This window comes from Calonectris borealis, chromosome 5, assembly GCF_964195595.1.
Source record: "Calonectris borealis chromosome 5, bCalBor7.hap1.2, whole genome shotgun sequence".
NCBI classification, from domain to species: Eukaryota; Metazoa; Chordata; class Aves; order Procellariiformes; family Procellariidae; genus Calonectris; species Calonectris borealis.
In genome coordinates this window covers 3,896,764-3,964,633 of record NC_134316.1, presented here as the reverse complement: position 1 = coordinate 3,964,633, position 67,870 = coordinate 3,896,764, and the positions used below count along the sequence as shown (strand labels likewise).

General features: G+C 56.3%; 5 protein-coding genes across 11 annotated transcripts in view; 1 reads left to right on the top strand and 4 right to left on the bottom strand.

Annotated features, from left to right (window-relative positions):
* Nucleotides 1-1,921: 1,921 nt before the first annotated feature.
* Nucleotides 1,922-6,354, bottom strand: PTGER2 (prostaglandin E receptor 2). Of its 2 annotated transcripts, XM_075150742.1 has the most exons (3): nt 5,841-6,354; nt 5,489-5,675; nt 1,922-3,248 (listed from the first exon to the last, which is right to left on the bottom strand). In XM_075150742.1, the coding sequence occupies exons 1-3, from the start codon at nt 6,338-6,340 to the stop codon at nt 3,003-3,005; spliced, it is 933 nt and encodes a 310-aa protein (XP_075006843.1). In that variant the 5' UTR covers nt 6,341-6,354; the 3' UTR covers nt 1,922-3,002. The 2 variants fall into 2 exon arrangements, with proteins under 2 accessions (XP_075006843.1, XP_075006842.1); XM_075150741.1 differs by having other exon boundaries at nt 5,489-6,354.
* A 5,535-nt stretch (nt 6,355-11,889) lies between these two features.
* PTGDR (prostaglandin D2 receptor) lies at nt 11,890-15,509 on the bottom strand. The gene is made up of 2 exons (XM_075150740.1): nt 14,623-15,509; nt 11,890-12,528 (listed from the first exon to the last, which is right to left on the bottom strand). Exons 1-2 carry the CDS (start codon nt 15,436-15,438, stop codon nt 12,262-12,264), a joined length of 1,083 nt encoding a protein of 360 aa, XP_075006841.1. The 5' UTR covers nt 15,439-15,509; the 3' UTR covers nt 11,890-12,261.
* Nucleotides 15,510-16,947: 1,438 nt separating this feature from the next.
* Nucleotides 16,948-41,495, top strand: NID2 (nidogen 2). Its single transcript, XM_075152546.1, has 23 exons — nt 16,948-17,022; nt 17,246-17,347; nt 23,454-23,610; nt 28,671-29,002; nt 31,858-32,090; nt 32,357-32,787; nt 33,410-33,559; nt 33,637-33,882; nt 34,167-34,367; nt 34,534-34,752; nt 35,102-35,245; nt 35,607-35,735; nt 35,827-35,970; nt 36,071-36,190; nt 36,286-36,522; nt 37,144-37,383; nt 37,564-37,785; nt 37,944-38,113; nt 38,939-39,068; nt 39,277-39,448; nt 39,981-40,138; nt 40,411-40,534; nt 41,318-41,495. The coding sequence occupies exons 1-23, from the start codon at nt 16,948-16,950 to the stop codon at nt 41,493-41,495; spliced, it is 4,314 nt and encodes a 1,437-aa protein (XP_075008647.1).
* Nucleotides 41,496-42,441: 946 nt separating this feature from the next.
* Nucleotides 42,442-56,447, bottom strand: RTRAF (RNA transcription, translation and transport factor). Of its 2 annotated transcripts, XM_075150738.1 has the most exons (8): nt 56,170-56,446; nt 54,202-54,326; nt 52,578-52,677; nt 51,257-51,343; nt 50,074-50,162; nt 47,267-47,335; nt 43,554-43,602; nt 42,442-42,783 (listed from the first exon to the last, which is right to left on the bottom strand). In XM_075150738.1, exons 1-8 carry the CDS (start codon nt 56,228-56,230, stop codon nt 42,629-42,631), a joined length of 735 nt encoding a protein of 244 aa, XP_075006839.1. In that variant the 5' UTR covers nt 56,231-56,446; the 3' UTR covers nt 42,442-42,628. The 2 variants fall into 2 exon arrangements, with proteins under 2 accessions (XP_075006839.1, XP_075006840.1); XM_075150739.1 differs by lacking the exon at nt 47,267-47,335 and having other exon boundaries at nt 56,170-56,447.
* A 6,354-nt stretch (nt 56,448-62,801) lies between these two features.
* GNG2 (G protein subunit gamma 2) overlaps nt 62,802-67,870 on the bottom strand; it is a 23,350-nt gene continuing 18,281 nt past the window's right edge. For 3 of the 5 annotated variants that reach the window (XM_075150753.1, XM_075150756.1, XM_075150755.1), the window contains exons 2-4: nt 65,519-65,585; nt 64,195-64,310; nt 62,802-63,215 (exon numbers count right to left, since the gene is read on the bottom strand). In XM_075150753.1, coding sequence (XP_075006854.1) covers nt 63,087-63,215; nt 64,195-64,281 — 216 coding nt within the window. In that variant the 5' untranslated portion in view covers nt 64,282-64,310; nt 65,519-65,585 and the 3' untranslated portion in view covers nt 62,802-63,086. Of the gene's footprint in view, nt 63,216-64,194; nt 64,311-65,518; nt 66,195-67,870 lie in introns of those variants that run through there. The other 2 variants (XM_075150754.1, XM_075150752.1) reach the window with 2 other exon arrangements.

Below are 67,870 nucleotides of genomic sequence, written 5' to 3'. Positions count from 1 at the left end.
GTCCCCGAGCAGAGCGGTGTCCCACAGCATCGCCGGGTGAGGGACCCATCTCTGCGGGATGCACCACGGCAAAGGGACTCGTGTCTCGGGGGGTTCCTCTCCTTGCATGCACCGAGCCTCTCCCCGCCTCACAACCATTTCTTTTTATTGTTTTTGCATTAAATTTCAGCCAAATCGTTTCCCTGACCCCACTTGCCAGGATTGCTGTCCCTTACTGGGGACAGCTCGCACAAGAGTGACTCCGCCGCAGCCTTACCCTGCGAAAAGCAGATCCCAGCGGGATGGATGCTGGGAGGTTGTCTCCCAGCCCCGCGTTTCCTGATGAGGAGCCATAAACCTCCCAAAAAAAACCAAGCAGCCGGCAATTAGTGGTCAGCAGCCGAACTGGCGGCCGGCGGGAGCGGACCCCCGGAGTGAGAGCCGCCCGGAGCATCCCGCCTTCGGGTTGTCCCCTGTGCTGCCATGGATGGCCCCGGGTCCTCTTCCCACCGCTGTCACACGCCTCGGCAGGCTGTTCCCTGCGGGATGTGACCCCCCGCCCTGCTATTTCCAATGTGATGGGGTTTTTTTTCTTTTCTTTTGCATGCCGGGTAGCCTTTCCCTCTGCCTTAGAAGAGGATCAGGGAACTGATCCCAAAATTCCAGTGTGAGCAACCAGGTCACAACCATCCGGACAAATAAAGCGCACGGACCCACGGCTCTTCCCAAAGCTTTTGGCTCCTTTTCAAGCCAAGCACCCACTGAGACACAACGGGCTGCACAAGCCCTGAACCCCGAAGGTGCCTTTGCTGCTGCTGCGTGCACGGATGGGGAAATAATTGGGGAGGGGGTGACCGTGACCTCCAAGCGGCACGTGGGACTCTCTGCCAAATCTGGAGACCCAAGGCTCAGCGACAGAATTAATGACTTAATTGCAGGGGTTACGTGAGGGCATGGGGAGCACCCCAGCTGCAGCCCCATATGCAAGGCACATCTCACACCCCCCACTTGCTGAAATCCACCTCCCCTGAAACCCCCCAGGCACCCCCCAGCCGCAGGGAGCTGCCAGAAACCCGCCGGCAAGGCTTGAGCAATAGCAGCCCATGCCTGACATCTGCCCACACACATTTCGGAGGCCAGTAAACTTCCTGTGGATATTGGCTGCCTGACAAAAGTGACATAAATTCTGCCTTTTTTTAGGGTGGGTATTTTTTTTTTTTTTTTTTGTATTTTGATAACAGGTAGGAGCTTGACCTGCCTTTCCCTGGCTTCGGGATATACAAGTTTTAGGGAAGAGCTCAGAGGTGGGGGTTATTTCTGTAGCTCGGGGGGCAGGTTGCAGAGGTAAGGCAAAAATGTCATCGCACATCTATAAAACATGGGGTTTTTTTCACTTTTTAGGAAATTGGAGGCACACATTTCCCCTCTCAGCCTCCCCTCCTGCCCTCTCCCCCCATCCCAGAGGCTTCATCCCACCGGTGCTCCAGGCAGGTGACACATTTCCTCCGGGAGCCAGATCTACCCTGAGGTGCATCTTCAGCACAAATCCACACATGATTCAGCAGGCTCCTTTGAGAGACATTTATTATTTAAATAAATTTTTTTTTTTTCACATCACCTCAACTAGCAAACCATAGACAAGCTCCAAATCCCAGCACCTTTGGGCTTTCTGAGCAGAGCTGTAGCTCTCAAACGGACAACGAGACACCCCACTTGCAATAGCACAACGACACCGCGTTTGTTGGATGCTGCATGGAACGGGAACCACGAGCCCCCCAGCAACCCCTAACGGACAAACCCAGGTCGGATGCTCCTTCCCCCAGTGGGGACCAGCCTGGAGCCCCAAAGAGCAACAGGCACATCCCACAAAACAGAATAGCAGTGCTGAAGGATGCTGCCCGACGGGGCAGGATTGATGACCTGGATGTTTCTGCACTTGGGGTTTTGGGGGTTTTTTTTGTTTTTTTGGGTTTTTTTTTTTTCAAATTAAACCTCTAGAGAAGTGATACCCCTGAGCAGGTTTGTCCCAGGCTGGCAGGAGGGCATGCAAGGGCACTTTGCTGGGCAGCCCAGGAGGATGAGCCTTTCCCTGTGCCAACTCAAAACCCATCAGCAGCATCGCCGTGGATGTGGGCAAAGCACATGGCTCTGACCAAAACCTCCCATTCCCCGGTCGGGCTCTTTATTCCCCTTGTTGGCTCCTGCACAAACCACGGGGCAAAGAAAACTGCAAAATGGGTGCCTAGGAGGAGCTGCATGGATCTGCTGCCGTCACAGCGCAAGGGAAGTGCCACAATTTGGCTTTTTTTCCGCTCCGGAGGCCCTCAGACATATTGGGCTGGCACCCACCGGAGCCTAAAATCCCTGGGGACGGGGGACAGACAGACAGACACATGCACACAGACCTGATAAAGTGCATTTCTTTAGGCAATCAGCCCACCAAATAAAGGGGAATATTTGGGGATACACTGCTCCCTTCCTTTCCTGCCCCATCCCTAGGGACCTGGAGGCAGAGACGGGTGCTTGCAGCAACGGTGGCCACCCAGCCCCATCTCCAGCACCCGCACCCCTGCCTGCACACTGCCTTCAGCCCGAAACGACCGTGGGGACCTTGCTGGGAAGCACAGCAGCAGGAAGCTCTGCTCCCCGACACTGCCCCCACAGCAGTAGTGTTATAGCAAAGCCCCCCACACTTCACCCCCCTGACCCTTCCGCAACGTAGCCAAGCACAGCCTGCACCCTTTGCCGGGTGCAAACAGCTCTGTCTAAGGGCGACAGCGATATCCAGGTCCTCATCAGCCCTTCCGATCCTGTCCCGCTGTATTTTTTGCCCTGCGAGAGACCTCACTGGCTTTCCAGGGGCTTCCCAGACACACGGTGACACCTGGCCAGGCCACCCGTACCTGGCCCACCCTGCAGCAGATACGTCTCTTTACGGGCCATAAGGCAGAGCTTCATTAACATCTGCCAGGGCTGTTCTTCAATCCCAGCCTGGCAGATGTCTCCTGGAAAGACCGATGGATCTACTGCCCACAGGGGTCCAGCTGTGCTGCCAGTTTTGTCTTTGTGGGGGACGGAGTCTGTCTGTCCTGGCTCGCGGGGGTCACCTGGCAGCACAGTACAGAGCGCATGAACCGCAGGACCGGTGGCCTCAGGATGGCGAAGACCCAAGGGTCGACGATGGAATTAATAGAGAGAAACCTCAGGGCTAGGAGGTCCCAGTTGTGGTTGTCCTCTTCCTTGCTGAATTTGTTCACGTAGGCGCGGATCTGTAAAACATGACGGAAGAAATAATGCCGGGTCTGGGCTTCCAGGAGCCGGCCCCTGGGCAGCTTCTTGGGGAGATTTGGGCTGTCACAGCACACTTTCTGCTTCCACCGGTTTAAATGAACTTCTTGCTAACGAAAGCCAGGCTTGTGCTCTGCTCTCAGCACGCAGTGAGGCTTCGTTTAGCTCTAACGCAATTAAGCCAACGGCTGCGTAAGGAAGTGGTGGGTCGCACCTTGAAAACCACATGGGACAAATAAAGATGTAAGACGGAGAGGATGCGGGGTGCTGGATCGCTCTGGTCCTTCCTGCAACATGCCGACTCATAGCAGCTTACGGGGCTTCCTGGAAGGGTGACTCAGCACTCCTTACTCATACGGGTCGAATCGCCACCCCCTCGCTTCGGGGGAGAGGGGATGCTCGGACGGGGATGGGAGCTGGGGGCACGAGAGGCATGAGCATCCCTCCTCCGGCTGGGATCTGTCAGGTACCACCCAGGGATGGTGCATCCCGGGGCACGAAGTGGCCAGGGTGTGCCGGTACCCGGAGCTGCCGAGAGCGCAGCACTTCCAAGAGCTGCCCTGGGCTTGGGGCTTTTTTGGGAAAGATTTTGTGGTGCTGTGGCCTGATGCTCTCTGGGTTCATGCGCCCGGGCTGCTCCGCAGAGACTGGCTGCTGTGGGCAGCCCCAACTAGAAGAGAAAGTGTCACACCAAGGAGGCACCGGCAGCGTTTGGCAGCTGGGTTTGAGAGGTTGCCAAAACGCAGCCCAAACACAACCCCACATGGGAGCCGGGCGATGGGAAAAGAAAAGCCGGCTGTGCTTCTGGATAAGACTGTATCTGCTACCACAGGGCCCACGGGATCCCCATCAGCGGCACTTTCCCATCCCGTCTGCCCCCAGCAGACCCGCTGGGCCCTGCCCACGTGTCCCCACCAAGGGGTCCCGCTTCGTAACAACCACGGCACCCAAACCCGGGCGTTTTCAGGACATGGGGAGAGCCGCCCGTCATGCGTGGGCCCATTGACGGGAGCTGAAGCGTCTCTCAGGATGTTGAGTCTGGCTCTCGGGATGCTCGCGAGCGCCCGGACGTTACTGCTTTGTCTTTTCTCTGTCTTAAAGCCCAGGCAGCCTGGCTTGGCAACAGCCTGTGGTTATTTTCTTTTCCCTTGGGAAAAGAAAGGGAGCACGAAGGGAAGGTAGCGTCTATTTAACTCCGTGAACACAAAATTAGCGCTGGCTGCACTCCCAACCTTGGTGGGGCTCGCTTCTAATGGGAACAAAATGACCTCCCGCCGCGGCTGGCTCGCGTACACAGGCAGGGGACACGAGTGGCTCGAGGCGCTCCAGAGTCCGTGATGCTGCTGGTGTAATACGGCTTGGATGGACGAAAAGCATCTCTTTGGTGGGGAAAGTGCAGGGCAGAGTCAGGGGACTTGCTCTCTCCCCTTCCTCACTTGGCTGTGGTGTTTCGGCCCCGTATTTCTGCTGGAAGCCTCGCGCATGGACGGGGCACGGGATGTGGGCACAACCCTTGGGACGAGGCATGCTGTGGCCCATGTGCCGGATCTCCATTCCCAGCAATCACCCATCTCCATGCCTGTGTCCCAGTGTTGTTGCAGAGGAGTGGAGACCTCCATCTAACGGTGAGGTTGGTGCTGCCTGCCCGCATCTTCAGCTCCATCCTTTCCTCTTGCCAGAAACCTGGGGTAACTCTGCCCAGCCAGCACAGATACCCACTGTCTCCAGCCCAGCAGCATCTCCTTCACCCCCATCTTTGCAAGACTAATTTATTGCTCTGCCACCCCTCACACCTCCACCATGAGTGCCTGGCTCCTGGGAAGCGCAGTGATGCTATGTGATCCAGGGGACCCCTATCGCGGACCCTTCCTGGGCCATGCTGCCTGGCCTCGGAGCCTCTGCGGGGTGAGAGGGCACCTCTGCTCCTGCCACCCCATCCTCCTGCCACCCCATCCTCCTGCCACCCCATCCTTCTGCCATCCCATCCTCCTGCCAGCATTCGGGATATGGGGGGTGATTCTCCCGTATCCCCATGGGATGTGCAAATTACCTAGAGTTTGTGGCAGACCCAGGGTCTCCTGAGCTTCAGGAGGAGCTAAGCTTTAACCTCAGCCCTTGAGGTTTGGGCAGTGGAGTAGGGGGGAGCCTTATAAAGGGAGGGAGAGAAATGGGGGTGCTGGGGAAAGGGACCCCACACCAGGGAAGAGGCGGTTGCACTCACCGTGAAGGGCAAGGAGCAGATGACGAAGGTGATGGTCATGATGGAGAGGAGAAGGAGATGGTCGATCTCCTCGGCCATGGAGAACATGCGTCGGCCACAGCCGCCGGCCGCCCGGGGCTGCTCGAGCGTGGCTAGTCGGCGGGTCTTCTGCCCGCGGCGATGCATGCGGGCCAGGTTGGCAATGACACTGAGATTGCAGAGCAGCACGGAGAGGATGAGAAAGAGGAGCAGGGTGGCGTAGAGCAGCGAGAAGGTGACATCCAACTTGGACACCTCCCTGCCGCTGTTGGACTGGAGGTTGTCCAGGTGCATCTGGATGAAGCACCAGGTCCCGGGGCAATACTGCACGTACCGCCCGAAGCCCACCAGCGGCAAGGAGCAGAAAGCCGCGGAGAAGGTATAGATGGCGGGCAGCGCAACCAAGCCCGTGCGGGGGCTGAGAAAGCGCTCGTAGAAGTAAGGCCGCCCCAGGGCCAGGCATCGCTCCAGCGCCATGGCGAAGAGGATGAGCATGGTGGCGAGGCCGAAGAAGCTCATGGCAAAGCCAAAGTAAAGGCAGATGTGTCCTCCTTGGGCCAGGGTGGTCAGCGTGCGGTTGCGATGATAGGAGGCCAGGACGAAGGGACTGACGGAGCAGGTGCCCAGCAGGTCGGTGACCACCAGGGCCAGCACCAGGACGTGGAAGAGGGAGGGCGGGCGGGCGCGGGGGCCGCGGCGGCAGCGCAGCAGCAGCCCCAGAGCCAGGAGGTTGCCCAGGAGCCCGGCGGAGAACATGAGGGCGCTGACCAGCGGGCGGGCCCCGGCCAGCAGCGTTCCGCTGCGCTCGCACAACCCCCGGCCCGTCCCGTTCATCCCGCCGCCGCCGCACGACTGCGCCGCCGCCACCGCCCCGCCGGCACCGCCCTCCGCGCTGCCCCCCCCCGCCCCGCCCGCCGCCCCCGAGCCCGCCCCGCACCGCCCCGGGCCCCCGGGCCGCCCCCCGGCCCCGCGCACGGACGGCCCCGGCGCCGGGCTGGGTGTCCGGGCGCTGCTGCGGGAGACCCGGCCCCAGGTTAGCACCGGTGCGGGACCGGGAGCCCCGCGCACGGCCAGCCCCCGGCCGGTCCGAGAGTCCCGGTGCCGGTCCGAGAGCCCCGGTGCTGCTGCGGGAGACCCGAGGCCCAGCGAGTACCGGTGCCAGTCCCGGAGCCCTGTGCACGGCCAGCCCCCGGCCGGTCCGAGAGTCCCGGTGCCGGACCGGGAGCCCTGCGCACGGCCAGTCCCGGTGCCGGTCCGAGAGTCCCGGTGCCGGGCCGGGAGCCCCGATGCTGCGGGAGACCCGAGGCACGGCGAGTCCCGGTGCCGGGCCGGGAGCCCCGAGGCACGGCCAGCCCGGGACCGGTATGAGAATGCCGGTACGGGGCCAGGAGCCCCGTGCACGGCTGGCCCCCGTGGCGGTTCGGGAGTCCCGCTGCTGCTCTGCCAAGGCTGGGCTAGCCCCGGTACTGGGCCGGGAGCCCTGAGGTACAGCAAGACCTGGTGCCAGGCCGGGAGCCCCGGTGCTGCTGCGGGAGCCCCAACGCTGGGCTAGCCCCGATGCTGATCTGGGAGCCCAACGGCATGGCCAGCCCCAGTGCCGACCTGGGAGCCCTGCACGCAGCCAGCCCCAGTCCGGTCTGAGAGCCCCGGTGCCGTCTCCACCCCGGTGCAGGGTGGGCTACTGGTGTGCCGCAGCTGAGCCTGGGCTGTGCGGGTGGGTCCCCCATGGCCCCAGAGGCACCTGGAGCCCACGGAGAACACCCTGCCCCATGGCCAGCCCCACACCATATCTCCATTGCCCCCCTCTCCTATATGTCATCGGAGCTCCCCATGGGGGTGCAGCCTGCAGCCGGTGGCTGGTCATGAGTGGGGTGTGAGAGGGGGACATCGGAGGGAACTCCTCTTCCCACTGCAAGCCTGGCTGAGCGTGGCTCTTCTGCCCCAAATACCAGCTCCAGGAAAGCTCCTTCTGCTGGGGCTTGGGCCGCGGCAAATGGTACAGGAAGCTCTCGCTGTTGCGTAGTATTTCCCCAGCCATGACTCCGATCCTTTCCCCACCTTGCTGAGAGCAAAGCCTTTGCCCTTGGCCTCCGAGCTGGGATCTGGTGGGAGCCAGGCAGGGCCCAGGTGCACCCCTTCATCCATGACCTAATGAGAAACTGTCCTTGCAGAGTGCTCTGGTCCCCCCAAACCCCGGTGAAACAGTGCAGCATTGACGGACAGCATGGACATGGCAGGTTGCTGCCACAAGCGCATTTTGGCTGTTCTTTTTAAAACCTCGCTTTTGTAACAGGAACTTCGTAAAGGAAATATGGTATACAGCAAACTCCAGGGCCGGGTGAGCTGCGGTTTGTGACAGCACCTCCATTTCCGAGGGGCCACTCCTATTCCTCGCTTTGGTTTTGTTCCTCATGCAGCTTCTTCAGCGCGGCGAGGAGGACATGCAGTCACCTTGCTGGTGGCAGGGCACCCGCAGCCCCAGCCCTTCCCGTTCCCATGGCCAAAGCAATGGGTGTGACAGAGGGCAAGGTGTTTTAGCCGAAAAACACACATCCCAGGACCTCTTCTAACTCCCCTCCCAGCCCTGCAGACCTGATCCAGCAGAGCACCGAAGCGTATGGACACATCCAATGGTGGGATGTGTTGGCTTCCCGAGGGCTGGATCGGACCCTGGCACGTTAATCAGGTTAAAAAATGAAGCTGAGGCCGAATCCTGGCTTGGTCCATCCGAGCAGCTTATGGAGGCTGCAGTCTGCTCGTCTGGAGACCTTTTCCGAGCAGAAGGCACCCCGTAGGGTGGTTGCTCCAAGGCTTTTCCCAGCCTCCCACTCCTTTCTGGTGTTGCATGTCACAGCTCAGGAAGGGGTTTTGGCATCTTCTCGAGCTCATTTTCCTGGCAGCTAATGGAGCCTTAAATACCCATTTGGGGCTTCAGGCTTCTCAACCAACAGTCGCTTCTGATGGGATATTTTTGTAATAATAGGAAAATTGCTGGGCTTTTTTTTCCTCCCCTTTCTGAGCTCAAAACCAGGAACATGCCACTTGGTACAATCTGTCCGTTTCTTGGGAAGTTTTGTTTTCTTCCCTTTGCTTCCCTGTTTATGTTGGGTGTCTTGCCTCTAACAAGGACCATATGTCCTCCCAAGGGTCGTTGGCATTGTTTTCCCTAAGAGAAGATTTCCAGGGTTGGCCCGCTTGGAGAAAAAACTCTGGGCTTGTAGGAAAGTTGCATGAATTTTATATAAACCCTGCGGCCAAGAGGACTCAACCTCTGGAGTTTGCTGCCTATGGTTGGGGAGGGCACCGGCATCCTGCTCCATCCCTGGTGGGTTTTCAAGGACAGCTCCGGCACTGTGGCCAGGGACGAGACCAGCCCTCCTGTGCATGGAGGGATGGACTGCATGGGTGGATTTCAACCCTTTTAAACCAAAAAACCCATCTGACTTGTGTTTAGCAAATCCACACATCATTTTTTCTTCCGAAGCCTTCCCAGACCCGTCCCTTATCTCACGCACCGGTGCTGGCAGCAGCCTCACTCACCACCCTGGAAAGGCAGGGCTGAGCACCGGCGCGGCAGCTCCAGGTTTCGGTGCCTTGGCTTGCCAGTCTGTGCAAGCACCTGGGTGCATGGGTTAAAAAAAAATCAAACTGCTCACCGGCTGGTTGTGTCTTACAGCCCCACAGGCTGAGCGCCCTGGCTCGGGTGCCTGGCAGCCCCGGTGCTGCTGCCTGCCCAGGCACGCGCCTTCCTGCTTCCAGAATGGCTGAAAAATGCAGGCAGACAATAAAAAAAAAAAGGGCTTTCTGCAAGAACTAAACAATTTGCCGGGAAATGAGCTTGTGCGAAGTTGTGCCTGGATTTCATGAGCTGAAAAAAAAAAAAAAAACCAACCTGATCATGCTCGATTTATATCCGGGAAAGGAGCGGGATGCAGGGTTAGGTGATGCTGGTGACACCGGTGGCACCGTGAGCGTGGGACATGGCAGCCGGCGGTGCCGGAGGGCAGCGGGCATGGTGCAACAGCTCCAAAAAGAGCATCGTTGGTGTGAGCCACAGCCTTGAGCCGAGCAGCGTCTCTTTATTGCCTCCATTAAGCATTAGGTCCGTCCCTGCGAGGATCGCTGGCACAGGAGCAATCTGGCGCGGAGGGGGCCTGCGGGGAATGACTGAGCAGTGCGAGGAGCCTGGGAGGAGGATGCCATCGGGGAGGGCTCGCACAGCGGCTCTCACCTCTTCAGCATTTGGCCGGAGACCCCTGAGCCTCTGGGCTTTTTTGGTTCCTGTTTAGCAACATTTACAACTAAACCGCATGTTGCAGGGATTTTTTATTTTAATTTTTATTTTATTTTAATTTTTATTTTATTTTATTTTCATTTTTTCCAAGCTCAGTAATAGGAAAGGGCTCTGAGCTTTGATGTAACTCCTGAAGCCCCAACCCACATGTGTTCAGGCATTAAAAAGTAGGTTGCCCAAGGGACCAACTTGGAGTGGAAAGTGGCAGCCCCCTCCTTGCAGCGGCTGTGCCCGGCTCCGAGCCCAGCCCTGGCTGGAGACGTGCTGCCATCTCTGGAGAGGACCGCGATACGGCAGTCCCGGGCCCCAGAAACACGCCGAGGAGCGATTTATCTGCTCGGAGGGCGGCCTGGCGTTCAGCCGCAAGCAAACCTTGTTGGCTGCAGCCGGAGCTGGGCTCGCCCGGAGGCAGCGGTGGCCGGTTGGAGACTCCAAGTCTGCTCCCAGTGCAGGTAGGACACCAGTAAGGGCAGAACGCTGATTAAAAGCGCTACCGAAGCCAGGTGAGAATGTCAAGGTCGCCGGGACGTGCACGGGCCCAGCCGGGGAGCGGGGATGATGCAGGGACAGGGGGGTCACCCCGGCAGCCTGCAAGCCCCTGCCACACTCGGTGGCTGGCTCCATGATTTGTTTCCTCTGATGATAAACGTGTGGATGGGTCAGACACCGTGGTGTGTGCATCATCTCAGGGCTCGGATGGAGTCTGTATTCACGCACCTTCATAAAGAACCTGTTTTTTTTTTTTAATTTAATTGATGCTTTCCAAGGAGCATGGTTGCCCTGGGCTCTAACTACACATATCATGGGGCAGGGACCTCTCCTGGGAGGCTCTCCAGGAGTGAATCCTCGTTCGGGTCATGGGCAGATGATGGCCTGTCCCAGCCTGGGCACACACCGAGCACCCACGGCTCACGTTGCTGCACGCTCCTAGCCTGGCCGTGCCTGGTCCATCTGTCCTGAGCAGTGTATGGATCCATACGGTGGAGGAGATCCCAGGCCAGGGAGGACAACAGCAAGATTTTGCAGAGCCGTTACCTCACCTGGCCTTCATCCTGCCACGGTGAAACAGGTCTGGTGAAAGCCACAGCGCAGGCTCGGTGCTGTTGACTCTGCGGTGCCACGTGAGCCATCTCCAAGTCAATAACACGCCAGTAACATGAAACCGATACGCGGACCAACCCTCATTTCATTTCTTTCTCCTTAGAAAACCCCGATGAGAGGCACTGAGCCGGAAGCTTGCAGGTCCCCCAAACACATCCCCAAATACAGGTCTGCCCTTTTCTCCAGCCAGGAGAGCGTGGCCGGTCAAACAGCCAGAGCCAACCCAACCAGGTCACCTCCAGCAAGCCCCAAGATAGATTTGCATGAGTTTCTTCCTTCAAAAACAGAATCCATTTGACACCAAGAGTAAAGATCGCGTGAGAACTGGCAGGAACACGACTACACCTTGCAAGGCTTAGCTAAATAAAGAGAGAGAAGTATTTGCCCTCTCTCCTCCAAGGACACTAAGCGGATAGGGACTTTGGTCATCATTTTTTTTTTGGCCTAAATTGTCACTTGAGGCAGATATTAAATCCAGTTAATATGTGTGGTTGAGGGGAAATGGATCTTTCATTAAAATGATCATTTCCTTGCATGCTTGCACCGTGAGGTTATGCATCCCAGGCTCTGTATTCTCTCAATTACTGCTCTTATTAAGGCTCAGGATCATCATAAATACTGAATTAAAATAATTACAGCAGGACAGGTAGCCATCTGAGTAACACAAAAGTGACGTTAGTGCTTGGAGGAATCAATTTTCGAGAGAAGAGCAAGCCACGGCGGAGAAATGACAGCCCCGCTCGGGGGATACAGGGTTAGGGGAGGGATGATGGGCGTCCCAGGGAGGGATGATGGGTGTCCCAGGGAGGGACCCCGCCTGCCCTCCGGCTTCTCGGCGTGGCTGTGAGCTGCTGCTCAAGTTTTTGAGTCTCCACACCCCCAAAGGCTCCCTCACACCCCCCTCACCCAGGCCAGGGACACCCCAAAGCAGTCCCGGATAAGCCCCCTTGGCACGGAAGGGGATCACGCACAGGACAAGGCGACGGAGCAGGGCTCCGAATGACTTTTATTTAATGCGGGGACACACGCACCTCTCCTCCCTGTGCGTCCCCGCTGCCCTGAAGCCACACACCAAGACCCTCCTGCTTTCCTGGAGCCGGGCGCTCCCCAAACCCTCCACAAAGTGCTGCTGCTCGGAAATATTCACAGGTCCCCGGGAATCCCCCCGGTTCCTCTCCGGGGCAAAACGCAGCCCCGGGGAGGGGGCAGAAACGCTTCATGCCCGCCCCTCGCTGCCGGACACCGTTCCCGCTTGCGACAGCCCCGTGCTGCCCCGGGATGCTCCGGGGTGGGGGCGCGGGGCCGAAGGCTCGCTCCTCATCCTCACCAGCAGCCGCCGGCTTCTGCAAGACCCGCGTGCTCAGGGGAAGCCGAGCTGTGGGGTGTCTGTCCTGCGCCAGCCCAGGGGACAGAACTGGCTGTCCCCTCCCGGACCGGGCCCTTTCAGGGTGGCTTTCCGGGAATTCAGCCTCCGGCAAACCCTGCGGACGAACATGCGGAAGACGGAGGTGCGGAAGATGATGAAGACCCAGGGGTCCACGATGGAGTTCACGGAGAGAAACCGCAGGGCGCTGAGGTCAGCGTTCTCGTTGAAATCGGCGGCAAATGCCCCCATGTACGCCCGGATCTGTTAAAAAACCAAAGAAATAGGGAAAAATGAAAAAAAGATCTCACTACAGGGGTAAAGCTGAGAGCAAAATAATTCCCATGGGGGAAGCAAAAGATGTTTTAACCCCCAATATCCTTATGCATCGAATCAGCACATATTGTGGGTTGCAGACCCTGAAACTGGGAGTTGGGGCTGGGGTGGCCGTGGCACAGGGGGACCATGTCCCCATCAGGATTAGAGCTAAAGAGGTGGCTCCAGCGACTGGGGTTGTTTCATGGATAAAGGGAGCATCCGACCTCCGCAGGCTGCTCTGCCCCCAAGGCTGGGGCACCCCACTTGCGTTGCCCCCCACTTGCCATGGGTATTGGACCAGGCGTCCGTTGGGTAACTCGGCAGCCAGACGGTGGCCCTTGCTGGGCCAAGGTCCTTCCTCCACCTCCCGAAGCCCTGCTTGTTTGAGGACCACAGGGCTTTTGCTGGGGTTATTACAAAACCAGTATGAGCTCAGTCGTGCCGGGGCTGCTGGTGGCTGGCGCGTCACGATATGGTTCCAGAGCATGACAGAAGGGACAGGGATTGGAGGTGGAAGTTGTCACCTAGGGCAGTGGCAGCACCTGCACCCCCCACTCTGATTTTGGGATGATTTTGGGATAGCCCCCGCTGCGGCACCAGCTCTGCTCACAGTGGGTGACAGCAAGGCGGTGCTGCAGGATCCGGCCCTGGGACATGGGACACTGGGGGGCGGGGGGGCGCAACAAGGGCTCTGTCATGCTGGGATTCCCCCACCCCACCACCCCACCAGTGGGACCCCCATCCCTGGGGAAGAAGGAGGAGGATTTCAGGGAGTATTTCCCCCCAGGTCAGGAAATCCAGTGTGGTTCAAAGGGAGCTGGATCTACCCAGCACCTCTGGGACGGCGGGGTGGGGATGGGGGGGTTATTGAAGGGTCTAACGCAATGACCCGACCTCCCTAGGAATAGGCGCTGGGGGGGGGGGGAGTTATTTCAAGGGGCTAAATCAATGAACCGACCCCCCCAACACATCCAACACCTCTGGGACAGAGTGGTGGTGATGGGGGGGTTATTCCATGGGGGTTAAAGCAATGAACTAACCCCTGGGGATGGGATGGGCTGCCGGTGGGTATTCTGGGGGGGCAACGCAATGACCTGACCCCCCCGGGACAGGGTGGTGGTGATGAGGGGGAGGTTACTCCAAGGGGACTAAAGCAATGAACTAACCCCCCCCGTCCTGGGATGGGGCTTATTCCATGGGGGTTAAAGCAATGACCAGAACCCTGGGACAGGGTAGGGGACATTCAGAGGGGGGGCAAAGTAATGACACAACCTCCTTGACAACTCTGGGACAGAGTGGTGGTGATGGGGGGGTTATTCCATGGGGGTTAAAGCACTAAATGAACCCCCGGGGATGTGGTGCTGGGTATTCCAAGGGGGGCAACCTCCCAGAATGGGGTGGTGGGGACAGGGGGGGTTATTCCAAGGGGGTTAAAGCAATAACGGGACCCTTAGGGATGTAGTGGTGTGTTATTTAGGGGGGACTAAAGCAATGAGCCCCCCTCCAACACCTCCAGGAGTGGGTGATGGTGCCACAGTTTATTCCAAGGGGCCACAGCAATGACTTGTCCCCCCCTGCGACTGAGTGGTGGTGACGGGGGGGTTATGCCAAAGGGGTTTAGGCAATGACCTGACCCCTGCGGACAGACTGGGGGAGTATTCAGGGCAAAGTATTGCCCTGAGCCCCCAGGAGCAGGTCCTGGTGCCTGTGTTTATTCCAAAGGGCAAAACCAACGACTTAATCCCCCCGGGACTGAGTGGTGCTGCTGGGGGGGGTTATTCCAAGGGGCTTTAGGTAACGACCTGACCCCCGTGGATGGGGTGAGAGACTATTCAGAGGGGGCCAAAGCAACAATCCAGCCTCCTTGGGAGGAGGTGGCGGTGAGGGGGGATTATTTTCCAGGGGGGTTAATGCAGTGACCGACCCCTGGGGATGGGGTGTGGGTATTCAGGGGGGGCCAAAGCGACCACCCGAGCTCCTGGAGGTGGGGGGGCGGGGCAGGGGGCTGTTCCGGGGTAAGGGGCGGTCGGGGTTACTCACGATGAGCGGCAGGGAGCAGATGGTGAAGAGTACGGTCATGAGCCCCAGAAGGACGAGGTGGTCGAGCTCCTCCATGCGCGGGGCGGCAGCGGCGGGGGCCCCGCGGCGGGGCTGCCGCCGTGCCATGCTGTAGAGGTGCCGCATGCTGCTCACATTGCAGGCGCCGATGGCCAACACCAACAGGCCCATCAGGCTGGCGTAGAGGACGGGGAAGCCGAGCTGGCGCGGCCCGCCGCCAGCCATGCGAATGAAGCACCATGTCCCGGGACAATACTGCATGGGCACCCCGAAACCCAGCAGCGGCAGGGCGCAGAAAAGGGCGCAGAGCCCCGCCGCCGCCGGCCCCAACGTGGCACCCAGCCGCCGGGTGAGATGCCGTCTGTAGAAGTAGGGATGCCCCAGCGAGAGCCAACACTCCAAAGCCATGGCCAGCAGCAGCAGGGTGGGGGCCAGCCCGAAGAAGGCCATGAGGAAGGCGAAGAGCTGGCAGAGGACGCCCGGCTCGCCCTCGGTACGCCCGCCCGGTCCCAGCTCGCTGAGGCTGCGGTTGTAGGCGTAGGCTGCCAGCACGATGGGGCTGAGCAGGCACTTGCCCAGCAGGTCGGTGACTGCCAGCCCGCTCACCAGCACGTAGAAAGCGGAGACCCGCGGCGGGCGACCTCCGGGGGACCGGGAGCGGCGCCGGTGCTGGCCCAGCAGCAGCAGCGCCAGCACGTTGCCCAACAGCCCGGCGGCGAACAGCACCGAGCTGGGCACCGCCGACTGCCCGCTTTCGATGTACCGGCTGCTACGGCACCGGTAACCCTCCGTCTCCATCGGGATATCCCGCACCGGGATGCACCGCACCGCGATGGGATGTCCCGCACCGCACCGGGCTGCGCCGCGGCTGCCGGCGGCGACTGGCCCGGTGGGGCGGGCGGCCCCCGCCGGCGGAGGGAGGGAGGGAGGGAGGGAAGGAGGGAAGGAGGGAGGGGAGAGGCGGTGCGGCACGGCCCCCGGGGCGGCCCCTTCCCGCCGCCCGGCCCTCCCCGGGCCGTCGGAGGGCGGCTGCGGGGCGGGGGGACGGGGCGGTGCCCCGGGAGAGGCGCGGCTGCGGGCGGGGGGCGAGTCCCGGGAGGAGAGACGGGAAGGGGGCCGGGGCTGAGTCCCGGAGTGGGGTTACGGGTAAGGGGGACACGGGTGAGTCCTGGGGGGGGGGGTTACAGGTAAGGGGGGCACGGGTAAGTCCGGGGGGGGGTTACGGGTAAGGGGGGCACGGGTGAGTCCTGGGCGTTTACGGGTAAACGGGACACGGGTGGGTCCTGCGGGGTTTAGAGGTAAGGGGGACACGGGTGAGTCCCGGTGGGGGGTTACACGGTAGGGAGCTGGAGCCGAGCCCCTTGGGGGGGGTTGCAGGTAAGGGACCACGGCTGAGTGTCTTGGAGGAGGGTAGAGGACGGGGGCTGAGTCCCTTGGGGGGGTTTACGGGTAAGGGGGACACGGCTGAATTCCTTAGGGTGCAGGGGGTTATGGGGTAGAGGGCAGAGTATGGGTAAAGGGGGGCACAGCCGAGCCCCTCGGGGGGTTGCAGGTAAGGGGTCAGGGCTGAGCCCCAGGGATGGTTACAGGTATGGGGAGGTGGGGCTGAGCCCCTAGGGGGGGTTACAGATAAGGGGGTCGGGACTGAGCTCTTAGCGGGGTTACACCCTGGGGATATTACAGGGTAAAGGGCTGGGGCCAAGCCAGCTGCTCCACTGGGGTAGGTAAGGCAGGGGATAGACAGAATTACCCCAGGGGCATTTTGCTGCTGGGCCCCATCTGCTGCCCAGCACCCCGTGCTCCCTCGGGGAGCAGTGTGCCATGTGCCCTCGCTCCTTGGGGTGCCTGTGCCTCCGTACATCTCAGGAGACGTCCTACACTTGAGCCTTTAACCTGGCCAGGCATTGCTTCTAGCTGCACCCCATCCCGCATGCCTGCCCTGCGGGTGGTACCGCCGCCGAGCCCCCCGTTGCAGGGCTCCTGCCCCTCCGTGCCCATGTCAGTGGTCTACTATCCCAGAAGCAAACTCCAGGAGAAGCCCCCAAAGCTTCTTCCAGGAAAAGAAGTGGCCATTCTAGCCGCAGAAACGCCACTGCATAATGCATACCGCAGCTTGCAGGATACATGTGATGATGAATAAGCATGAAACCACGGTCGTCTGCTTTCAGGCCCCTTTTTGCTACTCTGGATGAGTGTGCACGAAGCACAGGAAAGTACCAAGATGACAGGAGGGGTGGGAAAGGCGGTCTGAGGGGCCAGACATCAGCCCTGGCATGTTTTAGTGATAGGCTGTATTTCTCATGCTGCATGAAGGGAGCTGATGACTTTAAGACTTCTCCAGCAGAGAAGGCACGGACCGATTGCGGCTGGTGCTCTGTGCCGGTGAGAGCCCCAATTCTGGAAGAAATGAAGATAAAACTCGTTGCAACTCGGCACTTGCACACGTGCGGTGTTGAAGTGCTGCCCTCGCTAGGGCTGAACGCGAACCCAGCGATTGCTTCCTGCCTGGGGCTCAGGGGAGAAGAAATTCAACCTGCTTGGGGAAGCAATCTGACCGATACCCTCCCAGCCGACACCTCGAAAACACACCCGCTGCCGCCTTTAGCGGGCCCAGCACCCTGGCCTGGCCGACTGTTGTCAGCTCCCTGCGGATGACGAGCCGGGAAGGCTGCCGGGGAAGGCAAGCAGGCGTCTTGCCAGCGCCCTGGTGAGTGTACTCCTCTGCAGAGCACCTCTTTCCAGGTCTGGGATCCTCCTTTTGGGGTGATCCCGGCAGTGTGGAGCAGGGAGAAGGCTGGGTGGGATCCTTCAGGTTTTCCCCAGGATGAGGTTTGGGAAGAAGAGCCCAGCAGCTCAGGAGACCTGATTGACGGACTGCCAAGGGCTGGGAGGACAGTGTCTGTCCCAGACCCTGGAGCAATTGGTGCCAGCCCTGCCGCAATGCTGCAAACAGCAGGGAGGATGGTCCTCACCCCCAGGCTGGGGCTTGTGCGCGAGCAGAGCATCTCCACTCCTTCTTCTTCTTGCTCAGAGCAGAAACGTGCCATCTTGAACTAAAAACCCACCCCAGGCAAGATGCCTCCATCCGCAGGAGCCGCCTCTCCAAGTGAAACGCCTGGGCTTTGTGTTCCTTCCTGCACTGAAGGTGTTAGGGGATGCGGTTCCCCATCACCCGGGCACGGCAGGTCCCAGGCTGAGCGATGACACCTGCGAAGGGCATGTCCCCACAGGTCTGCTCTGACTTCCCACTGCCGCTGGGAAGTCCCTTGACAAATATCAGCCTGCTGGACGAAGCCAGAAGGCCAAATTCAGCAGAAATGGGTTGCTTGGGGAGAGGAAGAGGAGGAACTGTGACAAAATCCAGCCCTTATTGGGGGTGGGTGCTGCCCCTGGGTGCACCAGCTGGCTGGAAACCTTGAAGGACCAGGGACGCTGCTGTTCCTGTCCTCGGTGCCGGGGCAATGGGGAAAGCCTGGGATGGAGAAGGCTTTTTGGGACTATCTCCTAGTCCGGCCATGCCTCCGAGGCGCTGGGTGCAGGCGTGGGAGGCAGCTGCCCAGCGCGGCCGTGGCTGGGGGTGGCAGAGCGGCTGGGTGGGGGGATGCTTTTCACCCGGTCCCAGCACCTTCCCCTGCTGCTGGACGGTCTGACGCTGAGCACGGGCACGGTGACCATCCTTCTCTGCCGAGGGTGATCCAGCCCCCAGCACCGTCGAGCCAGGCTCGGGGCCGGGGTGGGTGTGCAGCCGGTAGCGTAACCACAGGCTCCTCTCCCTCCTTCATCTCCCCTAGGACAGAAAGCAGTGGGCAGCCAGATGCACCGAGTCCCTGTTTAGTTCGTCCTTTTGTTCATTTGCATAAATTGCAGCTATTTGTGAGGGGAAAACGATTTTGAGAAAGTCTCGTCACCACGTATGACGAATCTCTTCTGTTCGTCATGCTTCCGACGTGACCCTCTTCTCGCCGGTCACATTGCTGGTGGAGAGGGGAAAAAAAAAACCCCAGAATAAAAACAACCCAAAACGGAAGAAAAAGCAGCACGCCACAAAACCCAGAAGACAAATGAGGAGCTGGAAAAACTTGAAGCATCCACAAGGAATTTCAGAGGTTTTTTTCCAAAACTCTTGCTGACCCCGTGTGGCTTTTCCTTGCCATCCGGGTGGCGGCGAGGGCCGGCGAGCGGGTGCCTGTCCCGCTGCTGTGCTGTGTTATTGCCAAGCCCGGTTTTCCCCGAAGAGCCACTGTGATTTTCTCGCCTTCCTCCAGCTCAGCTCTCCCTTTGGAAGTGTTTGTAGTGGTGTCTGAATAACCTAATTTAGAGCCCGTTAGATGGGGAGGGTTTTGGCAGGCGGTGCCGTGCCGGGGAGCTGGATGGAGGGATGCGGCTGGCCGGGAACGCGGCTTTGGCAGCTCTTGTTGGATATTCCAATGTTGAACAAACAAGGCTGGGAGGGTCCTGCAGAGAAAAGCCAACCTGCTCCCTGCCCGGGACCACTCCATCACCGCTGGCTGGTGCTTCTTCACCCATCCCAGCCCTGCTCCCCTTCCTGGGGAGCCCAGTATCCCCAGGAGATGGGAGCAGAGCATCACCTTTCCCTCCCCGGTGTCCTTTCCCGGCTGTTCCCACGTCTTCCCCAGCTCCGGTTTCCCCAGACTAAACACCCACCAGGCTTTCAGCCTTTCAGTCTTTCCAGCCGGCAGGATTTGGGGATTCACAGCTCCCCAGCGTGGGCAGGTGGGTGCTCCCATGGCCCAAATGATGCAGCAGCAGATTGGGGAGGCACCCGGGGCGGGGGTTGGGATGGAGAGCACCCACCTGCACCCGAGCCGGTGACACCCCGGTGCTTTTCGTCCCAGGATGCTGAGGGTTTTTTTGTTGGGAAGATGCAGCGAGCATCTTAAACACACCCAAACGCCCCGATTTAAACCAGCTGATGGAGGCAGAAGTGGCAGCTGGCGCAGCCCAGCACCTGCAGGGCCGGTCCCTCTGTCCCCTTGTCCTGACCGTGACGGGGTCCCCGGGAGAGGGGAGTTTTGGGGGGGGCTGCTCGGGTGCACGGTCCCTCCGAGCTGGCAACATGGACCTGCTCTGAGTCATCGGGTGACCCAGGCGGGAGAAACCCTGCCGATTTTTTCCAGCTGTGTTATTGCAGCGCTGCTCGTCCCGGAGCGCTCGGCCGGAGGAGAAAATAGCCCTGGCCAGCCGGGAAATCTGCCGAAAGCCGCGGGCAGCGGCCGGCTCGGGCCGTGGGGGGCAGCGGGTCCAGGTGCTGCGGCCACCTCCTCCTGCCGTGTTTCGGGGAGCTGCCGGCATCGCCGCTGCGGCCGGATCCTGCCAGGGAGGAAAACAAGGGGGAAAAAGCAAGCGGCCCCGGGGTGGGAAGGGCTTGGGCAGGGAGGGGACGGTGGAGCAATGTTTCCCCAATTGCACAAGCCCCGGCAGCCCGGGGCAGGGTTTGGCCCGGCCGTGGGATGACTGGAACCAGCAAGGAAAGTGGTTTGAGCTTGGCGGCGTTTCCAGCCCACCCAAGGGCGAGTCACGGGGCATCTGCTCCGCACGCTTCCCCGCGGCCATTCCTCGGGCAGGGGTAGGAGTCGGGGGTGAGGGCCGGGGAGAGCCGGGGGGGTATGGGAGGGGGGGCTGGAGCTGGGGGGAGGGTGTCACGGGTGGGCCCAGGGAGTGGGAGTGGGTGGGAATCGCCCCTGCCAGGGAGGAAGGATGGGGTGAACGGGGTGGGGAGGGAAGGAAGGAAAAGAAAAGGGAAAGAGGGAAGGAAGGAAGAGAGGAAGGAAGGGAGAGAGGAAGGAAAGGAAAAGGGAAAGGGAAAAAGGAAGGAAGGAAAAGAAAAGGGAAAGAGAGAAGGAAGGAAAGAAGGAAGGAAGGGAGGGAGGAAGGGAGAGAGGGAGGAAGGAAGGGAGGGAAGGAGGAAGGAAGGAAAATAAAAGGGAAAGAGGGAAGGAAGGAAGGGAAGAAGGAAGGGAGGAAGGAAGGGAGGGAGGGAGGAAGGGAGGGAGGAAGGAAGGAAAAGAAAAGGGAAAGAGGGAAGGGAGGAAGGAAAGAAGGAAGGGAGGGAGGAAGGGAGGGAGGAAGGAAGGAAAAGAAAAGGGAAACAGGAAGGAAGGAAGGAAAAGAAAAGGGAAGGAATAAAGGAAGGAATGAAGGAAGGAAGGAAAAGAAAAAGGAAGGAATAAAGGAAGGAATGAAGGAAGAAAGGAAGGGAGGGAGGAAAGAAGGAAAAGGGAAAGAGGGAAAAAAGGAAGGAAGGAAGGAAGGAAAAGAAAAGGGAAACAGGAAGGAAGGAAGGAAAAGAAAAGGGAAGGAATAAAGGAAGGAATGAAGGAAGAAAGGAAGGGATGGAGGAAAGAAGGAAAAGGGAAAGAGGGAAAAAAGGAAGGAAGGAAGGAAGGAAGGAAGAAAAAGTAAAGAGAAAGGGAAAAAGGGAAGGAAGGAGGGACAGAAGGAAGGAAGGAAGGAAGGAAAAGCAAAGGGAAACGCAAAAAGAGAAGGAAGGAAGGAAGGGGGGAAGAGGGGGGGCCCTGCAGTGTGTGCATGTGTGTGTGAGCTTGTGGGTCCTGCCCTGTGTGTGTGAGGTGTGGAGGGGGCTGGATGTGTGCAGGTCTGGTCGGTGGGTGGGTGTGCCTGTGCAACCCGGGGGGGGACCTGGTCTGCGGGGGGGAAAGGGGAAAAAAAAAAGAAGGGAAAAAAAAAAAAGGAGTTAAATTAAAGCAGTGTGGCTTGGTCCTTTAGGCACGGGAAGCTGGTCAAGCCTCCGTGTGGGAGCTTACGTCCCTCTGAAACTCGGTGGGTCCGCAGAGCTCCCCTGCGGATGCGCAGCCTGTCCCGAGGAACGGGAGCAGGCGGCTCCCAAATGTGCTGCCCATGTGTTTCGCTATTTGCCATTGAATTTTAGACTAGCCCAAGCACTCTGTCCCTATTTAGCCGGATCGCTCAGCCCTAAAATCCCTTTTAGCATGAAACCCCCCCTGGGTCCGCAGCAGTCTTCAATTTAAAGAACAAATCCTATTGCCTCCAGTTCGAGCTGGCCCGTCCGCTGCCAGGGGCCGGGGTGACCTCGGCGCTGCTGGGTGGTTTTTTTTTGTCACCGTTTTGATCGCAGCAGACAGAAGGGACACGTGTCGGGGAAGAATAACCTCTTCACCCAGCTTGGAGAGGCTCCACGGGACAAAGGCTGGCGGGAGAGCCGGAGCCAGGAAAATGTGGCTAAAAGCATATTTGCTCGGAGAGGCTGTCAGGGGCAGACAAAGGCAGGAAGCCGATAAACGCAGGGAACGAGGCTAATTGCTGGGATTAGTCACCCCGGAGCATTCAGGTGCTGCAGGGGTCAGGGCTGGAGGCCCGAGGAGGTCAGGCGAGGAGAGATGAGCTGGAGAGAGGTTTTGGGGAGAGCCTTGGATTTGTTAGATCCATGGGAAGGGCTGTTTGGGCAAAGAGCAAGGGGTGACCAGGACCCGGACCCCATTTCGATGCTGCTCCCAGGGCAAGCCACGGGGTCCCAGCTCCCCCAGGACTCCCTGCCCACCCCCAGCTGTCCCAGGGACACCTAATTCATACAACAAATAAAGCCTAATTCTGCAGAGGACTCTTGATTCAGGGTATAAACCCCCAGGGAAGGGTCTCAAAGCTGCATCAGCTCAGCCTGGTGCGTGGCCGGGGCCAGAGCCCTGGGATGGGGATGGGGCAGGACCAGACCTGCTGGGGTGGGGGGGTGATGGGGAGAGGCAATCTACCCCTGCTGCGTTTTGTGCTGCAGGAAAAAACACGAGACCCCGCTGGGAACACAGGACACAGCCACACCGATGGGCTGATTTTATCTTTGCTCTTAACATACTCCCTCCCCGCCGCCCCGGCGGATGCTCCCAGCCCCAGCCCGGGGGACAGACCCATCTGGGCTGCTCTGGGCAGATGAAACCCCCTCTGCCAGGGACTTTGCTGGAGCCCGGACCAAATAAGGAACTTCTGGCTAATCTTGGGGGATCGGTGCGCAGGAATCAGTCAGCGTCAGGCGCGCTCGCGAGCTCCCTGCGAGCTCTGCACCGAGCTCCCGGCATGCCGGCAGCGCGGGGGGCTCGCAGGGCTCGGTACGCTCATCCGGCAGCTGTGGTACCAAAACCAGTTCTGTGGCAATATTTAGAGAGAGGAAGGAAGGAAGGAGAACCCCAAAGATTAAAAAAAAAACACAAACAACTTTTCTTTACCTTTATATATTAAAATACATCCTAAAACCCGGGGCAATCCTTTGGGCTGGGGCTCAGATGCCTCGGGAAGCTTTTCCACGTGGGAGCGGCGTTTCCATCCCGTGAGTCTCTGGGTCCCCGGGGTGCTGGGAGATCCGAGCTCCGCTACCTTTCCCACTGGGAGGGTTCAGCACTTGCTATCTCGCCTTTTGTAGTGCCTTAATTATTTCTCCTCTCCATGCACCAAGCCACTTTTCTACACTTCTGCTCCAGCTGAGTTGCCCAGGGCCAAGAAGCCCTCCTCTCTTTCTACAAAAACCTTGTTTTTCCATATTATGGACCTGCCTGTGATCTAGCACCCCGTCTTCCCAGCTCTCCGTAAGGATAACCTCTCTCCCAGAACACATTTGATGCCCTGAGCAAAAAGATCTGTGCTGGGTCACAGCTGGAGCGTGTGGGATGGACCCTGCACATGGAAATCATCTGCAACATGGGTGGACACCCTCCAGGCACTGCAGACTGCCGTGCCCGGGCCAGAAGCCCTGGGTGCGGGTGGGTGGCTTGGGATCACTGGGTGTCCGGTGGGTGCTTTTGCTGCTTGGGGCTGGTGGCCTCCAGACCCACCTGGGCAACATCTGCATCCTCAAGGATGGACCTCAGCAAGTCCTGATGTACCTCCTGATCCGGGCTTGCTGGGGAAGGGTGTCCCTGTGCATGGGAGCGGTGGACCAGGGCGAGAAGATGGTGAGTCACGAGGCAAAGCTGATTCAAAGAAGTGAGACCAAAGTCAATGAGAACCGTTCCCAAAAATGGAAATGTCAAGAGCTGGGTCCTGCGCTGGTGGGAATCTGCCCCGCTGCCGCGACTTCCCTGCTGTCAGCACCCGGCGGGATGCTCCCGGGAAAGGAAAGAGCCACGGGGGAGGCAGCGAGCCCAGCCAGGAGTTACGGTCCCATGGATGGAGCCACCGGAAGAGACACCTCAACATGGCCCGAGGGGAAGCAGAGCCACCCCACAGGAGGGCCACGGCCACCCAGCGATTCCTCCTTTGCCATCGATACAATGCAGAGGTTGCTCCTGTGGTGGCAGGACAATGAGCTGGGCTCACCCCAGCCATGCACCCTTTGTGGATTCTCAGGTGGCTCGTAAGGGTTGAGCTCAAACCCAAGGCTGTGTCCCTCTTCTCAGGCAAGGGGGCAGCTAACAGGGTTTGTCTTTCTTCTTTCTGGTTTTACAGACCCTCAGAGATGGTACTGTCAGATTTGGCTGAAATTAGCCAGCAGATTCCAGTTATTAAGGAGGGGGAAAAGAAAACCCCATAGACATCTCTTTTTCTTAGGACATGAGGCCAAAATACTTGTGCGTGCTGATTCAGGGAGCTGAGATGTGCACGACCCCCTCCCTGGGAGAGCCCTTTCCTGCCAGAACCAGAAGGATGTTTAAGGCCCTAATTTGTTGCCCTTCCTGCCAAATAGCTCGACCCTGTGCAGGACTGGTTTCCTATGACCAGGAGGAGAAACGCTCCGAGGGCATTATTACGGTGACCCACTAACCCAGCTGGCAATGGGACACTGCCGGCAGAGCCCGCGCCGGAGCCGGCCGAAGCCCCGCTCTTACCCGAGCCCCACACCACCCTGCTCCTGCCTGACATCCCAAAGCACCGAACGGCCCCGGTGCATCCTGCAAGCGCTTGCTTTCTGCTGCAGTCCCCAGCCCCGCTCCGGGCACCGGGAATCAAGTTTCCTTTCCCAGCCACCCCAGGAGAGATGCACGTTTCCTGCTGCTTCCCTTATCTCCGCCGGCCGCAGCGGTTCGGCAATCCTCCCGGCACTGCCAGGCCGTGGGGAAGAGGCTGCCGGGATTTCCTGCTTCTGCGCCAGGGATTTGCCTGCCCTTCCTCCTCCTCGCTGGGAGCCCAGGGCGAAGCAGAGCCTTCAGCAGGGCAGGGGGTTGCCGCCCCCACCCTGGCAGCCCCATCTGGCGGGAGCACGGCGGGGGGGTTGCCGGGCAGTGAGCGGTTTGGCCTGGTTTGCCCGGTTTAGCGAGTGTCCATGATGGCCAGGGCTTCTGGGTCTGGCAGGAGCCCTCCCCAGCCCCGTCCCGCAGAGCATCCGCCACCTCCTCCAATTTCAGCACATCTGGTTCTGCACAAAATGCCGCCAAATGCCTATTGATTTTTTTTACGCCCAAGCTGTGAAAAGAGCTAACCCCCCCAGCCAAAGGCTCTGCTGAGGCACATGGAAGTGATTACAGGGATCAGTCCCTGCGAGCATCTCCTTTCCCAGCACATGGCGTGGGCGAGCATAGCCTGTCCTCATCCCCATCCCCATCCATATCCCCGTCCCCATCCCCATCCCAATCCTTGTCCCCATCCCCATCTTCATCCTTATCCTCATCCTCATTCCTGTCCCCATCCCTATACCCATCCCCATCCTCATCCCCAATCCCCATCCCTATCCTTCTCCCCATCCCCATCTTCATCCTCATCCTCATCCTCATCCTCATTCCCATCCCCATCCCTATCCCCATCCCCATCCTCATCCCCCTCCCCATCCCCATCTTCATCCTCATCCTCATCCCCATTCCCATCCCCATCCCTATACCCATCCCCATCCTCATCCCCCTCCCCATCCCCATCCCTATCCCCATCCCCATCTTCATCCCCCTCCCCATCCTCACCCCTATCCCCATCCCCATCCTCATCCCCATCCCCGTCCCTGTCCCCATCCCCATCCCTATACCCATCCCCATCCCCATTCCTGTCCCCATCCCCATCCCTGTCCCCAGTGAGGCTCCCAGCTGCTCCCAAAGCCACAGGGATGCCCATGCCAGCGGGACTCTGCTCCTGAGGCCAGGGCATGACTCCAACTCTTCCCAACTGCTGCTTTTTTAACTGACTGGTGCCAGTTTGGCTGAAAGGGTGGTAAAAAACATTTTTTAGCATCTTAAAGATTGTGCAAAAAGCCTGGCAGCTGCCCCTTCCATGTGGCAGAGGGTCCTCTTTCTCCCGGGCACAGGGCAGCGCTGGCTGGACCTGGCACGGGGAACTTGTGGGGTTAGCAGTTCCTCCCTTGAAAACCCAAATTAATTTACCCCTTAAAAAATATATTAGAAGATAAATGTCTTAATGAAATGTCTCAGGACAGCAGCCACAGCAGCTTGCAAATCATCCCCCCCGAATCCTTCCCTTGCAGCAGCAAGATATTTTATAGCTGTAACATTTCCATCCCACCGGGAATGGCTAGGTTTGTGATTCCAATAGTCCCCAAACATCCCACAGGGCAGCAAGGCTGTCCTCCCCCCTTTCCTACCCCCTCTGCCCATCGCCACCCCCTAGGTGCCACCAAATGCCACCAATCCCCGTGGGAGGGATGTCCTGGCTGGGCTCCCACCAGGCAGAGGGGCTGCCGGCCCCTCGCGGTGCCCAATTTCCCCGGAGAGCCCCAGGGGTGTTTGAGCTTCAAAGAAAAGCCACTTTTTTGGCATGGGGAACTCCTCGAAGGCTGCGGACCGCATCCAGCTGGCCTGAACCCCGCTCGAAGCCCTAATGGTTTTCCGTGGCCAGGCGAGGCGTCTCCCTCCGAGGGCCGGAGCCGGCCAGCTGAGTGCAGCCGAGGGGGACGGCAGCCTGTCTGGATGAGGCCCCCGCTGTCACGCTCGCCCGGACAGCTCGTCCCCAGCGCCGGCACGGGTGGGAGCTGCTTTCCAGGATGCCCGGGATACGTCGGCTCGCACGCTGCCCAGGATGGAGGGGACAGCGGCCACAGTGACATGTCCCCATCACCACAACAGGGACGGGGTGGAGGGTGTCCAGTTGCTTCTCCCATGAGGATTGCTGCCAGGAATGCCACGAATGTGTCCCTGATTTCTTTCTCTCGCCAGCCTACGGAGTTTGACACTTCTCTCCTTGTTATCTGACATTCCTCGGGCATGTATACATTTTGGGACCGATGCGATACTAACACTGGCCTGGGGCCAGGGAAGCAGGAAGCGCTCCAGGAAGATGGAGCAGAGTTTTTGGCTGCTCCCAGCTTGGATTTCCAGGAGCACTCAGTGAGTCCAGCTGCCTGGATTCAGGCTTGTCCTTTCCTCCGCGGATGCACCCATCCCAACACCCCAAACCAAAGCCAGGGAACACCTCCGGCTGTCCGTCCTCGAAACATTGGCTTCTCCAAGCCTCTCTGGACCGAGATAGCGGAAGATGGGTCTGAGAAAGGATAAACAGCGGTGACCCCACGCCTGGGCCGTCGTGCGTGCGTGGGGAGCCCGCGGCTCCGCTCGCTGACAACTTGCCAGTTGAGCTGCACGACATATTTTGCTTCCCCCCCCCCCCCATCCCGCTCCCCCGGGGATAAGGAGTCACGTTTCTGCCCGGCTCAAGGGAGCGGGATCCGAGGGGAGCGGCCAGGGCCTCTCGCCCACGCCCCGGTCCCGGTCCCGGCTGGCTGCGGGCCCGGCTCCGGGGGCGTTGCAGCGGGGAGGTGGCGGGGGGGGGGATGCAGGGCCCCGGGCAGCGGCGAGGCACGGAGGGGGGATCCCCCCGGGCTGCCACCGTGGTACCCGGCCCGGCGCGGGCGGGGGGAGTGGGGGGGAGGGGGTTGCAGCCCGGGGCGGATTTTGGGGTAAGACCCGATTGGTCGCGGCCGGGGCCGGGGGATCCAATGGCGGCGCGGCCGCGGGTTGGACCCGCCCCGCAAGCGGCGCGCCCCGTCCCGCCCCGCCGGCTCCGGTTCCCTCCGCCGGGTCGGGGCCGTCCCGTCGGGTCCGCTCCGCTCCTCCGCTCCGGTTCGCCCCGTCGGGTCCGGGCGGTGCGAGGAGGGGGGCGAGGGGAGGTTCCCGTAGGAACGGCGGCGGGATGCGGGCGGCGGCGGTGGCGGCGGCGGTGCTGGCGGCAGTGCTGGCGGTGGGGGCGGCCCTGCCCCGCCGGGGGCTGCTGCCGCACGGCCCGGCCCGCCGCGATGCCCGGCTGCGGCCCGGCGACGACGAGAGCTCGCCCGGGGTGCCGCTGCGCCGCGCCCTGCGCCTCTACGGCCGCACCGCCCGCCGCCTCTACGTGAGTCCCGGCTGGCCCCGGCCCTCCTTTCCCCAGCCCCCGGCCCCCCGCCGCTCTTCCTGCCAGCCCCCCTTCCTCCTCTCCATCATCTCCCTCTGTCCCTCCATCTTCCCATCCTTCCCTCCTTCCCAGCCCTCCTTCCATCCCTCCCTGTCTCTCCATCTTCCCACCCTCCTCTCCATCCCTCTGTCCCTCCATGCCTCCCTCCTTCTATCTTTTCACCCCTCCATCTTTCCATCCCTCCTCTCCCTCACCCCCTTCCTCCCCAGCCATTCCCCTTGACACCCAGCTCCCCTTACTCCCTCTCCCCCCCGCTGCCCCTCTACATGTGTCTTTGCTGCCTCCACCCCTGCACCACCGCACGTGTCTTTTCTCCATCCATCCCCTTTTTCTCCATCCATCCCCTCTTTCTCCATCCATCCCCTCTTTCTCCATCCATCCCCTCTTTCTCCATCCATCCCCTCTTTCTCCATCCATCCCCTCTTTCTCCCTCCATTTCCCCCCTCCACCCCACTCCCGCTCTCTCCTGCCCGATGTCTCCAGCTGCGGAGGAACAAGAGGGCTTTCTCCTTTGCAGCTGTTCCCCCGCCAGCAGCGGCTGCAGCTGGGATGGCCCCTGAGCTGCAGCTCCCTGGGGGATGGAGAAGCCCGAGGTCTTTGTTTTCTCCCCGGCCGGATGGGGCCACGCGGTCTCAGGGCTCTCAGCCCTGTGCCCCACTCCACCGGGGAGGGGGGGACATGGCGGGGGGACCGGTGGTGGAAGCACTTCTGCAGCTCCTGAGCACCTGCGCCGCTCTCCCTGCAGGTGGGGACCAACGGGGTCATCTCCACCCAGGATTTCCCCAGGGAGACCCAGTACGTGGATGACGATTTCCCCACAGACTTCCCCGTCATCGCTCCCTTCCTGGCCGACCTCGACACCTCCGGTGACAGAGGGAACATCTACTACCGGCAAGATGACTCTCCGGATGTGCTGGACCAGGCTGCGGGCTACATCCAGGCTGGGTTCCCCCACACCGCCGGCTCCTTTGTGCCCACCAATGCGTTCATCGCCACCTGGGAGGACGTGGGCGCCTACCAGGAGCTCTCGCAGGACACCAAACCCTCCAAGAAGGTGAGGCTGATGGGCTGAGGCTGGACACCCATCCTACATGTCATGAGAGGATGAGTCTTCCTTGTCTAGCACCCAAAACGCTCAGTCTCTGGGCGGCTGGATGGTGGGTCCAGCCTTGGATGAGCACCGGGGGAGACATGGAGCTTCTCCTCTCTGCTCAGAGCTGCGGCAGTGGTGGGTCTGTTGGCTTTGCTGATGGGCAGAAGAGGTTTAGAGGTTGCCTTCAACTCCATGGTTGGAGGTGCTCAGGCTTTTCCCTGCTTTTCAGGCAAAGCTTTACAGTGCTGGTGGCTCTGGATTTGCAGGGCAGAGCTGGACCAGGGGCAGCTGGGGGAAGCCATGGCCCAGGTCACCCATTGTCCTCGTTTTGCTGGTGGCTTGGGGTTGGTCCTTCCTTCTGCCCGCACGCTGATTAACGCTACTGGCGAGGAACCGGCTCCAGAGTTTCCACCGTGGGTTGATTTTGTGTCTGGAAAACAAGCTTGTAGGTGGTCTGCTGGGTCGGGGAGGTGACCTGTGCTCTCCACCCACGGGCTGATAAAGCTCCTGCGTGGGTGGACCTACAGCGCTGCCTTTCCCCAAAAATGCTGAATCCGCTGCTGGGGCAGGAGCCGTCACGTTAGCCTGATGACGCTCCGAGGAGGTGACGGTGACGCTGTGCCGGCAGGACGGGCTTCTTGAAACGAGCTGAATGTGAAGAGCTGCAAGAGGAAAACCCTCGTGGTGAATACCCAGAGCTGTGCGATGGGTGACGGGCTCTTGCCACGGTGGGGTGGGCTGAACCCAAAGCCCATCAGCAGCCGACGGGGTCCCCACGGGCCACCAGGAGCCATCCCTGCCGGCCGTCCCCCCATTCCGGGGCCCTTCGGTAGCGGGTTGCTGAGAGCGGTGGCCAAGCAAGGGAAGAAACCGAGGATTGGAAGGAAACAACGCACATTTTTTCCTCTAATTTAAAACTTGGGAAAGCAGCTGAAGAGATGCCATCAGGGGCCTCGCAGCGACCTCGCAGCCATCAAAAACGCAGCCTCCTCTTCTCTTCCCAATTGTTGGGTTTTTTTTTTTTCCCCCCTCTCTGAGAAGTTGGATCGGGTTTTAAAATGAAACCCTTCTTGCTCGGAAATGAGCAGCTCCAGGGAAAGCTTCATTCAAGACGCGCTGAAATGCAGCTTGTGCCTGCACTTTGCTGAACTCCCCCTTAGCCAAAACTGCTAAAAAACTCCCCAAACACCCCTTTTTTCTTACCAAACCTGCCGTTTATTGAAACGCCGCCCTCGAAGCCTTTACCCCCCCCCCACTTTGGAAAGTCATGGCTCATCCTTTTCGAGCCTCGAAAGCAGAAACCTGGGTTAAGGTGGGGGGGTTAGAGGCTCCCCGGTCCCCTGCCCTGGGCGTCCTGCCCAGCCGGCAGCGCCCTGTCCCCTCCAGCTCCTTGGGGACACGCTCCTTGTCCCTGCAGTGACGCTTTCCAGGGCTGCGGAGCGAGAGCTGACCCCGTTTCTGCGGGAGCAAAAATTGTCCTTTGGGCTGGAATTTGCCCTTTGCAACTCTTTGCCGGGAGCAGCCGGCTGCGAGCCGGGGGCTGCCCCCCGCCCTCGCTCTCTGCCCTGCGCCCCGCGATGCCAGCGCGGTGGTGTCACCCACCGGGTTCCCCCCTCGCCGCCCACCGCAAGGCAAAATGAGTCCTGCAGCTGCCGCTGCGATTCGGCTGCGTGGGGGGAGGAATCCGGCCGCGGGGAGGGGGGGGTTTATACCCCCCCCAGCTTTTTGGCTGCCTTTGCGCAGGGTCTCTGAATGCCCGAGTGTGTGACGAGCACAACAAGGCTCTTTATATCCCGCGGGAAACCCTGTGATGCCCCGGGGGCCCTGCACCCCAAAATTGGGGCTGGTGCTGCGGGGACAGGCAGGGCTGGGCTGGGGGGGGAAGCCCCCACCCCTCCTGCCCGCTGCTCCGGGGCTGAAACTGGGAGTTTAATCATTTTTCCTTCGCTCGGGCACCGTTCCCCGCTTGCTGTTGCCGGCAGCTCCTGGGGAAGGGCTGCTGCTGCGTGCTTATATTTATTTATTCAGAGAGCAGGACCTATGCAGGGCGGGGGGGGCTGGCCCAAATGCTGCAAGCGTTGGTTTAGGGGTGACCGTGATATGTGCGTGTGGATTCTCTGGTGGCTCGTAAGGGTTGTGCTCGCTCCGCAGCCCTCCCATCCGTGGGTTATTGCTGCGGTCCCGCTCCATGGCGCAGCCTCGCTCGGGGCTGGCGCGGCCCCAAGGCTCGCAGGGCTGGCACGGCAGGCAGCCAGCGTGCCTATAGCGGGACGTATGGGTGTGGGGAAGGCGGGAGCACATGCGTGTTTTTTCCTGAGGAAACCAAACTAAAATTGTTCTCAGGGGGAAGCAGGGGGGGTGTGCAGGTTTTCCTCCGGTGCTGTTGGGATGGAGGGGGGCTGGACAGGAGGAGGGGGATGGGAGCGAGGGGCTCCCGGGCTGCAGCGTGCCAACCCGGTGCATGGGTTACATGGCAAGGGATGCTCCTGGGCATGGCACGGGGTTGTCACCGTCCCTCTGGGACAGCTCCAAGGGACAGCCCTGCATCAGTGCAGCTGAGAGGGGGTGGCCTGGCTGTGTCGTGGGCTCCCGTGGAGGATGCTGAGCATCTTCCCAGCACGTTGAACTGGGGTTTGGCCGTGCACGAGCAGCACCTGCTCCTGCCCTTCCCCGGGAGGTGTCTGCAGGCTGATGGAGGGCTCTTTTGGGGTGCTTACGTGCACTGTGGTGTGTGCGGAGGTGGCTGCTCTGTCCCCAGTCCCTTCCCTGTCTCAGTCCTCCTGGGATATCCGTCTGTCCTGCTCTCCCTTTGGCAGCTCAACACCTTCCAGGCGGTCATAGCCTACGATGATGAGGACACCTACGCCATCTTCCTCTACCCCAATGGTGGCCTCCAGTTCCTGGGGACGCGACCCAAGGAGTCCTACAACGTCCAGCTGGAGCTGCCGGCCAGGGTGGGCTTCAGCCGGGGGGACGGCGATGACCCGAAGAGGGACGGGCTCTTCCACAGCCTGGCCAGCAGCGAGCGGGCTCTGAGGCGGCTGGAGAGGTGCGTGGCGCCCGGGGGGGGTGGGCAGGGGGAGCAGGGTCACCTTCTCCCAGCCGCCGGAGCCTTTTAAAGGCTGGAAGAAGGAGGGGAGTGAGCTGGGGGTGATGGGCTGCGTCGGGGGGCTCGGCCCTGTGTGCATGGGAGCTTTTTGGGAGCTACATTTGGGGTCCCCGGAGGGGTGGTGCGGAGCGGGGCGGGTACCTTTGGGGGGGGGGGTTTCCCCACCGTGGCTGTGATGGACGTGTGCGTGTGCCACTGTCTCGCAGGGAGAGCAACGCGGGGCTGCCCGGTGTGTGGGTCTTCCACGTGGGCAGCGCAGCCCCACTGGAGCACGTGGAGCCGGGGGGCGGCGGGGGAGCCCACCCCGGCATGCCCCAGAGCCCCGAACCCCGTGCCGCCGGCACTGCCGATTACGCCCGCGCACTCTACAGCCATGCCGACCACGCATCCTCGGAGCTGCCGGCGCAGCGCACCTCAGAGGCCACGTCACCGCATCCCGACCACAGACCCCGCGCCCCAGCGCTGCTGGGCATCGTCCCCAAGGGGCTGCCCGCGTCCCCGGGGCAGGAGCGGAGCCGCCGGCTGCACCCCGATGGGAACGGTGGCACCCGGCAGAGCTACTCCCCCAACCCCTCTTCCTACAGCTCCGGGCATCACGGCGTCGGCGTGGAGGAAGATGTGCATTTTAACCCCGACGGTGAGTGGCCGCAGCCCCTCCGATGAGCGAGCGGGGATGTCTCGTGGTGGGTGGCTCCCTAAAAAAGGCCTCTTCGCTGCAAGCTCATCGCTTCCCGAGCAGCCGGGGCTGGAGCTAGCGTGGGCTGGCATCGCTCCTGCAAAGCTGCTGCCCTTCCAGCTCCTCTCCTCCCAGCCAAATCCTGCTGCCAAGGGGCTGCTGGAGCCGTAGGTCCCTGCCCGCCGGGTTTGCTGCTGCTCTGCCTTGCGTTGCAAGGAGGGAAGCTCAGGGGACGGGGAAGCTCGGGAATAGGTCCCAGCATGGGACCCCCCTCACCACCGCCACGCTCGTGGGGAGCCGCCGTGGCACGTGTCCGGGGGAGCAAAGCCCCGTCCCTGGCCGGCTGTCTCCCAAAAATACGCAGGAACTCGATCTCTCGCCCTCTGTCAGATCTGCCTGAAATCAGGCAACAGGTTTGAAACCCTGAGCCTCCCATGCGCATCCCAGGCCGCTTTCTTCGGAAGCGCCGCTGCCGGCTGTCCCATCTCCCGACGGTGTTTTTGGGACTGGGAGGGGCAGGGTGCCCACTACCAGGAGGGGTGGATTTGTCACCGTGTCCCCAACCCTCTCCCCTTGGCTCCAGTGTTCACCTACAGCGCGGCCAGCAAGGAGACGTGTGCCCGGTACCACGGGCGCTGCTCCCCGCACGCCTTCTGCACCGATTACGCCACCGGCGTCTGCTGCCATTGCCGGGCCACCTACTACGGCAACGGGCGGCAGTGCCTGCCCGAAGGTACGTGGGGTGGGCGAGGGGGACGGGCACCCCGTGCCTGGGCGGCCGCTGCCAGGGGTGCCTGTCTCCCTGCCCAGGGGCCGTGCATCGCCTCAACGGGAAGGTGAGCGGGAGCCTGACGGTGGGACGGGCGTCCGTCCGCTTCCAGGACGTCGACCTGCACGCCTACATCGTGGGCAGCGACGGCCGAGCCTACACGGCCATCAGCGGGGTGCCCCAGCCCGCTGCCCGTGCCCTCCTGCCCCTCCTGCCCATCGGCGGGCTCTTCGCCTGGCTCTTCGCTCTGGAGGAGCCCGGCTCCGAGAACGGCTTCAGCATCACCGGTGAGCGGGGACCCAGGATGCGCTACCGAGCCCCATTGCTCCGCGGGACGCGGGTCCTGCTGGGGTGGCCTGGCTCAGCTACGGGGTGACGTGTGGCTTGGGGCAGGTGCGGAGGGGTGCGGGTGGGGGTTCAGGGCAGCCCCATGGCTCCTCCGATCACCTCCCCAGGTTCAGCTGGCTGTGAGCCCTCGTGGGTGTGTCGGAAGAGTGGGGAAGGATGCTTTGGGGGTGTATTCCCTAAAAATCTTACAACTGAATGCTGCTTGTTCCCTTCTCCTGCCCAGGCGCCGAATTCACCCAGAGCCTGGAGGTGACCTTCTACCCCGGGGAGGAGACGGTCCATGTCACTCAGACGGCCGAGGGCCTGGGGCCGGACAATTACTTAAGCCTTAAGACACACATCCAGGGCCAGGTGCCCTTCCTCCCGGAGAACGTCACTGTCCACATCGCTCCTTACAAGGAGCACTACCACTACTCCAGCTCAGGTAGGTGCTCAGCCCCGGGTTCGGTTTCTCGCACGCCATCCCTGCGTGCCGCCTTTGGAGCAGCCCAAAACCACCCCGTCCCCACCGCGGTTCCCAATATCCAAGAGGCATCAATGCTGAAGTCGCTTCTTCCCAATCCCGGGGGATTTTTCTCACCGTCTGGCAGCCGTGATGTCCTCTGCTCACCGGGAGTACGTCCTGGCCGCGGGGACGGCCAACCAGACCTTGTCCTACCGCCTGCGCCAGAACATCACCTTTGCCGGCTGCCCGTACGCCCGCCTGCCCGCCCTGCAGCGGCTGAGCGTGGCGCGCGCCTTCGCCCTCTACGACGGCCAGGAGCACGTCCTGCGCTACGCCCTCGCCGCCCGCGTCGGCTCGGCACGAGGTGAGCTCCAGCACCCACCCCGGGGTGCCTACCCCAGGGTGCCAGCCCCCGCCGGGGGATGCTGCTGTCTCCTGCCCGCTCCCAAAGCTCCAGCGTGCTCGCTTTGCTCAAAAACAGCCAAAAGAGAGGGTTTTTTTTTTTTCCAAGCAGCATGAGCGGAAGCGCTCCCGGCATGGGGGGGCCGCAACGGGAGTGGCACGGGGTGGCACAGCCCCGGGTCCATGCCTGGGACAAGGCTGCTGCGGCGCAGCGGTGATGCCTGTGTCAGATATAAGTGGGAACGGTCGTTTCCCCGCTCCCCGTGTCTCCCAGGCCTTTTCCCCCCGCTAACATCCCTCCTCACCCGCAGACGATGCCGAGAACCCCCCGGTGAACCCGTGCCACGACAGCACGCACACATGCGAGGCAACGGCGCGCTGCCAGCCCGGCGCGGGGATGGAGTACACGTGCGAGTGCGCGGCCGGGTACCGCAGAGACGGACGGGGCTGCCGAGGTGAGCGGGGGCTGCGGGGGGTGGGGATGGTGCACCCCGTCCCCCGTGGGGCACCATGGTGGCCGCAGCCGTTTGGGGTGCTGGGATGTGCATCGCAGCACCCACGATCTCAAGAGGTCCCAGAGCTGCACCAAGGATTTGGGTGAATTATGGGGGGAAACTGAGGCAGGGGTGCTGGGGGGGTGGTTGTCCCAGTGCTGGGGGGCTGCCTGGGGGCTGGGGGCAGCGGGGGGAGTGTTCCAGGAGCATTGCGGGGACGGAGGAAGCAGCAGACATGGGATGGGCAGCTTGGGGCAGGACATCACCCCCAGGGTGAGGGCAGTCGGACCCCAAAAATGGGGGTGTCTCCCCCTTCCTCTAGAAGTGGACGAGTGTGCGGAGGGGCTGAGCCAGTGCGGCCCCTTCACCGTCTGCCTGAACGAGCCGGGCAGCTACCGGTGCGAGTGCCGCAGCGGGTACCAGCCGGCAGAGGACGGGCAGGCGTGTGTGCGTAAGTGCCAGCCCCGCGGTTTGGCATCCCCCTGACATCTGTGCCCCACAGGGCTTGCCCCGGCCACCCCCTTACCCTCCTGTCCCCACAGCAGTGGCACCGGCGACCAACCCCTGCGAGGACGGGAGCCACCCCTGCGCGCCAGGGGACCGGGCACGCTGCCTGCCCCGCGCCGGGGGCCGCCCCGCCTGCGAGTGCCTCCCCGGGTACGCCGGCGATGGCATCGACTGCTCCGGTACGGGGGCGCGGGAGGGACCACAGGGTGCCTGCCAGGGTGGCCCCACACAGCCGCCGGGGTGCCCTGCCCGGCTGATCCCCATCCTCCCCGTGCACAGATGTGGACGAGTGTGCCGAAAACCCATGTCACCCGGCCGCCGCCTGCTACAACACGCCGGGCTCCTTCTCCTGCCGGTGCCAGCCTGGCTACGAGGGCGATGGCTTCCAGTGCACGCACGGTAAGGCTGCCCAGCTCGCCCCCGCGCCGGTTCTGCCCGGCGCAGCTTCCCCCATCCTCACTCTGCTGTTGCTTTGGCTCTCCCGGCGACGGAAGCGAGCACGCAGCGGCTGACGCCATGCCAGCACGAGCAGCTGTACCCACGGGCGGTGCCGCCGGGACCCTCGCCCGTGGGCGATGGGCACATGCCCCAGTGCGACGAGGAGGGTCAGTACCGGCCCCTGCAGTGCCACGGCAGCACCGGGCACTGTTGGTGCGTGGACGCCGCAGGGCAGGAGATCGCCGGCACGCGGACGGCGCCGGGCAGCACGCCGCCTCGCTGCGGGAGCCCAGGTTGGTGCCACCCTGCAGCGCTCGAGGGGGTGAGGGGAGGTGGGTTGGGTTCTTGGGCATCTCGTCGGCATCCCAATGGGATCAGCAGGCACCCAGGAGATGCCCTGGCTGGCTGCGTCGGTTGTGCTGGATGGCAGAGGGTGTTGAGGCGGGGCTGGAGCAGGCAGAGCCCTGCCTGTCCCTGCCCATCCCGCACGGCTGCAGCACTTTGGCCCTGGCCACCAGCAGAGTGGGGACAGCGGGGCTGCGGCAAGCAGAGGGGACCCAACCACCCGACCGGGGACTTTTCTGCCACAACCTGGGTGCAGGGTGCTGCCAAATGGGTGGTGGGGCATCTCGGGGGGCTCCTGGGTCTTTAGGGTGCCCTGGCCTATGGGGTTATAGTGGCAGTGGCCATTGGGGCAGCTTCTGTGTCATCTTGCGATGGAGGGGACGGCCACGGGGGGCCGAGGGGGCTGGAGAGGGGCAGCCCCGGCCCAAGGCGGGAGGCCAAGCGGTGCTGCCAGAGCATCGCCCAGCACCTGCAGTCCTGGGCGAAGCGGGGCCAAACCCGGGTGCCAAGCGGGTCCAGGGGAGCTGCGTGGCACCCCCTGAGCCCGGGGCGGGGGTGTTTGCTGCCAGCAGAGTCCGTCCAGCAGCTGACCCCCTGCGAACACGAGCGGCTGTACCCGCGGGCGGTGCCACCGGGACCCTCACCCGTGGGCGACGGGCACATGCCCCAGTGCGACGAGCAGGGCCGGTACCGACCCCTGCAGTGCCACGGCAGCACCGGGCACTGCTGGTGCGTGGACGCCGCGGGGCAGGAGATCGCCGGCACGCGGACGGCGCCGGGCAGCACGCCGCCTCGCTGCGGGAGCCCAGGTCAGTGTCCGGGGGAGCGGGGGCTGCCTTCCCCTCCCTGCAGCACCCCAGCATCCTTAGCAGGGAGGGGCACCCAGCAAGGAGAGGGGGACCCGGGGCTCCGGCAAAACCCTGAGTCCCCCCAAGCCTGCACACGGGGTCCATCACGGGGGGGGGTGACCGTTGCTTTCCCCATGCCAGAGCCCACGGAGCGGCCCCGCACCATGTGCGAGCGCTGGCGGCAGAGCTTGCTGGAGCACTACGGGGGCAGCCCCCGCAGCGACCAGTACGTCCCGCAGTGCGACGCGGGGGGCGACTTCACCCCGCTGCAGTGCCACGGGGACAGCGGGTACTGCTGGTGCGTGGATGAGAGCGGCAGGGAGATCCAGGGCACGCGCTCGGAGCCCGGCAGCACCCCACCATGTGAGAGCTCAGCACCCTAAGTGTGACCCCCCACCATCTAGCACAGCACAGGCTCCTGGAGCTGCACCCCGCTCCTGTTCGGGTGTGGAGCCAAGGGGCCAATGCTCCCCGAGCCATCTCTCTCTCTCTCTGTCCCCCCTGCCCCGTTTATGTGCTAGGTCTCCCCAGCGTCGCACCACCTAGCGTCCGGCCCTCGCCCCGGCCCGACGTGTCCCCACCAGCCACGGGGACCTTTCTGCTCTACGCTCAGGGACAGCAAATAGGCTACCTCCCGCTCAACGGCACGCGGCTGCAGAAGGAGGCGGCGAAGACCCTGCTCTCCCTGCATGTACAGTATCTCCAGCGCCGGGGTCGGGGTGCAGGACCACCGGGGAGGGAGTTAGGGACAGGCTGATGCTGCGGCTCTGTGTTTCGCGTCTCCCTGGACCGCTCTTGTCTGAGCTGTGATGGTTTGAGGGGGTCACCTCTTGAAGGTTGATGTTGGTTTGTGGTGACATTGGCTGTGCTGGCTGCCTTGGCGCTGAGCCTCTTCCTCCAGCCGTCCCCCAGCAGAGGGGCAGGTCACAACACAGGGCTGCCTGCAAAGGGAAGCAGCAGGGGTGCTTGCTGAGCTCCCCCGGCTGTTGGTCACGGGCCCCAGGCTGCCAACTTGCACGTCTCTACTGCAAACTTGCCTTTTCCCTTCCTTGGACTCCTCTTGGAGCGTGGCCATGTGCATCTCCAGCCAGGCCAGACCGAGGGAGAGGAACGCTAAAAGCTGGGCCATGACCCTCCCCGCACCCCGGGGAACTGAAACACCTTGCCAAGAATTCCCTTTCCCCATCCTGAAGGTCATTCCTCGGGCTGGCTTCGCTGTTGGAGCAGTCTCTCCTTCAGCCAAAGGGTTTCAAACCCATCTGGACGTGGGTGTGTGCCTGTGACAGCTGGCCTAAAACCTTCTGCTACAGGATTGAGCCGGGGGTGTGCAGCAGGAGCCCGTCGGTGTTGGGTTTTGCCGGGGAAAAGGAATTTGAGCGTCATTCCCCTTTGCTGCATCTTGCAGAGTGCCCCGTGCAGCTCCCAATGCTGGCTGGCGGGATAAGGGTGCTCATTGAGCCTCCTGGCCGTGGCCCAGGCAGGATTTCACCCTGTATCCCTCTCCCAACACTGGCAGGGCTCCATCGTGGTGGGGATCGACTATGACTGCCGGGAGAAGACGATCTATTGGACCGATGTGGCCGGCCGGACCATAAGCCGGGCGAGTCTGGAGCCAGGCGCTGAGCCGGAGACCATTATCAGCTCAGGTGTGCTCCCATCACCAGTGACATCTGCCCAAAGACACATCGGCGGGTCCACGCCAGTTTGTGCCCATCGCGGCTCTGGGGCTGTCCTACTTCGGGGTCCTCCATCTGCGCCCACATCCCTCGGCTGTGGGTCAGGGGGGTCGGGGCACTGCGACAGGTCCAGGAGCAGCACGTCCCCAGCCACTGACCACGTCTGTCCCTCCGGCAGGGCTCATCAGCCCCGAGGGGCTGGCGGTGGACCACCTGCGGCGAGCCATGTTCTGGACTGACAGTGGCCTGGATAAGATCGAGAGAGCCCGGCTGGACGGCTCCGAGCGGCGAGTGCTCTTCGACACGGAGCTCGTCAACCCCCGGGCCATCGCAGTGGACCCCGTCCGAGGGTGAGCAGCCGCGTTTCCGGAGGGATTTGCACGCAGGGCTTTGCAAGCTGCAAGCGTCGGACACATGCAGTGGTGCCAAGGCCCCATCCTGACTCTGGGAGCAGCTCTCCTGCCCCCCCGTAGGAGGGATTGGCTCTGTTCCCCGCCCCCTCTTTTATTTAATAATTCAGGATTTGGCTAAACCTGCTGTTTCAGTGTCAGGCTGTACATTATTTTTTAAAAGCTTTGAAGCATGCCTGGCGTTTGAAAACACAAGCTGTGCCTCTAGGGTGCTGTTGCGATACAAAATGTGCTACTCCTAAGACTCGCCCTCGTCTAGGAGCTACAGTTTGGGTCGTAAACATGTTTGACATCATTCTGGTTTTCTTTTAGAGATTTTTTCAAATCAAATTAAGATTTATTTCAGGCACTGTTAAGGGGAAAACCAGGCCTCTCTCCTGACAAGAACCAGTAACAAAGAGAAAGCCGATAATCTCCTACCACTCCTTACTGTTGTGTGTCCTGTTTGTTCCTTATATAATTCTTTCCCAAGCAACCTTTACTGGACGGACTGGAATCGTGAGGCACCCAAAATCGAAACTTCCACTGTCAATGGAGCCAACAGGAGGGTCCTGGTGAATAAAGACATCGGCTTGCCCAACGGCCTGACGTTTGACCCCTTCTCCAAGCTGCTCTGTTGGGCAGATGCAGGTAACTTCACCGAGGACGGATCAGACTACAACCCTCTAATCCTCGAGGGGAAAAACCAGCTATGTATGTCTTTAGCCCATTGCTATCTGCGATCCCCTCTACTCCCTTCCACTGTCCTGCCCCAAAGGACTTGGTGTGATGGGCTTGGGGGATGCACAGCATGAGTACTTCTACGTCCTTAGGCTGAGAAGCTGTTTCAAAAATTAGTGAATGCAAAGAACAGGTTTGGTGGGGGTTTTTTGTGGCCTGGTAACTGTCTTGTGTTTGAAAAGGAACGAAGCACCTGGAATGCACATTCCCCGACGGCACGGGCCGGCGCGTCATACAGAACAACCTCAACTACCCCTTCAGCATCATTAGTTACGCCAATCACTTCTACCACACGGACTGGAGACGGTAAGGAAAGAAAACCTGCTCCCTCCCATGGCCGGGAGCGCTGAGCCAGCAGTTCCTAGGCCTCCGCTCCCCTAAGCAGCCGGATGCCAGCCTCCGCCACTCCCTGCCAGAATCAGGCTAGCGAGCAGCTTGGAGGGGCTTTGAGCCAGAGGGGGAAAACCAAACGCTGTCCCCAGCCCGATCCCCGGTCCCAAGTCCTGGAACCTCACCAGAGCACTCTCTTGGGTCTCCCGCAGCGCCACGTTCAGCAACACCCGCTTGTAAATCTCAGCGCAGAACAGTTGTTTAGAAACAACCCCAGCTTCCTGGGAAGGACAGAAATAGCGGTTATTTTTTTTTTTTTAAATAAAACTTCGCATGAGTTTCTGAATCTAGATTAAGTCAAAGAAAAGATTCTGTCCTCAGTCGTTCCCTCTCCCCCGCCACCCAAGGCCCTCAGCATCAGGAACTCGCCTCAATTCCTACTCCAGCTGGAAGCTCTCAAAACTTCAATTAAATCTTAGCAGATTACAACAAACACTTAAGTGCTTGCCATGCTTGGAGGAGACTCTCAGGGAGATAATCTCTCCTTGGAAGACTGTCTCTGTGACTCTGCATCGCCAAAGAGAAATGCCCTGAGTGAGCTGGATGTACATTTTATGGGGCAAATTTCTGACCACTTCTTCTGCAGGTGTTCAGACCAATCTTTTTAGCTGCGTCTGTTCTTAAATGCATGTAGATGGGGGGGAAAAAACCCACAAGTTTTATAGATGAGTAAAGCACTTCTCCCTCTTTTATCACCAGGGATGGCGTGATAGCTATCGATAAAGAAACTGGCTCCTTTACTGATGAGTATCTTCCAGAGCAGCGATCACATCTCTATGGAATAACTGCAGTTTATCCCTACTGCCCTGGAGGTAAAACACAACAAAACCCACCCCCTCTTGATTGTCTGATGGCTGCTATGTGCTTGACACGCTAAAGATAGCCATTTCTCTCTGCAGCAAGGAAATAGTTACTGCTATTTTGAGACACAACAATCTTAGCACTCAAAAGAACTTCAGACCCAGAAAACTGTCACTGCATACAACTAAGGGGGAAAACCCTAAACCGAGGCCAATGAAGCGACCTACTTTCCTGCAAAAGATTATCAAGTATTTTTTGAAGCTATACCTCAAGTCTTTACTACTGTATTTTTTAAAAGTGAAAAACATTGATATATTACAAAAAAATGGTCCTGTGACTCTTAGGCCATTACTCTAACTCTTGCTTATGCAAGCAAATTTAAAATGTAGCTTTCTTATTCAAATGTTTTATTTTATTGGAAGAAGAATGGATTAATTTTTAATAGTTTTGACAATCTGACCAACAGGTCCTTTTATCAAAAATAAGTGCATATGGGAAGCTTTGGATGCAGTATCTTGCTGGGTCTAAGTAATCTACAGCCCTGAAGACAGAGACTGTGTGTGCTCCAAAAGTGTGCAGAACAGTTATGCGATATGGCAAAGGCATTGAAGTTTTTCCAGAAGACAATTCTGTATTTTCACCACTGCCTCAATGCATGTCTTTTAGTATTTATATTAGAAGAATATGCTAGAATTGATCTGTTCATGCTTGTTGGTTCTTCTAAGTGCCTTCATAGACCTACCCAGTGTAGACCAATACATGTTCAGAAATACCATTTACGTTGTAATGCTTCACTTTTTCTAGGTTACTTCAATAATTGAATAAAATGGTTGTTTTCAGTTTTCCTTTGGATTTAGTTTTCAAATATTTCAGTTGTAGGGTAGACTGTGGAGAAGCAGCAAGCAAGCCAGGACCTCAGCAGAAGAGGAATCTGCAGAGCCTTTATGTAACACTCCCTTCTCAACACAAAGCCAAACACAATGAAAAAGTCATATTTGCCAACTCAGAGCTAATCAGAACAATTTGTCTCTTTTCCCCAACTTCATTTATTTAAAGAAAAATGATAATTCATTAGAAGTCAGAATTCAATTTCCTGTTTTCTTTCAAAACAGTAAAATAATACCATTTCAAACAGCATGCCAGGGTTGTAGAGTTGTACAGAGTTCCTAATTGTACTAAGTACACAAGAGACTAAAAGCTTTTATCTGTTCATCTCCCGACTTTCCCCAGTCTGTGGTCCGTCTTGGGATCAGCAATAATCGCCTGAACTGCTACAATCGCTTCGTTAATTTTCGTTTGCAGCTCTCGGAGCTCCTCTATATGCAGCAGTCGGAGAATTTGGGCAGCTTCATTGAGAACAGCATCTGGGTGAGATGCAGAAAGAGAAGTCGAATCAAGCATTTTCATCTCACATGAAGGTCGTAAGCTAATCTAAGTCAGTGCTCTGCACTTCATTCATGCTTGTGGTTTTCATACTTGAAATAGGGAACAACTTTCCCTTCTGCAAGAAAGGGACAGGGTGCTCTGCAAAACCTCGCTCAGCTTCCTGCAGCCCTCGCAGTAATCCACGCCCAAGTCCTGTCAGTATGAAGCCTTGAGTAGTAATTTAGGTGTGCATGGGGCAAAAGTGAAGCCAGACTAGTGGAGTCCCAGGTCATCTGGCTATTGTTTTACAAAACAATCTATCAGGTCATGCCAGCTTGCGCTGCCTCCGATTAGATTTTAGGTAAATTAGTTCTAGGTTAACAGTTGGACTTGATGATCTTAAAGGAGTTTTCCAACCTAAACAATTCTGTCATTCTATAAAACACACGGAGGAAGCACAGAGGTCCTCTGCTGGTAGAAGCAAGATTTACAAGACAACAGTAACGAGATGCATTCCTTCTGCTTGCAAACGTGGCTGCCGTTAAAAGCTGTTATTTAAACACTACTCTGAAACAACATATTCCACAGCTAAGATTTATGCTTTTCTGTTCCAAAACAAAATGCTCAGGAGTGCTCGTAAATAACAAGCTGGGAGGGAGCGATTCTTTCCACTACAGGCTTTTCTACTGTACACATTATCTACATATTTGACAGTAATATACTTTGTCAAACGTCACTATTTAAAAGTAACATTAAGAGGACTGCTTACCTCCTGTGTCAAAACCAAGAATGTGCTTTTCTAAAGCAACAGGCAGACCCTTTAAAAAGAAAAAGCATGTTCAAAGGTAATTAGAAGTGTCATTTTGCATGTTTGGAAAATAAAATCAAGTACTACAGCAGGTAACTCTGGAGGAGAGGACAGGAGTTTTGCTTATAGACATGTGTCACAACTTCAAAAAGTCATCATGCTGATTAAATGAGTGCCCTTGTGCCCTGAAACATCAAACCCAGAGCATTAATAAAGAAAAATCTTCATGTTTAATAATCCCCCTACTTGTCAAGCAAACCCCATTGGATACACACTGCCCACGTTCAATCCTTAAAAGGCTAACAACAGTACTGCAAGAGAATACCCAATCCAGCAACATCGCTACCCAGACAAACAAAAAGCATGCACAAACTAGGCTTTCTTAGAAACTATTGCCTTTAAAGAGCTGCCAGTTTTCAAAGCACTGGCTGATTTGAGAGTTGTAAAAATTCTCTGTAATCAAGTGAGTTTCTCAAGCACTGAACTTGCAACTTCCATCAACGTCCTCAGAAGCATTTTCTCAAGTGTTAAGCTTAGAAATAAAGCTAAACATTCAATTTTCTAGACACTTGCTCTATTAAGACAGTACAAGGAAAAATTTTATTAGTGGTCATTTATAAGCATTGCTCTCTTTCCTTTACCCTCTTCAGCTGTGGAGGAGCAGTCATGCTAAACAATCACTCACCATGTTTCAACATACACACAAAACTAGATTTAAACAATGCAAATCTTAGAATTTGCTTTTACCACTTCTATAACATTTTTCAACATTTGCCTTGCACGACAAAAACATTTGAGTTCAATACCATTAGTTTCTACAATGATGGAGTTGTAAACCTTCTAAACAGTAAGGATTTCTTTTAGAGGCTTTAATATACCTGTAAAAAAAAATTCTGAGTTGATCAAAACACAAACTAAATACAAAATGCTGACTGAAACTAACTCTAATACCCCATTTGCAAAAAGTGGTTCTTTTCCATGGCCTTTACAGTAAAATGGATGTTCAACTGCAATCTTAAAAGTACATCTGCATTGTTAAAATTTAAACAGCTTGTTGTTAAGAATGCCACTTCAAACAGATTCTAGCGATATCAGACTTCATACATATACTTTTTAAGAAATCAGGTTTACACTTAAGGCTGCAAAGACCTCATTGCCACTCCAATACGTTCTCAGGGCCACACGAGCAGCAAAACATCGATTCAGTCACTTCTTTGTGGGTGAACTCCCCAGGGCCATTCCAGGCACCTCCAATGCTGAATGACCGCAGTGGCACCTTCAGAGGTGGTCTTTTGAGACACCCTGGTAGCACAGCGCTGCTTACCCTGCCTTCCTCCCACCACCCCGTACGTTAGCTCCTTTTTGGCTGGTGGAAGCTGCCTTTGACAGAGCAGCAGACTGGCCTTTCCCAAGCCCCATAGCCCGTAGCAGCGGTCTCGTAGCAGGCGCTGGGCTGGACAGGCACCCACTGCTGCTACAACTACAACAAGCATATGCTCATTTGCACAGCAGCTTCAAACAGGGAAAGAAACGAAGAGCACCTTTAAATCTGTAACTACACAGACTACTTCACTTCACACCCTCATTCTCCAAAAATTTAATTTAAAAATGCTGTACAAAACACTTGCAACAGGCCTGACCACCGCAGCCATCTCCCTTGTAACTGGAAGTGTCAACAGTAGAAGTAGATTCCGTGGGAGTGGGAGGAAAAAAGAAGTTTCCAGATTTCAGAAAAGGGGGAAGAATGTACCCACTTTGTTGTGCTTTCGAGTATGCCCCAGGTACAGCTTTGGGGAGCATCCAGAAGGGCATTTGTTGTACTTGATCCTACCTAGGATGCACTCATCAGGCAAAGAAAGCCCAGAAGGACAGCCTACGAGTCTGTCAGTATAAATCTGAATCCTGTCCAGACATTGAGTACATTGAATTGCCAGCCATTCAAAATATAATCTAAAAAAAAAATGTCATGTCTTATCTTGAAAACCGTACCTTGACAATGCAACAAAATCCCCCCCCCGCATTTTATTTGGTACATTTAAACCACAGGCACAGCAGTGTTAAGTGTCCTCAGCATAGTCCTTCAGTCAGAGAACATTTCTGTATCTATTTTATTTTTTCTCCATTCTATCTTGATATTGCCAAGAATGCAACTCATGACATTTTGTATATTAAGTCGTCCACCATGCAGCAGTTAGACATTTATAACCTGTGTCCAGGGACAAGGCTTAATATACAAAGTGTCACTGGCTAGCATTTTGGCCATTAACAAGCCAGCCAAAATCAGAAGCAGAGATTTATTTTTCTTCTTCCATCCTGCAACCCAGCTATCCCCTTGGCTTTTAAGATATTTTCTTCATTCATCTGGTACATTACGATGTTGATGATCGCTGCTGGCACAGATAAAGGTGTTTTCCTGCCTCCAACTCCCTGCCTTTCCTCCACCTCACTTGAAATTTAGCATTCCCAATAAGAATACACTCCCAGTGACATATATCACATTCAGTGACACAGTGACATTTCAACCTAAGACCTGACGACACTTTGAAGACCTATGGAATACGAACCATTCGTCATGAAAAAAATTCACTTCTCTTCAAAGAAGCTAGTTCTGCCAAACACACAGAAAAATCCCATTTTGATCCCTGCATGTCAGCTGCGCAGCTATGTAAACAACAACTAAACCCAGCTTTTTATTAACATTAGTTATAGAACCTAAAATGAATACAGCAGTCTCAGCTGCTTTCATATTTTCCTGCTCTTTTAACAGTTTTTATGGATATACAGGACCAAAGTTTTGATCTACCGTTCCAACGCTTCTGGCAATTACTGCACTGCAACTCAGAGCACCTGCGATTGCCACTTAGTAAACACCATAAGCAGTGTTATGATAATAAATAAAGCATGGACTGTTCCAAGCAGCTGCCAGAAGAGATGAAGGGACTTGCGCTCTTTGACCAGATCCAGTCCCTTTAGCAGGGACACTTCTAAACGTACACCTGCAGAGCAAGAGAGGCTGCCTTCCCTGGCTGCGCCCAAGACCTGCTGCGCCAAATGCCAGAGAGAAGAGCTGGAGAACTGGGATGTTTAAGAGATGACAATCTGAAAACCCACAGTCATTCCCTGGAACATCTTACAAACAGACAGCTTGCGGTTAGAAAATCATTCTGCAAAATCTGAGGTTTAAGTGCAGAAGTTTCCTTCACCATTTCTTTCTCTGGGGAAGGGGAAGGAGTTGGATGTCCAGCATCCCATTCCTTAAACACATACGAGGTGTACATACGAAGCAAAACACTCCATACAAGGAATGTTTCAACCTGTTTATGCAGCCAACGCTGCCAATTCCAAGGAAAAGCCAGGTCATACATTTCTTCTCATACTGTGGGCCTGCTGCACTGAACAGCAAGGATAATCCTCCAGCAAATACGCAGATAGAACAGCTATTTACATGATATATCATACAGGTACATATATTTGTATTCAGCCAAAACAAAGAGAGCTTTCTACACTCTCCATAATCCTCTGGGTCTTTTAGAATCAGGATGGCGAAGATAAAGGAAGTTTCCACCACCCTCCTAAGTGAAGTATTTAAACAGAAGTGGTTTTGACTGAGATGGCAGACATTTATGCCTTTATTCGAATAATTAACACTAGACTCATGCAATGTATATACAAACCTCCTTGGACTGACTGGCCTTCGCTATGGCATCCTGCGTCAAGCGCTCTTGAACCAAAATGCGAATTGCCTAGGAAAAACATTTAAAGGCAAGAGTAATTAATTTACGTCTTGATGCATTTCTCAGCAATTCCAAGGGAAAAAGAGCCAACATTATAACCTAGCATAACCTCAAACCAACAGTTTTGTGAAAGACATTTTGGAAAACTCTTTCAGACCTTAAACCTTTTCAAACAGCACTATGCTTTGCAAGTAGTGTCTTACACAGCTGTAGTCTCTTGGCTGTGGGAAGGCAGCTTAAACAGAAGAGACAAGGACATTACACTACTAATTTCAGCTGCTACTGGGGCAGAAACTGCAAAGTACTAGGAACAGTCAAGAAAGCTTGAGATTTCCAGAATGAGCTGATCGCGATCCCAAAGTGGCAGCACCATTTTTATTTTTCTGAGACCGCACACCTTTAATGCTGCAGCAATACAGCTTCTTCAGGAAGGAAATCCTGCTATCGGCATCTTTTAGTAGGTGCTGAACCACTTCCACATGCAGAGAAGCCTGGAGCAAGGCTACCCACCCAGGTTTTAAAGAGACTGAGAGCAGAAAGGAATTATTTTTAGACACAGGAACAAGAACAGCCTTGATTTTAACAATCCTGCTGCTCATCTGTTTTTACTGGCTCCAGTACATAGCACGAAATCGTATTGGAGCTATCAGTTACTGATACCTACAGCTGTAAACGCCTCTAAAAATAACTGAAAGAATACCATGCAGGCAGACTTCCACCAGAAAGAACTGGGTCTGTCAAACACATTCCTCAGACTTCCCCTGATGCATAGCCAAATGTGACAGAAGCAGTCTTACTGCTTCATGTTTCTCCCCCAAGATTTCTCTCATTTTTTGGTCATGATTAAAGTTGAGAGGCGATACTAAAAAGTTGCCACTGAATACTTCTAGAAATCTTTCTAACTGAACAAAGTAGTCGGGACAAAAGAGTGATTTGATGAGGATTTTAACTTTAAATTCCAGCAGTGAAACCAGACCCCATATAAGAGAATTTTGAGTGCCTTTTGCATTAGAAAAAGGATATCCAACTGTGTTACATAGATGCTTTCTGATCAACTTGCCAAATTCAAATTAATAAAACAGGACTCCAAATATCTCTCTGCTCACTCTGGCCAAGGTCTGGCCAGATGTCTGTGGCGTGCTTGTACCCTTTGGCCTTCCCTAAGCATCCATTCCAGAGTGTCCAAGCCTGAATAGGGATCATAAATTCTCCGCTTGCGCACTGCAAACCTGCTTACTGTGAATTAAGGGTTTCACTGACACATTCTAATACCATCAAACCCTGAAAACTAGCATTACTGTTGTTCATGTAACATCAATTGCCATTGCAGGAATCTATTCTCACTGTAATTAAAAGCAAGAAAATTCAGGCTGGTGGTTTTGTCCAACCACTTCTGTCCAAGAAAAGTGAGACTAGAAGTGTGGAAATAGTGACAGAAATGTAAATGCATTCATGCAGAAAACACATTCTGCTTTCTCTTTGAGTTGTTAGTACCAAATCAGAACAACCCAGACAAAGTTTGCTAGCCTTGAGACAATCCTGTAAAAAGACCTGAAGGAACTCTGTCTAGTAAGGGCTGAGCTCATGCTGCAGATTCTCAGCATTGCCATTCACAGGGTCTCTTCTCTCTCTACCCGATATCCCTTTTCACTGTTTTTTTGTGGGGTTTGGGGTTTTTTTTTGGTAGGGTTTTGATATATGAGATCGCCACTGCTCTTTAAAGATTGGTTAAGAGTTCAAAGGCTATTTTGGGAAGGCAAAGGAAGATACCATACTGGAGAGAATGAGAAAGTGATTGATGGGATAACTGCAGACCATTAATTCCTTAGGATATCACGATAACATGATAATACTGTTTAAGTATACCTGTTACAGACTTACACACAGTATATAAACTTCAATACCCATGGCATTTAGTTTCTCCAAAATAAATTTAGCAAGTATCACAGCTTCTGTAATGGATGGACATCATTGGTTTTTTCAGTGAAATGAGTTTATTTTGGTGCCAAACAACACTAAGCTTATTTCCATATTATGACACGATCAAGTGGGAACTCAGGATTGCTACAGTCTCAGTAAATACAGTAAATACAGTACAGGTTCAACACAAAATTTACAGATAACCACTAAGTCACAAATTTTATCAAAGTCATAAAAAAGATGCTTTAGAAAATTCATTAGCCTATTTACTGCATTTAAAAGCCATGATTAGTTGTCAAGACTAAATTAAACTGACTTCAGCAATGACAAGAAGTAAACAGTTCATAGGACCAAAAGAGGAGGAGGTAGCTTTTAACTGTGGCTCCTCCCTAGGCTGTTCATTTGAAAACACCCTTTGCGTCACTTAGCCTCTATGTTTTCAAGTTTCTCTTAATTTCTAGCACTGGAATACAATCTTCTCTTTTGAGTGTGTTCCTCAATATTTCTGAGGTTCATGAAAAACACATAAAGCAGTACTTCAGCTGATCTAGAGCACTTCAAATTCTGAACAACAGTTCTCAGTGTTGGAAATCCAGGAACTCAGCTACAAATGAACTGTTTACCAAGATAATTATCCCTGCATTAATTTCCGTGATTCATATTTGTGTTCTTATCTGCTTGAAAAGGCACATACAGGATGAGTTTTACTTTCTATTTGTGCCTAAAAAGTCTTAGTTATCAGTAACTCTGCGCTACAAGCTATTACACACATACAAGCCACTGGGGAAAAGGAGGAAGAAAGGAGGTCTGAAAACTGTGAAACTCACCTTAAGCATTACCAAGTAATCATCATGTCGCTGAATTTGAAGCAGATTAGCTAAAGCCATCACTCCAGCCTTGAAATCAGGATTATTAACTGTAAAAATAATCATCATCGTTAAAAATAAATGCTAGTTTAACTGGCTCCAAAAGACAGAAATGGCTTCCTGACTCCACGGTATCGGATTGCTCTCAAGGACGAGCAAGGCCATGGATACACAGCAGTGAGCGACCACCGAGTCTGGCTACAAAGCAATCAAAGTGTGCGCCAGGCTTCGTAACCAGGTTGCAGAACACCATCCAAGCACAAACAGCGTTGTTTTCAATGCCAAACACACTGCATATGTCCTACCGCACAGGAAATCTGTGTTAAGTCTTTAAAAATGAAGCCAATTACACGAAGGTATTCTCTTTTATAAATCTTTCTATCACTGCACAGCAGAACTGTGCCTGCTGGGTGAGGGCAGGACGAATTCCTAGCTGTCTTTTTGAAGAAGGAGCAATGGGAGAAGACTTGGGGGATTTAGGGCTAATGTTAGTAGCTATTTTCCACCACTTCCATTTATTGTGAATGTACCTACCATTTAAAAAAATTAAAATGATTATGAGAGGTACAGCCGGGGAAGACCGATCCAACGTGTAATACATGACAGTATTGAAGTAAACAGTCTGCCATCATGTTTCCTTAGCTTTTTTTTTTTCAAAGATATGTTAGAGTCTACAGTCAAAAGGTATCTTGCTTTTTCACCCTAACCCACAGTAAGTACTCATGCTTTACAGAGCTCTCTGCAGAGCTGTTAACGTCAATACCCTTCAGCTGCTTCCTCATTGCCTGGTAAGAGCCCTCCCAACTTATTCATATCTGATCAATTCTCTGAGCACCTCGTTCCGCTGGGAAAGATTCTCCCCATCAGTGCACATCCTGGTATGTGGGATTCCCATGGAGCAGTTCCTCCTTCCTTTAGTAGAATATAGACAAGTGCAAACACCTCTCAAAGTAACTCTCAAAACAGTGTTCACAAAGAGGTAGTTTGAGCCAGCAGTAAAAGAATATATAAACCTTGCATTCCTAAAGCGTTAAATGGGGCTTTAAAAAGTTGTATGTATCACAGTACTATAACAACTTAAAATCTGAAGAACAACACACATTCATATACGATACATCCATACAGTAGGTTGCTGCACGCTTACCATCCAAGTTAATCAGCGGTTCTGCATTTTTTGCTGTATTGTCAGTATTTTTCGCACCATCAGGAGTAGAATCCTTATACTTATCAGCTGTTAAATTAAGAAGCAAACATGAACACCGTTAAAGCCAAGGACAAAAATAACTAGCTAAAAGTTTAGCGCCAAGCTGTAGTTTGCTATAGCTGTATTTTTGAGGTGTGGTAATTGCCCAAGAGCCTTCTGGGCTTATACACTGATGTTCTGGAGCTCCCTACTGAGGTCCCCAAAGGCTGCCATTCTAGTGAGCTACCCTAACAGCTCCCATCTGCAGAGAGCTTACGTGCTATCCAAGAGCAGCATCGGAGCATGCTCCATGCTTATGTAAGGCATTATGCTCTTGATTAAGGTCCTTCCTACAGTCTTCATCCCAGAAGGCTGAACAAGCTGCACCTTGCAGTTCTACCACTTTTAAAATCCATCAGTTCAGCTAGTATTGGCCCTCTGCCTCAATCAGCAGCGTATGTAGGGCTCAAGAACTACAGATTGAAGTTGGTTCTGATCAGCGAGTAAAACATTTCCAGTGAAGGCTTTGTTTTATAGACTGCAGCATTCATCTACAACCCACACAGGGGTTTTTCAAGCCTTTTGAGGATGGGACCTCCTGGATCCTCCATCGTCATGTACCCCCTGAGTCACAGGCAGCTCATTTTCTCCATCATAAGGGACTGAGAACCAGCTCTACAGATTGCAGGTATTTATATCCCATCCCTGTTTTGGGCAGAGCTCAGTCCTGCAGGAATTCAAGGTAATGGGAAACAGTAATTTGGCTATTATTATGTTTGCCACCAGTAATTACATTTGTATCTGCACTCTCACTATAAGGAAATGAAACTCCTGCCAACTGTTGAGATTTAACCTAACTTTTTCATAACCTTGCCCTAGTTCCCAAGGGTTCAGGGCCTACTCCCTGTGAAACAAGGGTCTAAGAATAACTTATTCGAATAAATGTAGTACTAAAGAAAATGCATTTAATACACTTTAGAGTAAGTTCTCATAAAGGCAATCCCACAGGGAGAAGGGCATAAATATACACAATGGGTTTTTGCTATACCCAGAAATAAAGTAATAAATGCAAGTATGCTACTGCGCTGTCCCATGGGAGCTGAAGAGAAACAGTTCACATCTGAATATGGTGCAAAACCAAGCAGATGAAATTATGGGTTTGGTTTTTTTAAGAAAACAATATATACTTTTGACATTGTCTTAATTTGACAAATACTTCATAAACTTAAATAGAAACCCACATTTCCCTACCATTTGAAATATTAAATATATTCACCCATACCATTATCTCCATACTCGAGCCTAACCGCTAAGCCAAGAAGCCAGTCCACTGTTTCTTGTCGTTCTTGGATTTTGAAAGGACAGTTTACGTCTTTCATATACTGCAGAGTAGAAAGAGGAGAAAACGAATAGATGTTACTGACCTGTACGAATTAGCTAGGAGCACAGAACTGTTTTGTAAACAGTCACTTTCCCACAGACCTTACAGTTGTTAGAAGACAGTTATTAACAAGAAGCATCACTGTGAAACATCCTGCTGTGACATCTGATCCATCTGAGACATTTTAGAGTGCTCCAATCCACCACTAACTCTAGTAATGGCACCTGCTTTTTAATGAATGTTATTCATTGTCAGACTGCAACCAGAGAAACCAAAATACCCTTTTCTTTGCTCTTTGCTCATTTACACAGTAAGTGGAGGCAAGGATAGAGAATAAATTACATCAAAAACTTCCTGTGTAAAGCAGAAAGGAGGAATGATGTTACCTAAGGCTTTCACAATACTGGTATCAGAGAATTCGGAGGGACAGCAGAAGTAATTTTCCATTTCTTAGGGATTGTGTACAACAAGAGAGGACAAAACGCAGCTGGGACACTGTCTCGGCTCTTCTGAAGCCAGAACACAGGACCCAGCCCAGCCTGCTCCCAAGACTCCCAAAGCCCAGGACATAGTCACATTCCCCTGTGCCCCTTTGCTGGAGGGAGAGGAGCGCCACACAGCCTCTACTCCGGCAGCAGCAGCGCTGGAGGGAAAGGGCACCAGGGCTGGAGAGCAGGCCGGGATCCCCTGGCAGGCAGGCAGAGAAGGACTGTCTGACCAAGCCAAGAAAGATAGCACTGATATCACACCACCACCAGCTGCCAGTAGTTCTAATAGCTCGTACATTTATGTATGTGACATTAGAACGCTTTAGGCTCCCCCCTGCAAAGCATGAGCACTGCAACTCCAATCCTCCTGGGTAGTGAGCAAGGCCAGCAGTGCCAGGGGGAAAAAAAAAGTGAGATGAATGGGCACCGAGTGTTACGGAACAGCATTTTCAGCTCCTCGCAGGGCCGTTTTGAGAGAAAGGAAATAGGAACCAAGAGGGAAAGCTCAACAGCCCTACGGCGACTCAAAATGCTCACGAGCACGCAGGAGATCACTCACAAAGCGATGGCTGCTTGCCATGCTTTGCGCTAGCAGTGGAAAATCATCTGAAATACCAGGAGGTACAGAGATGAGCTGCAGTAGCTTTCTTCCACACGCTTGCGAAGCCTACGAGTGCGTTAGCTTAATCCATTTTCCTTTTGGTACATAAGAATCATTAATGCAGAAAAAGCTGTTCATTTGTAGTCAACTTTCCTTCTACTTCAAGAGCTAAATTAAATCGGGCAAGAAACAGATTAGGATGGATACCACCTATTGCAAAAACACAGCTGAGTGAAAATTGCAAACAGAAGTTCTACCATCTTAATAACTCCTACAGTTTGGCTTCAACAATACATTTAAATTCCTAGAAACGTAAAAGTTCAGAGACAGGACAAATATTCAGAGTAATTTACATTCCACAACTACAGCAGCTATTAATCATCATTTACATAAGACATCCTTATAATTTAAAACTGTGTTTGAAACAACAAAATACCTTTTCAAATGATTTGGGCCAGTCATCACTGTGTATGTTTCTTAAATTCCCTCGGTCTTCAATTTTATAATGTCTGATTTTCTGGTCTTCGAGCCAGACAATAAAATTTCTGAATTCTGTTTCATCTGTCAGGAGAAGTAAACAAAGCAAGAATTAACCAGTATCTTAAGGGCAAAAACAAGCCCTTAAGTTTTGACCCAATTCATACAAACAAATATTGGTGCCCCTGAACGCTTTCATATTTTACCATAAAGAAAGACACCTCCAACAGTAAAATCATGTATTCCAGGATAACCTCTGACCAAAACTCAACACTGAGTGGTTTTCATTTTTCAAGTCACTCGAATTGGCTATGGTTGACTGACTACACTAAAAGGCACCAACCAACAGATTGTTTTTATTGGGAATATAGTTATAACTTATTAAGTGAAGAAGGAAAGGTGAAACAATGACAGAGAAATTCAGTTCCTAGCCCTGTTATCTGGACAAACATGCTACATGCAGCAGTAACACCCCCGTCTCTTCCAGAGAGCAACACATGCAACTCGTGACTGTGCAAAGACATTTTCTTCCTTCGCTGTTGACTCAACTTTTCTTGGTTGTTGACCCAACATCTCATTATTTGGGAGCTGGAATTCCACAATAAAAAGACTGTGGTCCAAACAAAGATATTCGTACCGGACAAAGCAATTAGCTTGCACCTGCACTTCAGTGACAGAATTCATTTCTGGATACAGCAGATCACAGCTCTGGGATATCACCGGCCCCTCAAAAACCAGCTGTGATATTTTGGCCTTGGATTAGCTTTAATATCCCAAGTTAATGAATTTAATATCCTCCTGCATCTCAGAGTGGGATAAGCACAACATTTTTGCCCACCAGGGACAAGAATGATACTTCTGCCTCTCAAAAGTGTCTTCTAAGGAATATAAGTGCCCTACTTCTATGGAATATGTTGTAAGAAACAGAGACATGGTCACCACGCATGCAAAGGTAAGCTTTCATTAAGATCTTTTAAAACTTCTACGCTGACAAAATGAACCTTAAAGGAAAACAAAAAAGAGTGTTAACCATAAGGAACTTAAGACCCACAACAAAAGAAGATGCCAGCAGACGTCTCTTGAAAGACAAGCGAGTTTACCAGAAGCACTGAAGGAAAAACAACCTATTAAAAAGATGACCTGAAGCTTACAATCGACCACACCAGCTAAATACATTTGTTACAGCACCCTTTCAAGCAAGAAAAAAGTTAAGTGTTGCAAAAATCAAGCATCAAAGTATCGATATATATTCGTGTATTACAAAATAGATCTAGTCATGTTACCAGACTACTTATTCACCGCACTGTCTCTGCCTTGCTTCGTGGACAGGACAGACCAGGCTCCAGGGCTAAAGGCCGGTTACCTCAGCAGCAGCTGAGGGTGTTTTCCGCGGCACGCGTGTCTCCGTCCCTCGCGTTACATAAACCGAGGCTCCTCACGGGAGAAGACTCAGAACAGCAGCGACATTGTCCACCCCTGGATCGCGTCTTTGCTTTCGCTCTGTTCCTGGACAACGCTCAAAGAGCCATCAAAACCGAGGGAACCGCGCACAACCACTGCCATGCCTGGGGGTCCCGGTTTTCCCGGTGGAAACTCGGGATTTTCCCTAAATTTTGTGCTGCAGCTAAAACGTTTGAGCCCAGAGAGCTGCGCTAACCCGCAAAGCCCAGCAGACCCCTCCGACCTCAACCGTCCTTCCTCGCCCCCCCGCCCGGGAGACACGGGGACACCGCGGGGGTGAGGGCGGGAGGTTTCCGAAGCGCTGAGGCGAGGGGATGGCCACGGGAAGGGCCACCCCGGCTTCGGAGAAGGGCCCTGGGGGGGTGGGTGGGAGGCAAGGCCGTCGGTGCGTGAGGAGAGCGGCGGGAAGGCGGGGGCGGGAAGTCTCCGCGCAGCGGCCCCGCGGAGCCCCGCTGCAGCCCCTTACCCCTGCAGTTGAAGCCGGCCGGGTTGTGGTAGTCGAGAGCCGAGAGCTTGCGGCGGAACATGGTGCCGGTGCCGCCGGCGGCGCCTCCGCTGACGGCCGGGCCCAGCCGCTCGCCCCGCTCAGGCCGAGCCGACGGGCCGGACGGGAAGGATCACCCCCTGCCCCGTTCTCTGCCCGCCCATTGGCCAGCGCACGCCGAGCGGCAGCCTCCCCTACCAATCAGAGGGCGGAGGAGACTGCCGGGAACGGAAGCGGCCCTTCATCCAGCTTTATTGACACGACGGCGGGCGGACAGCGACAGGGGCGGGGCCTAGAGCAGGGGCGGGGCCTGAGGCAGGCTGGCGTCGGTGTGTAGGCCGCAGTGGGGAGCTGTGGGGCGCGTACTGGGGAGCACTGGGGCGTACTGGGGAGCACTGGGGAGCTGTGGGGCGTGCACTGCGCTGTACTGGGGAGCACTGGGGAGCTGTGGGGCGTGCACTGCACTGTACTGGGGAGCACTGGGCAGCACTGGGGAGCACTGGGCTGTACTGCACTGTACTGGGGAGCACTGGGCTGTACTGCGCTGTACTGGGGAGCACTGCACTGTACTAGGGAGCACTGGGCTGTACTGGGGAACACTGGGGAACACTGTGCTGTACTGGGGAGCGCTGGGCAGCACTGGGGAGCACTGAGCTGTACTGGGGAGCACTGCACTGTACTGGGGAGCACTGGGCAGCACTGGGGAGCACTGGGCTGTACTGCACTGTACTGGGGAGCACTGGGCTGTACTGCGCTGTACTGGGGAGCACTGCACTGTACTAGGGAGCACTGGGCTGTACTGGGGAACACTGGGGAACACTGTGCTGTACTGGGGAGCGCTGGGCAGCACTGAGCTGTACTGGGGAGCACTGGGCTGTATTGGGGAGCACTGGGCAGCACTGGGTGGCACTGGGGAGCACTGCGCTGTACTGGGGAGCACTGCGCTCGATTGGGGAGCACTGCACTCTACTGGGGAGCACCGGGCTGCACTGGGGAGCACTGGGCTGTACTGGGGAGCACTGGGCAGCACTGGGGAGCACTGCACTATACTGGGGAGTGCTGGGCAGCAGTGGGGAGCAGCCTCACAGTGCTGCCCAGCCTCAGGGCTGCATGTGGGGCTGGGGGGCACGGGCCCCCCATGACCTTCCGCCACCCCATATCCACCCCACATCCTCCCCGGCACCACCTGAGGGGCAGAAAAGGCCTTGGGGGGCCCAGCCCAGTGCCCCACATGCTGGGATGGGATGGGCACCCCCAGCTCCTGGGCACGCTCTGGTGGCCCTTGGGGCTGGGGGGTGGCCCTGGGGCCCCCCGTGCCCCCCACAAGCAGTGTCGTGGGGCCTGCTGCCCCCAAAGGCATTTTTGGGGTAGGTTGTCCCCAGCCGCCACACTGGGGCCGCAACGAGGGCTGCGAGGGATGAGGGGTCACAGCCTGGCGAGCAAGGGGGGGCTTTGCTGTCAGCTTTGGGGGGGGTTGTGATTTCACCCCTATTATTCACTCTATTTTTAACAGTGCGCTCACACCACTGCGGCATGGCGGTGCAGACGTCAAGAAGTCCCTCACAAAATTAGGCAAGAGCAGAATTGACCTTTCCGGAGGGGAAAAAACAACCTGCCAGAGAAGGGGCAGTTGTTTTCCCTTCTCAGTGCGCGTGTGACGTTTGCTCTCCAGAGTTGAGAGTTTTTATAGTCTTCAAACCACGCGTGAATCATCCCGGTTTCGCACAGATCCGCCCCAGCCCGGAGCTGGCCTAGCAACGCTCCGTCGTCCTCCTGGGATGCAGCGAAGGGGCTTTCCGGGCAGGGACGCGGCTGCCTGCCGAGCCTGAGCCCCCTCTCCTTTCCGTGCCACGTGCAGCTTGCAATTAAACCATTTTTCCATGTGAATGCTGCTGCCGCCGTTCGTCATCGGGTTTTTGCTCCCAGATATATTTCGGTCATCTCCAGAGGGTTTATGCGGTTTATGGGCAGGAAAAGTTTCTGCTCTGGTGGCATCTTGCAAAAGGGCTCTGCACGGTGCCAGCGGCAGGCGAAGGATGCCCGTTTAAGGGTTTTTTGGGTGGTTTTGCCTGGAGAAGGCGATGAGCCCAGGGTGGGAGTGAGACCACCCCTATCCCCCTCCACCCCTCCCCGGCTTGGGTGGCACTTTGCAGACGTGGTGCTGACAGCGCGACGAGCCAATGCAATATTCATCCTGACATTTCTCTCCGCGCCAGCCCTTCCCAGCGCTCCAGCTGGCAGCCGGCACAGCCACCGACTGCGGCGCTGCAATGGCAGGGTGGCACGGGACTGAGCCAAACCCTCCCCGCAGCCGCTCCGGGGGGGGACCGGGGGAGCTTCTGCCTCCCTTCCCCTTTAGGACCATTCCTCTCCCATTCACCGTATCTCCTCTGGCTCGTTCCTGGGGTGGTTTAACCAAGGGCAGGGTCTCCCCACCCTGCCTGCAGCAGGCCGAGAGCCAGCTCTGCCTCCTTCGGCTTTCGCAGCCGGAGCCGATGAGCGCTTCGGCGTGCCGGCGACACGTGCGCGAGAGGTGACATGCAAGCGAGCAGAAAAGACACCACGAGACTCTACGGCCTGGTTAAAAGGAGCTCAGGACCGTCCCCGGGGTGTGCGGCCGTCTGAGGGCACGTGCCCTCAGCCACGCGTGTCACACGTTGTCCACCCCAGCAAGGGTGACCGGCGATGGAGGCAGTGAAACCTCTGCAAGGGTGTGGGGGGTGAATACACAGCCGGTGGCTGGCACGGTCCTGTGCCAGGAGCAGGATGGGGCTCTCCACCCTTCCTCCACCTCTCCTGCCTTCAACACCCTCAGGACAGCCCTTGCCCTTCCTAACCCATCCTGTTTCACCCTGGGTTTGGGGATCTTCCCCTTCCCTGGTGGGTCCGACCCCTCCTGCAGCAACGTGCTGCGAGACCCCCAGGGCAAAGCCATCCCCAGGAGCTGCCAAGAGGGGTTGTGTTTCTCTTCCCACTGCATGCTGGAAATCTAACGGGCTTGCATCTAATGAATGCAATTAGTGCGAATGGGTTTATTCCCATTAGCGAGCCATACAGGGCGGGTGTCAGGGCGTGCCGGGCAGGCAGCAGCATGGCGTGCAGGGAGCAGCATCTCACCTACGCTTTCCCCGGGCACTCCACACCTCCTCCGGCTCAGCAGATGCTGCCGGCTCACGAACTGAAGCCCAGGGAAGTGAGAATGAAACAGAGCAAGCCTTGGAAATGGAGGAGAGCCAGCGAGGTACGGCAACAGCTGAGCGTCGCCGGGCTTGGCGTGCCGAGCAGGCGAGGCATGGTGGGAGCAACAATCGGCTCGCTCCTTCGCAATGACACCGATGTTTTTTCTTTTCAGCTGGCCCGATGGACCCAGCGAGGGATGGGGAGCTGAGAGGTGAGCCCGCCGGTGCTGAAAAGTTTCCCCAGGGGTGGGCAACATTTGCCGCTCGCTGAGATGCTCTTAATGCATGGAAGACTGAAATACCTACACGGCGTCCGCGCCGGGCTCAGCGGCGATGGGTTTCATTGCAAAATCCATGCTGCTGCCTGAAGCTAAGCAGCCTCAAACCGCAGCCATCCATTTAGCCAGGAAATCATTCGTCTGCAAGGGTCCTACAAAAGCAGAGAGAAAATTCAGGGCATGGTAAATTTGGGAGGAGCAGGGCATCTTTCTAAGCAGCGGGGAAGGGAGGTGGGTGTCAGGGGGGGACACGGGGGGATGCTTTGCTTTGCTGCAGCCCGGGTGCAAGCTGGGCATGGAGAGAATCCTGCTGTCTTGCTCTCCATCACCCCTTCCCCAGCCTCCCACCGCAGCAAGAATGGGGCTCAGACCCTCAGAGTCTCCCCAAAACAGCCCCAAACGAGGCCATTCTGTTCTGGGCTACTGGCTGGACAACAGCGAGCTGAATCCTGTGCTGGGCGAGCTGGAGATGGCACTGGGGAGAGACTACTCGCTGCCAGGGGTGGGAGAAGAGGGAGAATGGATGGACATCAAAACTAGAGCTTGCAGGTGTCTCTCAATTTCTGAGCAATGGTGATTTTGAGCAAGGAGCAATGTCCCACCCTGAACGAGCCCAATGCCCCCAGGCTGGCTTGCCCTGCGGGAACAGAAAGCTGCGGCTCGGCGGGGGCTGAAGCCCCGAGAGGCTTCGCTTTCCCTCACCGACGGGCATTAAAGCTCCTGCCAAACCCCACGCCCCGGCAGGGAGACCCCCTGATACCGCTGGGAACGGGACCCAGCCGCAACCAGGGTGGGAACCCACCTCCCCGGGGACCGGCAAGCACAGAGCATCGTCTCCAAAGGCTTGAAACAAATCCAAAATTTTATTTCCAACGAGTACACAGACCACGTAGGATGGGGATGCGCTACATCACAACGCCGACCTCCCCGCGCTGGCTTACGGTTACGACCGTCCCCTCCCCAAAACCCTGGCAGCGGCAGGCTGGCACCGGAGGGACGGACTCGCCCCCGCCACCAGCAACCTTGGCAGGAAAAAAAGAAAAGTCCTTTTCCAGTATTCCAGATATTTTTCTTTAAAAGCCTGGGGGGAGAGTTGAATGTCATTTGATACCACGCTGGAAATACGGCATCGGGATGGAGAGATGACGGGTATTTTTGTTGCGAGTGGGGGGAAACGATCTTGGCAGGCGATCTCTACTTGGCTAACAAAGGCATATCTGTGTAAATATAAATACTGGGGTGAAATACCTGGCAGCACACCAATGTCAGCACCACTACCAACGTAAAATAAAGACCAGCAACGTGAAACACCTTCAATGAGTACTTTAGACTAATTCAAAATTCCGCCCACCCCCCCCCCCCGCCTTCATGCAGCTTTATTTCTTTGTTTATTTATTAAGAATTCGAGTTGTAAAATACGCAAGTTGTTAAAAAAATTCTTACAAACCACTTCATGACAGCATTTGAGAAGGGGTGGGGTGGGAGCCCCGGGTCAGACCGGCTGTGCTTCACTCTCCGTGACGGTAAATCAGTGTTCAAAAGAAAAGACAAACCCGGGACAGGGTATTTACACGTCTGCCTTGTAACCCCACGAGTGAAACCAGCTGCAGAGCAAACCACTTCATCCGTCCTTCATCCTAAAGCTATGTGAGCTGTAGGAAAAAGATCGAAACAGGGGGTCTGGGGGGCCAACAGCCACCACGGGAGGGCTGGGACCAGCCACTCGTGTCGTATAAACGTTCCCAGATGCCCAAAAGTTTTCAGTCCAGTGTAAGAACAACTGGTCTTCTCTGTAGAAGACTAGAAAAAGAGTATGAAAAGGTAGAAAAACCAAAATGCACTTGTTACGGGCGAGAAAGATTTGCCGAAAGGTACCTTAAAGGCTATTGCCCTCTTGAATACACAGGGATTTTTAAGCTGATACCTGATTCAGTTTAGCGGGGTCACTGCAGACCCCCAAAACCCCTATGTGACACCCTAATTTTATACGCAGATCCCCAAGTTATGATTCCCAAAGTTTCCCAGGAGCGTAGATGAGCGGGGAAAGCCGGGAGGTGTTTAGCAGCGGAAAGGAGAAGCAAGCCACGTCCGCAAAAGTATTAACCCGAAGCGGAGCCAAAAAAAAGGTGGCGGGTGTCCCCCGAAATGCTGATGGCGGATGAACCGGACCTGGGAATAATTCCCCAGCCTGACGCGGAGCTCAGGCTGCGTGTAAACAAGGTATCAGGCACCTCCGTGAAGGGGTGACCCCCGGCTTCCCCCCCGGCTCCCCAACCTGTGCCTCTACCCATCGCAACGGGGCGGCAGCGGGAACGGGAGAGCCGGCGGGTGCGGGAAGGGGCGGAAGCATCCCGCCGCGGGGCAGCATCCCGGCCCAGCCCCGAGGGGAGGAGATGCTGCCGGGAAGCCGTAAGAGTAGGACACGGACCAAGCGAGGAGGGCAGAGGCACAGAGGTGTAGGAGAAAAGGAAAGACCCGGAAAGAAGTGGTCGACTTTGATTTTCGGATTTCTAGCTACCCCGCGACGCCCGGGGCAGGGGCCGCCCTGAGCCCCCGCACCCGGGGGCTGGCACCTACCCTAACGCAGGAGGTATTTCAGGCACGTCTAAGGCATCGCGGGAGTTGTCTTTGCTTTCAGAATCGCCTCGGTTTCCTCCCTACAGCTTCTTCCACCAGCACGTGGTGTCAAATGATAGGGAAAAAAAAAAAAAGTCTGGAGCGGATGAATAGAGATAAACTCTCATGCACTACCACCGAACGTCGTCACAGGAGTATGAAGCACCAACCACGACACATGATTCACTTTTACTTGCAGAGCCGAAGCTAACCATATACAAAATGGTAGAAAGTGGGGTTCGCTAGAAACACGCCGCTGCCGGCACGTGGGGGGCAGGCAGGAGCTGCCGGCGTCCTCGCTGACCCGCCGCGGGGCCGCTCAACCCCTGCGCTACGCTACCGCCAGAAATGAAAAAGCACAAGACCAAACATTGAGTAACGTCATAGTCATCTAACCTGTCGCTATATATCTGACAACTTAAATAAAAAATAATATTTTGGAAAGAAACCAACAATATCATTCCAAGAAGGTTATACACATCCTTAGCACTTACTTTGCTCAGCACAGCTCTGGTGCTTTAAATATGGAACAATCAAACAATTTTGTGAGCTGAAAAGTGACACAAATTTATTCTTTACATTTTTTTTTTTTTTTTTTTCTTTCTAGGCAACTCTACAGACTTCAGATCTTTTGCCTCGCAATGCAGATCATCTTATTCCCCCAAAGGTGGCCAGGTTCTTTAAACATGCACATCTCTGTAGCTTCCAGGCCATGTATTTTACTTATTTTTGTTTAAATTCTGCAGACTAGCAGGTCGTCCCCGTTCCTAAAAACTCTACATCAGTGTTCAGGGTGGCCTGAGTGCCGGTCAGGCTCCTCGAGGGTTTACAGGATCACGCAGAAGAACTTCTTCTCTCTAAAGGGGTTTTCTGAGGCCGGGACGGGGGTCAATAGAGGGTCCTCCTTGGCGTGGGCTTCGCAGTACGCCATCAGGTCTGCTGCCGCTTTTGACACCTGGAATAGAAGGAGCCCCGCGTTAGGGACAGGCTGCCCTGGGGACATCCCACCCCGAGAGATGCCGCTGGCAGGGCTGGGCTCGCAGCATCCCCAACCCAGGGGTCAAACCCCACCAAAGACCTGGCCGGTGGGGCTGGTTTTTCACCTCTGGGCTCTAAGCTCGCCCGTCACACGCGCTCCCGTGAGCAACCTTCGCATCCTTAACCCATTCGCATCCTTCACCCGACTTGGCCATAGGGAGGACCCACTTCAGCTCCATCCCCGCTGCCTCTCCCCCCCATCCCTCGGCGGGGACACCCACAGCTGCTACAGCAACGTTTGCTGCCCGCAGCCACCAACTTGGCTATTTATTCTGGACACGGCGGTAGCTCCCAAACCGCCGGAGCTCACCCCGGCCCCAAGAGGCGAGGTTTTGCTTGCAAGCACCCAGATGTGCCTGCAGCCAGCAACCGGCCCCGGAGCACCTCTCTCCCCGGGACCGGCTGTCATCCAAAACCACTGCAGTGGAAAAGACAAATCCCCTGGGATCTCAAGCTTGAAGCTGATGAGCTTTTGCATGCCCAGAAGCAGCAATCCCACCGGGATGGAGCAGAAGCGGTCAGAGCAGAGGAAACGCCTCCCAGAAAGGACTGGGCTTTCCATAGGAAAAAGGCTTCGGGACAATGTTGCTTTCAGAGTTTCCTCACTAACCTCAAGGCTGAGCACCGAGCACTGTCCAAAAGACAGTTTTAACAGCAACTGTGACAAACAGCGTGGGTTTAACCTGTTCCCAAGAAGGGTGAGATGCCTCGGGGAGAGCCACTCCTTCCCACCCCCCGGCAGGGCTCCAGGCGATGCTTCCAGCTGCCTTCTCCAGGCGAGCATCTCCCGCTGCCTTCAGCCCCGGCCATCAGGATCACGTAGATGGACATCCTCCATAAACACCACCCGCCACCGCGTCCCGGCTCCCGCTCAGCAGCAGACACCGCCACGCTACCTTTATCCTGTCGATGTTGGCCTCCATCTTCAGCTGCTCCACCAGCTTGCGGGCTTGCGCTATGCTAGCAGTGTTGTTGCTAGCCATGGGCGGGCCAGGCACGCTCTCCGGATGGGCTGCGGGCACAAACACACCTGGGTGAACTCTTGGACTGGGCAGAGAGCTGCTCCCTGCCCTGAAATCCCCAAAACGATGAGCTGGGGTTGCACGTGGGGAGTTGTTAGAGCCGAGCCCTGTGAATGAGGGTGTAAGGATGGGAGATGCAGACCTGGGCATTTCAGCCAGCGTTTAATCCTGTGTTTGTACAAGAGCAGTGAGCCGCCAGCCTTTGCGGGTATGCGGGTAGTCGCACGCTGCCAGCAATACCCTCCTGTGCCCTCCCCGTCGTCCCCAGAGCGGGGGCTGCCCTATGAGCCGTGCTTAGGGGACATCGGGACCTTCTGGAGCACAGCCTGCAGCAGCAGGACGCCAGCTGAGCCGTACTTTGGCTTTGGCTGTTATACGAAAAGCTGCGGTGGCGACAAGGCAAAAGAAAATCAGAGAACGGGCTCCCCCCGAGCAGCCCCGCGCTGCCCGGAGCTGCCGTGCCAGGCTCGTTCCCCTGCCCCAAGCCGGGCACATCATCCAGCCCCGCGCCGGTGCCCAGCGTGCGTCCGGTGTCCCTTGGCCTCCCTTGCTTTGTCCCTGCTGCCAACTTGAACATTGAGATGCTAAACAGGATGCTGGAGTTTCCTGTTTCTCGAGATTTCTACCCCAGGCAGGCGGGGGACGCTCGTTAAGTCCACGCCATCTCGATCACGGATGTTTTTCCGTTACCTTATAAGAGCCGCAAGCTCCGGCAGCGGCGGCCAGAAGCCCAGCGTTCAGCTCCTCCGGCAGCCGGTGCTTTCACAAGCAGCGAGTATTTTACAGCGGAGACACAGCCGTGCTGTGCTGGCCCCTGGGGCTGCCTGCGAGCTCAAAAATGGGGGGGTTTCGGGGGTGTTCTGCAATAGCAGGGCACGACGAGCCCCCCCGCCAGCCCCTGGGGTGATGGGACAAGAATGGCACAGCTCTAAAATGAGGGGCTCGTGGCGTTTTAGGGAGGATACCAAAAAGCTGTGGGCACCTTCAGCTGAAGCCCATCTCAGGGGATATAAGGGTGTTTGGAAAGAAGCTCATCCTGGGACCTACAGAAAAAAGCAACCTGGCACTGAGCAAGGTGCCCATGCTCGGAGATGACCAGAGAGCGAGCCGTGCCGAGGCCAGCCGGGGTTTCAGGATGAGACCCCTCCCCAGCCACCCCCCTGCCCGTCGGGGAGCACGAGGAGGAGTTATTTTTTACCAGAAGCAGGTCTCTCCGGTGATTTGTGCCTCTAGGGAAAGATCTGCTCCTCTTGGCCGTTCGCTACCTTTAAATAAAAAGAACATAAAAAAAAAAAAAGGAGCCAGGTTAGGTTGGTGTGATGCCAGTCAATGCAACGAGAACATTATTTATTACCCCAGGAAACCCGGAGCCCTTGCAGACGCTGAGTCCCGTACCCCGCCGGGGAGGCAGAAAGGCTGTGGGTTTCCTTCCGTATCCCCCTCCCTCCCTCCCGGGCCCTCCAAGCACGGCCCCCAGTGACATTATTTGTTTGCATTCAGCTAAGTTTTCGGCACAGGAAGAGGTTTCAAGTCAGCGGGCAACTATCCGAGGGCTGTTGGCAGCCAGGCTTTTAGCTATTCCTGCCCCGGCTTGCGGCGAGCCCCGCGGCGCATCCGAGCACGCCGTAGGATGCACGGCGAGAGGGGATGCCGAGCGCCGCATGCGATTTAACCGTCTGGTGCACGGAGCACGTGGCGGGGTGAAAAGAGCATCCCCCGGGGAAGCCTGCCAAAATCCTCCCCCTCTTTGCCGCAGCCCAGCTCCCACCGAGCATCCCCGACAGCCCGAGCTCCTGCCTGGGTCTGCCCACGTCGGGCAAAGCTCTGCACCACGGCTCGAGGTTTAGCTCAAGCATTTGTGCTGTTTCCGCACTGGTTTTTCTCAGCTCTCCCCCCAGTTTTTTCACTGGAGAGGGGTTTGAGCAGCAGGCTACCAGCGTGCCTCTCTCCTGTTTTTGCTTTCAGTTCTCCCTGCAAAGCCACGAAGGGGATGGCGGTGGCGGTGCCAGCCCGTTTCTGGCAGGGCAGGCGGCACTGGGCTGGTAGGAAAGCCGGTAGCCATATAGATTCAGGGAGATGTACATCAACCATGACACCGTTGCACGGTTTGGAGCCCGCGGAGACTTTTCTAATGCAGCAAATGTTATTCTCGGTGATGTTGTGCCATTTCATACAGAGGTCCGTGGTCTGCGGCTGCTCCGGTGGCAGAGTGACTTAGGGAGTGAAGTTTAATGTCACGGAAGGAGGCACGGGAGCGGGGAGGATTGCCGAGAGCCTCTGTACGGCTGCTCCAGCCCTGATCTTTAAACAAAATATATGTATCCAACCCTGCTACCACCCTCATGCACCTCCCATACTCTTACTATATCTAGAGGCACTAAAGTGGAAAAGACAGCCTCAAAAACAAGACCAGAGAAGAGCGGGACCCCGGTGGGACAGAGGGGGGGACGTGTGTGTGAGCACCCCGCCGTGCACCGGGCTGCTGGGACGATGCCAGGGACCCTGCAGCTCGCAGGACCCTGCCGTCGCCAGGAGCCGGCCACGCACCCCCGCCGCGCTCGGCCCCTCTGCAGAAACCTGAGGTAGGAACTTGAACCGTTTGGGGGCCAGCGATGGTTTTATAGCGTTTCCACACTGCGAGGAACTGGGCGTTCTTCCTCCAACGTGAATAACAAAACAATAGCAGGTGACACTTTGAATTGAGCTCCTGAATATCCCCCACCCAAAACCAACCCCTGCGACAGCCCGGGCATCGCTCGGGCAGCAGCGAAGCTGTTCAAGCAGCTTTTTTTATCCCAACGTGAGGACACCCCACCGTACCCCCGGGAGGGTGTGGAGCCACCAGGAGTAAACCCAAAGCCTCCATGTCTTTTCGTTTGGATTTGATTGAAGCCAAGCCAAGCTGCTAGAGCCTCCTCCTCTCCTTCAACCTCCAGTGCCTCTTTGCTACTAATTGCAACCAACCAAACTACCCCTGGCAGGTGCCGCTGTCCCACACCATTTCAGACTAGATATAAGGAAGACATTTTTGACGGTGAGGGTGGTGAGACACTGGCACAGGTTGCCCAGAGAGGTGGTAGATGCCCCATCCCTGGGAACATTCCAGATCAGGTTGGACGGGGCTCTGAGCAACCTGATCTAGTTGGAGATGTCCCTGCCCACAGCAGGGGGGTTGGACTGGGTGACCTTTAAAGGTCCCTTCCAACCCAAATTAGTCTATGATTTATTTCTCTTCCCCAAGACCCAAGGAGGTGTGGGGTTCCCTGCTGCCGGACCCCACGTTGAACTAGAAAACACTTGTTAGTGGGTAGATGCCAAGAGCATCAGACTTCAGACAAATTAAAATCACCCGGAAAAATATCTAAATCCTCAGATCAGAGGAAAAATACCAAAATATTTGAGAATGACTGTTAGAAGGAAATTATCTTTCCAGGCAGCTTATTTCCTAGCGGAGCCATCCCTCCGTGGGCACTGGGATGGGAGCTTTCAGAGCCGGGGTTGGAGACCCGGCGGATGATGCAGCGAGCCCGCCTCATCCCGTTAGGGGAAT

Coding starts and splice junctions, on each gene's coding strand:
- PTGER2 (XM_075150741.1), bottom strand. CDS start 6,340: ATGAACGGGACGGGCCGGGGGTTGTGCGAGCGCAGCGGAACGCTGCTG. Junction 3,249..5,488: donor TCTGCTCCTTGCCCTTCACG/GTGAGTGCAACC, acceptor CATGTTTTACAG/ATCCGCGCCTACGTGAACAA.
- PTGDR (XM_075150740.1), bottom strand. CDS start 15,438: ATGGAGACGGAGGGTTACCGGTGCCGTAGCAGCCGGTACATCGAAAGC. Junction 12,529..14,622: donor TCTGCTCCCTGCCGCTCATC/GTGAGTAACCCC, acceptor GTTTTTTAACAG/ATCCGGGCGTACATGGGGGC.
- NID2 (XM_075152546.1), top strand. CDS start 16,948: ATGAAGGGAGCTGATGACTTTAAGACTTCTCCAGCAGAGAAGGCACGG. Junction 32,788..33,409: donor TGTGCATTTTAACCCCGACG/GTGAGTGGCCGC, acceptor CCTTGGCTCCAG/TGTTCACCTACAGCGCGGCC. Junction 34,753..35,101: donor CCGCGTCGGCTCGGCACGAG/GTGAGCTCCAGC, acceptor CCTCACCCGCAG/ACGATGCCGAGAACCCCCCG.
- RTRAF (XM_075150738.1), bottom strand. CDS start 56,230: ATGTTCCGCCGCAAGCTCTCGGCTCTCGACTACCACAACCCGGCCGGC. Junction 51,344..52,577: donor GCTCGAGTATGGAGATAATG/GTATGGGTGAAT, acceptor TTAATTTAACAG/CTGATAAGTATAAGGATTCT. Junction 42,784..43,553: donor TCTTGGTTTTGACACAGGAG/GTAAGCAGTCCT, acceptor CATCTCACCCAG/ATGCTGTTCTCAATGAAGCT.